Source organism: Nicotiana sylvestris, chromosome 10 (genome assembly GCF_000393655.2).
Source record: "Nicotiana sylvestris chromosome 10, ASM39365v2, whole genome shotgun sequence".
In the NCBI taxonomy this organism is placed as follows: Eukaryota; Viridiplantae; Streptophyta; class Magnoliopsida; order Solanales; family Solanaceae; genus Nicotiana; species Nicotiana sylvestris.
Window position 1 is genome coordinate 44,166,883 of NC_091066.1, and position 72,089 is coordinate 44,238,971.

Here is a 72,089-nt window from a genome sequence, read left to right on the forward strand (position 1 = left end):
AGACTTTCCAATGTAAAGGATGTAAACTTGGAAGATTAACCTTAAGCGACGTAGAAGAACATTTTAATAAATGCGAATTAAGAATAGATAATTGGGGACATAGAAAGGAAAATATTTCACAGAAAAAATCAGATAAATTTGATCAAATTTTTGAAGAAATAAAAGATAGTTATGAAGAAACAGAAACAGAATCTCTAATAAGTCTAAAAGAATTAATGGAATCAACTAGTTCTAGTCCCTGTCCATTTCAAAGAACAACTCATCAAAGTACAATAGATACTAGCACGGGTAATGTACCTAGAAGAAGAGTATTGTTACGACCCAAACCCGGACCCGGTCATGATGGCGCCCCTTGTGAAGACAAGGCCAGCCGATACTTCCCATTTTCCAATTTTATTAACAATTAAGCATTTAGAAACATTCAAAACATGATAAAATAATCCAAAGTAGCAGATAATATCATAAATACGCGGAAGAACAACACAACACAGCCCGAAACTGGGGTGTCACTAGTCATGAGCATCTACAAGTTCTAATACCAGTCCGAGAAGTCTATAAACTATTACAAACTGTCTGATATAGAGATAGAAATGACAAAGAGGGAGAAACACGGGACTGCGGACGTCAAACATCTACCTTGTGAACTCTGAATGTCCGTAGGGAGCTCTCAACTCGCACTGGCAGGATCAGCAACGCATGAATCTGCACACAGGGTGATGGGAGTAAAGTGAGTACTCCTACTCAGTGAGTAACAAATGTAAATAAATAATGAAAGCAAGAAATCACGTAAGGCACAAAACATTCTATAATGAAACAGTAAAACTAGTAAAACAGTGAAAGATAGGTAAAATTCTTTTTCTCAAATGTAGTTTCATGAAAAGCCTTTTCCAAATTATTAAGCAGGTAAATGACAGTCAATTATGAAAAGTAAACACATAAAGGCTCGCCCCTCGGGCACAATATCAAGAAATCCGCCCCTCAGGCAACATCTCAGAAAAGTACCAGCCCCTCGGGCTCAAATCTCAGATCACAATACTAGCCCCTCGGGCTCTATCGCACATCACAATGGGTACCCGTGCTCACTGGGGGTGTACAGACTCTTAGAGGGGCCCCTTACGACCCAAACACAATATCAAGCCACCTCGTGGCATCATCACTAGGCCCTCAGCCTCACATCAATCAAGCCACCTCATGGCATACATATCTCAGGCCCTCGGCCTCATAATCAGTATCAAATATTTCCTCATAACATAGGCCATCGGCCTTACTCTGTCAAAAATCCCCACAAGCCACTCGGGCAGTAGTAAAACGTGTTTCTCAGCCCAAAATATCATGTAAGTGTTAAAATGGAGTAAACATGGCTGAGTACGAAAATAGTGAAATATAACATGACTGCAACAACAACAACAACAACCTAGTATAATCCACTTAGTGGGGTCTGGGGAAGATAGTGTGTACGCAGACCTCACCCATACACTCGGGTAGAGAGTTTGTTTCCAAATAAACCCTCGGCATCCTTCCCTCCAAGAAATTCCCACCTTGCTCTTGGGAAAACTCGAACTCACAACCTCTTTGTTGGAAGTGGAGAAAATACTAGTAAAAATCCTCGAAGGGTTCAAATAGTTTGCACGAAGCCCAAATATGGCACTAGGCCCAAATAATGATGATAGCAAATAGATTTCAGTGAAATACATGGTAAAATCATCAATCGGGACGGAATAAGTCCCAATCCCCAATAGTGCACGACCCCATGCTCGTCATCAAGCATGTGTCTCACCTCAATATAGCATTACGATGTGTAATCCTGGGTTTCAAACCCTCAGAACATCATTTACAATCATTACTCACCTTGAACCAGTCAAATCTCTAGCTCGCGATGCCTTTGCCCCTCAAATCAGCCTCCACTCGCGTCGAATCTATCTAAAATCAGACCGAAGACATTAAAATAGGCTAAGGGAACGAAGCCCAAGAGAAAATAATCAAAATACTACACAAATCCCGAAATTACCAAAACCTGACCCTCGGTCCCATGTCTCGGAATTCGATAATTTTTACATCAATAGATTTCTTATCTCCCCACTAGTTCATACATATTAAAAGTTCTCAAATTCGACCCCAAATGGTCCTTCAAATCCTCAATTAAAGGTCTAAGTTTCCAAGTCCTAGTTCTTCAATTTTTGGCTTAATTTCCATGATTTTCTAGGTGGAATTCACTTAATAATCGAGTTTTTAGTCCAAGAATCTTACCTCCAAGTGATTCCCCTTGACCCTCTTCAATCTCCGTCAAAAAGCTCCAAAAACGACCAACTATGGAGGAAATAAACCCCACATTTGCGGACAAGACGACCTTTTAAACTTCTGCCCAGGCCTGAAAATCCTTCTTCGGGAACGCGGTCAAAGCCTCGCGTTCACGAAGAACAAAAATAACTTTGACCAAAATCCTCTTACGCGAACGTGACAAGACCCTCGCGAACGCGATGCTTTAGCCAGACGAACCTTCGCGAACGCATTCCATCCATCGCGAACGCAATGAGTTAATTCCACTGAAACTCAGCCTCTCAATTCCTTCTATGCGAACGCGACTACACGCCCGCAAATGCGATGCACAATCTCGTAACCCTTCGCGAATGTGTAACCTGCCTTCCGAACGCGAAGGCTAAATTTCCACCTCCCTCAGCTTACTCTTCGCGAACGCGAGGGTCCACTCGCGAACGCGAAGAGTAAATACCTGCAACTGCTGAACCTGCAATTTGTGGAATTTTCTTAACTTCAAAATAATCCGATTGACCACCCGAAACTCACCCGAGGCCCGCGGGACCTCAAAAAAGGCACAAAAATCATAATACCTTATTCAAACTTATTCCAATCATCAAAACACCTAAAATAATGTTAATCACCCAAAACACATCGGATTCAAGCCAAACTTTTCTAAAATCTTCCGAATTGTGCTTTTGATCAGAAACCCAACCTAACCACGTCCACATGACCTGAAATTCTGCACACACATCTCAAATGACACAACGGAACTGCTACAACTTTCGGAATTCCATTCCGACCCCTATATCAAAATCTCGCCTACCAAACGGAAATTGCCAAAATATCAGCTTCGCCAATTCAAGCCTAAATTTACTACGAACCTCCAAAATTAATTCCAATCACGCTCTTAAGCCATAAATCACCCCCCGAAGCTAACCAACCCATCGGAACTCACTTTCGAGCCCTTTAACACATAAGTCAACATCCGGTTGACTTTTCCAACTTAAGCTTCCTTAAAAAAAGACTAAATGTCTCAAACCTTACCAAAATTATTTCGGATTCTATCCGACCAACCCGATACCACAAAACACGGATAACAAAGCATAAAGAAGCAGAAATAGGGAAAACGGAGCGGTAACCCATGAGACAACTGGCCGGGCCGTCACATCCTCCCCAGCTTAAACAAATGTTCGTCCACGAACGAATCAAGAAATATACCTGAAGCCTCAAACAGGTGAGGATATGTGCTCTGCATCTCCCGCTTGGTCTCCCAGGTAACCTCCTCCACGGGCCGACCTCCCCACTGCACTTTCACTGAAGCTATATCCTTTGACAAAAAATTTCGAACCTGACGACCCAAAATAGCTACTGACTCCACATCATAAGGGAAATCACCATCCATCTGAATCGTGCTGAAATCCAAAACATGATACGGATCCCTAATATACTTTCGGAGCATAGAAACATGAAATACCGAATGCACACTCGATAAGCTGGGTGGCAAAGCAAGCTCATAAGCCACCTCCCCAGTCCTCCGAAGCACCTCAAAAGGCCCAATGAACCGAGGACTCAATTTCTCTTTCTTCCCAAATCTCATAACACCCTTTATGGGTGAAATTTTCAACAGAACCTTTTCACCAACCATGTAGGACACATCCCGAACCTTCCTGTCAGCATAACTTTTTTGCCTCGACTGCGCTGTATGAAGCCTCTCATTAATCACCTTCACCTTTTTTAAAGCATCCTGCACCAAGTCTGTCCCAAATAGCCTAGCCTCATAAGGCTCGAACCAACCAACTGGATATCTACACCGCCTCCCATACAAAGGCTCATATAGAGCCATCTGAATACTTGACTGGTAGCTGTTGTTATAAGCAAACTCTGCAAGCGGTAGAAACTGATCCCATGACCCTCCGAAATCAATGAAACAAGCACGCAACATGTCCTCCAATATCTGAATAGTGCGCTCGGACTGCCCGTCCATTTGAGGGTGAAAAGCTGTGCTCAACTCAACTTGAGTACCCAATTCTCGCCGCACAGACCTCCAAAACTGTGAAGTAAACTGAGTGCCCCTATCTGAAATGATGGAAACTAAGACACCATGCAAACGAACAATCTCCCGGATATAGATCTCTGCCAACCACTCTTAAGAATAGGTAGTACACACAGGAATGAAATGCACGGATTTGGTTAGCTGATCCATAATCACCCAAATAGCATTGAACTTTCTCAAAGTCCATGGAAGTCCAACAACAAAGTCCATAGTGATCCTCTCCCACTTCCACTCGGGAATATCCATCTGCTGAAGCAAGCCACCTGGTCTCTGATGCTCATATTTCACCTGATGACAATTGAGACACCGAGCTAAAAATCTCACAATGTCTTTCTTCATTCTTCTCCACCAATAATGTTGTCTCAGATACTGATAAATCTCCGCGACACCTAGATGAATGGAATACCATGAGCTATGGGCCTCCTCCAGAATCAACTCCTAAAGCCGTTCCACATTGGCACACAAATCCGGCCCTGCATCCTCAACACCCCATCACCACCAATGGGCACATCTCTACCATCATCATGTTGAACTCTGTCCTTAAGGACAAGCAAATGCGAATTATCATACTATCACTCTCTGATGCGATCATATAAGGAAGACCGAGAAACCACACAAGCTAATACTCGACTAGGCTCCGAAATATCTAATCTCACAAAATGATTGGCCAAAGCCTGAACATCGACTGCAAGAGGACTCTCCCTAACTAGAATATATGCCAAACTCCCCATACTCACTACCTTTAGGCTCAAAGCATCGGCCACCACATTGGCCTTTCCCGGATGGTACAATATAGTGATATCATAATCCTTAAGGAACTCCAACCACCTTCGCTGCCTCAAATTGAGATCCTTATTCTTGAACAAGTGCTGGAGGCTACGATGATCAGTAAACACCTCACAAGACACACCATACAAGTAATGCCTCCAAATTTTCAATGCGTGAACTATGGCTGTCAACTCTAAATCATGAACGGGGTAGTTCTTCTCATAGGGCTTCAACTGATGAGAAGCATAAACAATAACTCTACCCTCCTGCATCAATAACACAACCAATACCAACTCTCGAAGAATCACAATACACGGTATATGAACCTGAAGCTGATGGTAAAACTAACACTAGGGCTGTGGCCAAAGCTATCTTGAGCTTCTGAAAGCTCTCCTCACACTTGTCCGACCATACAAATGAAGCACCCTTCTGAGTAAACTTGGTCAAGGGAAATACGATAGATGAGAATCCCTGAACAAACCAACGATAATAGCCTACCAAGCCAATAAAGCTGTGAATCTCTATGGCTGAGGATAGTCTGGGCCAACTCTGAATCGCCCTCTATCTTCTTCGGATCAATCTGAATACCCTTGCTGGACACCACGTGCTCCAAGAAAGTTACTGAACTGAGCAAAAACTCACACTTGGAGAATTTTTCATAAAGCTTCTCCTCTCTCAATCTCCGCACAACTCTCAAATGCTCTGCGTGCTCTTCCTGACTAGGCGAATATACCAGAATATAATCAATGAAGACTATGACAAATGAGTCAAGATAAGGCCGGAACACATTGTTCATCAAATGCATGAACGTTGTTGGGGCATTGGTCAGCCCAAAAGACATCACCAAGAACTCATAATGACCATATCGGGTCCTGAAAGCTGTCTTAAGAATACCTGATTCCCTGATCTTCAACTAGTGATAACCTGAATAGAGATCAATCTTGGAGAACACTTTCGCTCCCTGAAGCTGGTCGAATAAATCATCAATGTGAGGCAAATGATACTTATTCTTAATTGTTACCTTGTTCAATTGCCTATAACCAATGAACATCCTCATAGTGTCATCCTTCTTCTTCCTGAAGTTGTTCTTTTAATTCCTTCAACTCCATTGGTGTCATACGATACAGTGGAATAGAAATGGGCTGAGTGACCGATACCAGGTCAATACCAAAATCAATATCCCTCTCCAGTGGCATGACCGGTAGGTCTACATGAAACACATCGGGAAAATCCCTCACAACTGGAACAGAATCAATATTGGGAGTCTCAGCACTGACATCCCTCACAAAGGCTAGATACGAAAGACAACCCTTCCCAAACATATGTTGGGCTTTCAAGAACGAGATCACGCTACTAGGAACATAATCGATCACCCATCGCCACTCGATCAGTGGAACACCCGGTATAGCCAATGTAATTGTGTTAGCATGAAAGTCCAGAATAGCACGACACGGAAATAGCCAATCCATGCCCAAAATGACATCAAAATCCACCATACACAATAATAAAAGATCCAAACGGGTCACCAGACCCCCAATAGTCACCACACATGACCGGTACACATGGTCTACAATAACAGTATCGCCCACCGGGGTAGATACATGAATAAGTGAAGCAAGAAACTCACGGGGTATACCTGGCAGACTAAAACAATACCTGTAGTGATAGCATATGAAGAAATAGCATCGGGTCTACCTGGAAGTGCATAAAAACGGGCTTGACCGCCCCCTTATCGACCTCCCCCTCTGGGACGGACTCTAGCTGACTGACCCCCGCCCCTAGCTGGCTGGGCAGGTGGTAGTGAAACAAATGGCACTGAAGCTGATGGCTGACCCCTCTGCTGAGATGAACTGGCAAGACGATGAGGACACTGCCTCCACATGTGACCCATATCACCATACTCATAACAACTCCCAGGTGCTGGAGAAGGGGACTGAAGGGAACCCCTTGCACAGGAGTGACTAGCAGATGCACTCGACATAGAGAGCCCTGAGCTGATGGAGCACGGGACGAACTCTGAGCTGGAAGGGCACTAAGTGATGACTGGCCCTGATAAGAACTATGAGAACCATGACCCGATGATGCCCCACGATAACCTGGGCGAGCTGGCAGAGCATGCCTGAATGGACAGCCTCTGCCGTGCTGAAACTGACCTCTCGAAGGAGTACCGCTATAACTACCAGATCCTCGAGGCCTCTTGGCCTCCCTCTCCTTGCGCTCTTGGCAATGAACAGATTCAATTTCATGGGAAATATCCACAACCTCCTCGAAGGTACACCAGTCACCCTCTCCTTGATCATGAGAATACGAAGCTGATAAGCGTGGCCATCAACAAACCTCCTAATCCTCTTTCTATCTGTCGGAACTAACCAGATGGCATGACGAGCTAACTCAGAGAACCTCAACTCATACTGCGACATGGTCATCTCTCCCTGACGTAACTACTCAAACTGCCTGCGTATCTCCTCTAAACGAAACTGCGGCACATACTTCTCCAGAAAGAGAACAGATAACAACTGCTAGGTAAGAGGTGCTGCACCAACAGGCCTACGCCTCTCAAAATCCTCCAAACAAGTAAAGGCAGCTCTAGAAAACTGATAGGTTGTGAAAGCAACCCCGCTGGTCTCCAGAATACCCGTTGTACGAAGCATAATCTGGCACTTATCTAAGAAACCCTAGGCATCCTCACCCTTTGCACCACTGAATGTCGGAGGTTGTAGTCTACCAAACCTCTCCAACCTACGTTGCTCATCCTCCGGCATAGCAAGAACTACATAGTCCTGAGCAGCTGTAACCGGTTGGGCTAGATGTGCCCCCGGTGTTTGAAGTACCTACACGACCTGCTCAGGTGTGCGAGCGGCGGGAGTCTGATTGCCTCCTCCATCGTAAGAAGTAAATGCAGCTGTAGTGGCTGAAACCACTTAACTCACACTGGCAGGATTAGCAACGCATGAATCTGAACACATGGTACAGGGAGTAAAGTGAGTACTCCAATCCAGTGAGTAATAAATGTAAACAAAGACTGAAAGCAAGAAATCACGTAAGGCACAAAGCATTCTATAATGAAGCAGTAAAACCAAGTAAAACTAGTAAATTAGTGAAAGATAGGTAAAATTCTTTTTCTCAAATGTAGTTTCATGAAAAACCTTTTTCCAAATGATTAAGCAGGTAAATGACAGTCAATTATTAAAAGTAAACACATAAAGGCTTGCCCCTCGGGCACAATATCAACAAATCCACCCCTCGGGCAACATCTCAGAACAGTATTAGCCCCTCGGGCTCAAATCTCAGATCACAATACCAGCCCCTCGAGCTCAATCTCACATCACAATGGGTACCCGCGCTCACCGGGGGTGTACAGACTCTGGAGGGGCCCCTTATGGCCCAAGCGCAATATCAAGCCACCTCGTGGCATCATAACTAGGCCCTCAGCATCACATCAATCAAGCCACCTCGTGGCATACATATCTCAGGCCCTCAGCCTCATAATGAGTATCAAATGTTTCCACACAACATAGACCCTTGGCCTTACTCAGTCAAAAATCCCCACAAGCCACTCGAGCTGTAGTAAAACATGTTTTTCCGCCCAAAATATCATTTAAAAGATCATGTAAGTGTTAAAATGGAGTAAACATGGCTGAGTACGAAAACAGTGAAATATAACATGACTGAGTTCAAGTATAAAGTAAAAATAGTGAGGAAATACCAGTACAAATCCTCGAAGGGTTCAAATAGTTGGCATAAAGCCCAAATATGGCATTCAACCCAAATAATGATGATAGCAAACATATTTCAGTCAAATACGCGATAAAATCATCAATCGGGATGGACTAAGTCCCAATCCCATATATTGCACGACCCCACAATCGACATCAAGCGTGTGTCTCACCTCAATATAGCATTATGATGTGCAATCTGGGGTTTCAAACCCTCAGAACATCATTTACAATCATTACTCACCTCGAACCGGTCAAATCTCTAGATCGCGACGCCTTTTCCCCTCGAATCGGCCTCCACTCGCGTTAAATCCATCCAAAATCAGAATGAGGATGTCAAAATAGGCTAAGGGAACGAAGTCCAAGCAAAAATAATCAAAATACTACACAAATCCCGTAATTACCAAAACCCGACCCCCGGGCCCACGTCTCGGAATTCGATAATTTTTACATCAATAGATTCCTTATCTCCCCACGAGTTTATACATATCAAAAGTTCTCAAATCCGACCCCGAATAGTCCTTAAAATCCTCAATTGAAGGTCTAAGTTTCCAAGCCATAGTTCTTTAATTTTTGGCTTAATTTCCATGATTTTCTGGGTGGAATTCACATAATAATCGAGTTTTAAGTCCAAGAATCTTTCCTCCAAGTGATTCCCATTGAATCCCTCTTCAATCTCCTTCAAAAAGCTCCAAAAATGACCAACTATGGAGGAAATAAACCCCACATTCGCGGACAAGACGACCTTTTAAACTTCTGCCCAGGCCTGAAAATCATTCTTCGGGAACGCGGTCAAAGCCTCGCGTTCGCGAACACAAAAATAACTTTGACCAAATTCCTCTTACGCGAACGCGACAAGACCCTCGCTTTTCTCTCAATCGCTCTTTGGTATTCGGAAGTGGAAAGCGAACTACTTGCTTTAGCCAGACGAACCTTCGCGAACGCATTCCATCCATCGAGAACGCAATGGGTTAATTCCACTGAAACTCAGCCTCTCAATTCCTTCTATGCGAACGCGACTACATGCCCGCGAACGTGATGCACAATCTCATAGCACTTCGTGAACGCGTAACCTGCCTCGTGAACACGAAGGATAAATTTCCACCTCCCTCAACTGATGCTTCACGAACGCGAGGGTCCACTCGCGAACGCGAAGAGTAAATACCTGCAACTGCTGAACCTGCAATTTCTACAACTTTCTTAACTTTAAAATGATCCAGTTGACCACCCGAAACTTACCCGAGGCCCCCGGGACCTCAACCAAAGGCACAAACACATCCTAATGCCTTATTCAAACTTATCCCAATCATCAAAACACCTCAAATAACATCAATCGCCCAAAACATATTAGATTTAAGCCAAACTTTTCTAAAATCTTCTGAATTCCGCTTTTGATCAAAAACCCAACCAAACCACGTCCGAATGACCTGAATTTTTTCACACACTTCCCAAATGACACAATGGAACTACTACAACTCTCGGAATTCCATTCCGACCCCTATATCGAAATCTCACCTACCAACAGGAAATTGCCAAAATATCAACTTCGCCAATTCAAGCCTAAATCTACTACGAACCTCCAAAATTCATTCTAATCACACTCCTAAGCCATAAATCACCTCTCGAAACTAACCAAACCCTCGGAACTCACTTTCGAGCCCTCTAACATAGAAGTCAACATCCGGTTGACTTTTCCAACTTAAGCTTCCTTAAAAGAGACTAAGTATCTCAAACCTTACCAAAATTATTCTGGATTCTATCCGACTAACCCGATACAACAAAATACAGATAACAAAGCATAAATAAGTAGAAATAGGGAAAACGGAGTGGTAACCCATGAGACGACTGGCCGGGTCGTCACAAGTATATAGAGTAGATCAAGAGACAGAAAAAGAAAATGTACAACCATCAGGAAAAAGGATGCCTATAAAAGAACCTATAAGGTTACAGGAAGGAGGAAGTAAGGGTAAAATACTAAATATAGCATCTCATGACCCACAAATGTGGAACTCGGTAATAGACCTATGGAAAGGAATAGTAGTGGCAGGCTTTATAAAAACTTATAATGACATAGATGCAGAAACAATGTATAAATATATGGAGACTTTCTTAGGAGAATCAACAAAGGGATTATGGGAAGCCAATAAGTCAGAGTTTCCACAAGATTTTCAAACCTTAATAGCAATGGGACCAAATGATTATAATTTCACAAATAAAATACATAGCTTAATGACATGCGAAGATCCAAATAGTGGATTAGTAGTATTACAGAAGAACGCTTTAATAAAATTAGAACAATTAAGTATAAGCAATTGGTTTCATATAAAAAAGTTTTTAAATGATTATTTTCATTATTGTACTATTAGTGGAAACGCTTTTGTTCAAGATCTAGGTAAAAAAATTATTTAATAAACTACCAGGAGTCTTAGGAAGAGAAATAGAAAAACGATGGTATAAAAGAGAGGGAGTAATACAAAATCCAAATGCAAAATGGTCTATAGGACACAAAGTATAACATATAATGGAAATATTACAAGAAAAATTTACCCATATTCAGATACAAAAACAGAATAATATGAGTTTTTGCAGATCAACTGTGTATACAACACAAAGTTATGACAAAACTGAATATAAAAAGAAAAATATAGGAAGTATAAACCTCAATACAATAAGGGATATAATAGAAAAATTAGTATCTTAGAAAATCATTAGCTAGAAAACCATACCTAGATAAAGATAGACATGTTAGAAAGTATAGAACAGATAGAAACTATAAAAATAAACTGGAATATTTTACTTATGGTAGTGTAGAACACTTAGCAAATACGTACCCAAAAAGAATTAATAATAAAACAAGAAATTCACAGTTAATAGAGGATTTTCAAGAAAATCTAATAAATGTAGACGAATATATGTCAGATAATAAAAGTATATACTCTATAGTAAGTGTAGATATAGAAGAAAAAACTCAAATAGATACCTCAGAATCAGAAGAAGAAGAAGAATTAATAAATGAGATAGGATTAGAAAAATTAGATTTAGAAGAAAATACTTTTGTAAACATATCATAGGAATGTACCCATAATTTTGAAAGAAATAAAGGATTAGATAGTAATCAATATTTTATATGCAAATGGTACCCTAGTAGAAATAAAATGGTTAAATGTAAACTATGTTATCTAGAGGGATGTATTTCATGTATAGAAAAAGATTTTGAAACAAAAATAAATAAGGAAGAAAAATACCAAGAGATAAATGATTCTACTATGAATTTGAGAATAATGACATTGGAAGCTAGAATAAATGAATTAGAAAAAAGAATACAAAAAATGGAAAAGGGAAAAGAGAAATTAGAAGACATTAGAGAAAACATAACAGAAGTAGAGGAAGAACTAATGAGTATAGAAAACTATGATGCGCTGATATGTATTGAAGATAAAAAATTAAGTACAATAAAATTTTCAGCAGAATTAAAATAGAAGATTAAGAAATAAAAACACTAGCTTTAGTAGATTCCGTATGCACAAGATGCATAATAAATAAAAAGATATTTCCCCCAAATTTAATCAAAACTTTGGATAAGCCAGTTGCAGCTATGCAGATGGATGGAACCCACAATATATACAAATATTGCGTAGATAAATCATAGATTAGCTTTATAAATACATGTTTAGATTTCTATAAACCTAGCTACAAGGTAGACAAAATATGGGTAAGAGATTTAAATATAAATGTAGATTTTGTATTAGGATTGAGTTTTATATTACATAATAATGGTAGTTGCCTACTCAGTAGAGATGGAGTAATATTCTTTAAAAATATTACACAGACATCAGTATAAACAATAGAAACTGCAACCAGGATAAGGACATGATTGAACGCAAACCAGAAAAACCTGCAAGAAAATCAGAAAGAATGTTGAAAGAATGTAAAGATAAAAATACATGATGTAAGATTAAAGAGGAATTTAAAACCTTAATACTAGAAGAAAATGAAGACAAAGATATATTAGAAAAAGACTATACTTTAATAGATATCGAAACAGAATTATACAATTTTAAAAAAGGAATGCAAAAAATAGGAATAATAAAAAACGAAAAGGATCTGGATAATATAATAAAAACATTAGATGAAATAGAAATAATAGGAGAAAAACCTTTAAAACATTGGGAAAATAATAAAGTTATGTGTAAATTAGATATAATTAATCCAGAATATATAATTAGAACAGCTTCAATAGAAGCTACAAATCAAGATTTAGAAGACTTCAAAATTCAAATTAAAGAGCTCTTGAATTTAGGTGTAATAAGGAGATCCATTTCTAAACATAGGTCAGCAGCCTTCATGGTTAGAAATCATAGTGAGATAGTAAGAGTAAAAGCAAGAATGGTAATAAACTATAAGATACTGTAACGACCCGACTGGTCCTTTTGAGCACTAGCGCGTCGTTCAGCAGTTTGAGGCCATGAACAGCTTCACTTTAGGTATTATGAATTGTATGCATCGTCGGAATTGAATTTCGGGAAGTTCGGAGTTGATTTGGAAAGAGAATTATTATTTCGGAAGCTTTAAGTTGGAAGAATTGACTAAGATTGAATTTCAGAGTAAACGACCTCAGAATCAGGATCTGAAGGTTCTAGTAGGTTCGTATGATGATTTCGGACTTAGGCGTATGCCCGGATCTGGTTTTGGATGACCCGACAACGTTTTGGCGCCTATTGTGGAAGTTAGCATTTTGGAAGAAATTTCATAAATTTGGGTTGAAGTGCATTTCGGTGTTATCGATATCCATTTGGAATTCCGAGTCTGGGAATAGCTCCATATGATGATCTTGGTATTGGGAGCGCGATCGGAAGTGAGTTCGGAGGTCCGTAGGTCATTTTTGAGTCATTTGGCTAAAGATAGAAATTTGAAGGTTTTTGGGAAAGTTTGATCGAGAGTTGACTTTTTGATATCGGGGTAGGATTTTGATTCTGGAATTTGGAGTAGGTCCGTAATATCGAATACGACTTGTGTGCAAAATTTGAGGTCAATCGGACGTGATTTGATAGGTTTCGTCATCGAATGTAGAAGTTTGAAATTCTAAAGTTCCTTAAGCTTGGATTGGGAATCGATTCATGATTTTAGCTTTGTTTGATATGATTTGAGGCTTTGAGAAAGTCCGTAATGTGTTTTGGTACTGGTTGGTATGATTGGTTGGAGTCCCGGGGGCCTCGGGTGGATTATGGGTGGTTAACGGATCAAAAATGGAATTTAGAGAAGGCTAAATTTGCTGGTTGCTGGTGTAAACGCTCCTGCAACACTAGGGCCGCAGATGCGGAGACACAGAAGCGGCCTTCGCGCCGCAGAAGCAAAAATGGACGGCTAGGCTGGGACCGCAGATGCGTTCATTTTGCCGCAGATACAGGACCGCACCTGCGGAAGGAGAAGCGCATATGCGGAAGTTGAAGGCTTGGGGGAAGACCGCAGAAGAGGTAATTGGTCTGCACATGCGGGACCACAGAAGCGATCAATGGACCGGAGATGCGAAAGGACTGGAGGCAGTGAGTGTTTTAAAAATTGGGATTTGGCCATTTTCTCTCATATTTCTCTTGGCTTGGGCGATTCTTGGAGGGTTTCAAGTGGGGTTTTTCATCATCAACAATAAGGTAAGATATCCCCACCTATCTTGAGTTAAATACATTGATTATGTATGGATTTGAGCATGAAATTTGTAGAAACTTGGGATTTGAGGGAAAACCTTGAAAATCGGTATTCTTGGAAATTGATCACGATTTTAGGTATGAAGTTGAGAGTAAATTATATATTTGAGTTCGTGAGGTTATGGGTAAAGTTTATCTTCGAAAAATTTAGGAATCCGGGCACATGGGCCAGAGGACAATTTTGTCAAGTTTTCGATCGGGGTTAGGAATTGTTGTAAATTGGATTGTAATGAGTAATTGACATATATTAATGGATTTGCATAAATATTGGCTAGTTTTGGAGCATTGTGCATCGATTCGAGTCTTCGGAAGGGCGTGGAAGGCCGGTTATGGATCTTCGGAGCGAGGTGAGTCTCCTTTCTAACTTTATAAGAGGGAATTGTCCCCATAGGTGAGTTAATTGGTTATGTGCTCCTATTTGTGGGGGCTACGTACACACGAGGTAACGAGGTCCATGCGTAGCTACTATTATGCTATTGTCCGGGTAGTCTATGACCCAAAAGCATGCTGTACTTGGAAATATTTATGATCCTATTGACAGTTTGAATTGTTTAAATTCTATCGAATTGGTAAATGAATTTCTAAAAGGATTGTACTTCATTTTTTTTCTTAAATCATTAAAAAAAGGAGGATTTGGATTTTTTTCCTGGATTGTTCTTTACTAATGAAGCCTTGATTAACTGTTTAAATATGTGATTCTATGTGTACCTGCATCGCATGTATGATTCACGGCAGGGTGTTTGCTTATTTTATGTTGACCGCGTCGCATGGATGATTCGCGAGCGGGGTAATTGATGCATCTATGGTTCGCGTTGTTCGACCCTCGGCAGTGCACATTTTACATTTTTGTTAGATCGGGCCGTACGACCTCGGTAGGGTTTGCGCATGCTGGTATTGGTTGCCTTGAAGTTTATTGATATTGATATTTGCCCTCCTAGCCTTGAGATAATTGAAAATTAATAGATTATGAATCCGGAAACTTTTAATATAAAAAGGAACTTTTACTTGTTCGGGACTTATTTGAATTTTCTGTCGTTCTTAATAAAGCCATGATTATTCGCATTAATAATATATTACCATTGGACCACTAGTAAATGTCAAACTCGACCTCTTTTCTCTACTTCTTCGAGATTAAACGGGATACTCATTGGGTACACGTTGTTTTTGTACTCATACTACACTTGCCATGCATTTTTGTTGCACAGGTTTATGTGCGGCTAGTGGCATAACGGCATGGTTGATATAGAGACTCAGGTGAGTTGCATTTATCGAGACGACCTTAGCAAGCAGAGTCTCCTTTGGAGTATTGTACTGTATTTTCATTTTTGTCAATTTGTATATCGGACAATTACTGTATTTTATTTCATTCCTAGTAAATGTTCTTGCATTTGTGATACCGGGTTCTGGGATGATTATGGGGTATCTTGTATTAACTTCTTAACATTTATATTTGATTTGAAACGATTATCTTTTACTGGTAAAAATTGAAGGAAAATCATAGCTTTCAAAATTATTAAAACGAGAATTTAATTAAGTATCTTGGTTGGCTTGCCTGACAGTGGTGTCCGGCGCCATCTCGACCCTTAGTGGATTTTGGGTAATGACAGAGACTGTGACGACCCGGCCTGTCGTCTCATGAGTGACCGCTCCATTTTCCCCATTTATGTTTCTTTATGCTTTGTTTATCCATGTTATGTGGTATCGGGTTGGTCGGATCAAACCCAGAATGATTTTGGTAAGGTTCGAGACACTTTGTCTCTTTTAAGAAAGCTTAAGTTGGAAAAGTCACCCGGATGTTGACTTACGTGTTAGAGGGCTCGGAAATGAGTTTCGAGGGTTCGGTTAGCTTCGGGAGGTAATTTGTGACTTTGGAGCGTGATCGGAATGAGATTTGGAGGTTCAGAGTAGATTTAGGCTTGAGTTGGAAAAGTTGGTATTTTGGCGATTTCCGGTTGTAGGAGAGATTTTGATATAGGAGTCGGAATGGAGTTCCGAGAGTTGCAGTGGTTCTCTTGTGTTAATTGGGATGTGTGTGCAAAATTTCAGGTCATTCGGACATGGTTTGGTTGGGTTTTTGATTAAAAGCGAAATTCGGAAGATTTTAGAAAGTTTGGATTGAATCCGAGGTGTTTTGGGTGATTTGATGTTGTCTGAGGTGTTTTGATGATTGGAACAAGTTTGAATAAAGTATTAGGATATGTTTGTGCTTTTGGTTGAGGTCCCCGGGGCCTCGGGGTGATTTCGGATGGTTGACGGAAAGGTTTGAGACTTGTGAAATTGCAGAATCTCAACTGCTTCTGGTATTTCCGCACCTGCAGATTGTGGACTGCAGGTGCGGTGCTGCATGTGCAGGAGATAGGCCGCAGAAATGAAAAAGGGGTAGAGGAGCAGGAATCGCAGAAGTGGCTAATGGGACTGCATCTGCGGCTTCGCAAATGCTGATAAGGGATCACAGAAGCGGGAATGGCTGGAAAGGCAGCAACCGCAGATGCGGTGGATGGACCGCACCTACAAAGGCATAGATGAGGAAGATTGCTCGCAGAAGCGGTTTGGTCCATTAAGTGATTTCCACAGAAGCGGAAGAAGAACCGCATATGTGGTACCGCAGAATCGGGTATTGTGCCGCAGATGCGAATATGACTGGGCAGAAGGTATAAATTGTAGCCTTCGCGAATTTTGAGCTATTTCACCATTTTTATCTCATCTTGGGAGCTTTTTGGGAGATTTGAAAGAGGAATTTCGAGGAAACTTCATTGAGGTAAGGGATTTGGACCTAAAACTCGTTCCTATGCTATTATTTCATGGATTAGAGCTAGAAATTATGGAAATTAAAGGTTAAAATTATGGAAAATAGGGCTTGGAAATTTAGGCCTTTAATTGTGGATTTGAAAGACCATTTGGGGTCGGATTTCTGAACTTTTGATATGTATGAACTCGTGGGGAGATAAGAAATCTATTGGTGTAAAAATTATCGAATTCCGAGACATGGGCCTGGGGGTCGGGTTTTGGTAATTTCGGGATTTGTGTCATATTTTGATTATTTTCACTTAGGCTTCGTTCCCTTAGCATATTTTGACGTCCTTGTTCTGATATTGGATAGATTCGACGCGAGTGGATGCCGATTCGAGGGGTGAAGGCGTTGTGGGCTAGAGATTTGACAAGTTCGAGGTGAGTAATGATTGTAAATGATGTTCTGAGGGTTTGAAACCCCAGATTGCACATCGTAGTGCTATATTGAGGTAAGGCACATACTGGATGACGATCGTGGGATTGTGCACTGTTGGGGATTGTGACTTAGTCCGTCCCGAATGACTATTTTACCGCGTATTTGACTGAAATCTATTTGTTATCATCATGATTTGGGCTTCGTGCCAACTATTTGAACCCTTCATGGATTATTATTGATATTTCCTCACTGTTTTGACTATATACTTGAACTCAGTCACGTTATTTTCCATTGTTTTCGTACTCAGCCATGTTTACTCAGTTTTAATACTTAAATGATATTTTTAAATGATTTTTTGGGCTGAGAAACACTGTTTTACTATAGCCCAAGTGGCTTGTGAGATTTTTGACTGAGTAAGGCTGAGCCTATGTTGTGAGGAAACATTTGATACTGATTATGAGGCAGAGGGCCTGAGATATGTATTCCAAGAGGTGGATTGATTGATATGAGGCCGAAGGCCTAGTAATGATGCCCACGAGGTGGCTTGATATTGCGCTTGGGTCGTAAGGGGCCCCTCCAGGAGTTTGTACACCCCCAGTGATCGCGGGTACGCATTGTGATGTGAGATTGAGCCCGAGGGGTTGGTACTATTCTGCGATGTTGCCCGAGGGGCGAGCCTTTATGTGTTTATTTTTCATATTTGACTGCCAATTATCTGCTTAATTATTGAAAAAGGTTTTTCATGAAACTACATTTGAGTTAAAAGATTTTACCTACTTTTCACCGATTTACTGATTTTAAATGGTTTTACTGCTTCATTATAGAATGTTTTGTGCCTTACGTGATTTCTTGCTTTCAGTCTTTATTTACATTTGTTACTCACTAAGTTGGAGTACTCACTTTACTCCATGCACCCCTGTGCGCAGATTTAGGCGTTGTTGATCCAGCCAGTGCGAGTTGAGAGCTCTCGGTGGACATTCGGAGTTCGTGCAGTAGCTGTTTGACGTCCGCAGACCCGTGTTTCTCCCTCTTTATCTTTTTTATCTCTTATCAGAAGTTTGTAATAGTTTGCGGATTTTTCAGACTTGTATTAGGTTTTATAGATGCTCATGACTAGTGACACCCCAGTATCAGGCTGTGTTGGTTTGTTTTTATGCATATTTTTGACATTATCTGCTACTTTGGATTATTTTATCATGTTTCGACTGTTTCTTAATGCTTAAATGTTAATAATTTAAAAAAAAAGGGAAATGTCGGCTGGCTTTGTTTTCACGAGAGGCGCCATCACGACCGGGTCCGGGTTTGGGTCATGATAGAGAGTTAATGATAACACTAGAATAGATGGATATAACTTACCTGATAAAACAGAACTGATAAATAGAATACAAGGAAAAAGAATATTCAGTAAGTTTGACTATAAATCAGGGTATTAGCAAGTAAAAATGCATGAAAAAAGCATTTAATGGACAACATTTACTTGTCCAGAAGGACATTTCGAATGGTTAGTATGTCGTTTGGGCTAAAAACAGCCCCACCAATTTTTCAATGAAAAATGGATAGTATATTGGAGAATATAAGATATTTGTTTTAGTATATGTAGATGATATATTAGTATTTAGTAAAGATATTAAAAAACACTTAGGACATCTACAGATAGTATTTAGGTTATTAGTAGACAATAGAATAATAATTAGTAAAAAGAAAATGCAACTATGTAAAAATTATATAAATTTTCTAGGAGTAATTTTAGGTGATGGAAAAATTCAATTACAACCCCATATAGCCAAAAAGGCTCTAGAAATGCCAGATAAATTGGACAATACTAAAGAGCTACAAAAGTTTTTAGGAATAGTAAATTATGAGAGAAATTTTATAAAAGACTTAGGAAAAATAACAGGACCATTATATACTAAGACAGGTTCCACAGGACAAAAACATTTCAACGTAGAAGACATTAAATTACTACAAAAAGTTAAAGAAAAAATAAAAAATATTCCTGATTTAAACATGCCACTAGTACAAAAAGCTCTCACTTACTTTTACCAAAAATAGTTGCAATGATTCTTTAAGTTGAAATAAAATCAGAAATGATCAGTAAAGCCAAAATAATCATACAACCCCAAAAAATACAGTCTATTATTGTGCGTGCCAAGACCTGGTGTCACAAGCTATGGGCAGCTAGTAGAATATACAAAAGAGTCACACTATCCTACTGTCCGAAATGGAATAGATAGCAAAAATACATAAGAGAGACTCCTTCAGGCTGCTGAACGACATGGGAAGGGAAGCAACTCATCGTAGAAGTCTCGAAATCCGCTCAGGGATGCGCACCAGACTGATAGCCAGATACACCTGCCTCGGATCCTATACAATTAAGTACAAAAGCGTAGTATGAGTACATAAATAATATGTACCCAATAACTATCCTGTCTAATCTCGAAGAAGTAGAGATGAGAGGTCGACTTGGTACTTACTAGGGTCAAATAATATGAGGAAGAATTTATAATAAGCATGGATAGCACAATTAATTAACATTGTATGGCAATGAATAACAGTTCTTTTCCAGATAATATCATGGGTATCCATTTACGTTTCAAGGCATACATGAAGTTCAGTCCATAGAGAAATGCCAAGTAAAGCATGCACATGTAACACCGAGGGACGTACGGCCCGATACAACATAAAAGTAAGTTGTGCACTGCCGAGGGTCGAACAGCTCGAACCATAGATGCATCTATTACCCCGCTCGTGAATCACATGTGCGACGCGGTCAAATATAAATAAACTCAATAACAAGCAGACAATAGTGTATATCTGAGAAGCAGTTATTCCAGAAATATTCCATTTCTATTTAAAACGGTCAGGGGAGATAAGGTTCCTCTTACTAGTCTCATCACCTTAATCAACATGATTTATACGAATCCGAATTAAATATCAAGTTACAAGAATATCACATAGAGCATGCTTTTGGGTCCTAGACTACCTGGACTTAACATAATAGTAGCTACGCACGGACTCTCGTCACCTAGTGCGTACGTAGCCCCCACATATAGTAGAAACTAATTCAATTATTACACCTATGGAGACAATTCCCTCTTACAAGGTTAGAAAGGAGACTTACCTCGCTCCAAGTATACTTCCAAATGCCAAGAACGAGCCCAAACTCTCAATTTGGAGCCGAACGACCCAAAACTAGTTAAATGAAGTAAGAACTAGTCAATACAAGCTCACAAGAGTGTATTCTAGCTATTTAAGAAATTTCCCAATCCTCAACACGAGTTTCCTAAAATCCGACACCGGGCCCACGTGCCCGGATTCCGAAATTTCTCGAAGGAAGTTGTTCTCTATAACCCAAGGATCAATAATATACAATTTCTAATTTATTTCATAACAAATTTCGTGGTTAAATCAAACTTTTATTAAAACCCTATGTTTTGCTCTAACCCCCTTGTTTTTACCTAAATTCTAGTGTTTAATCTACCTAATACATAAGAATTAAACTAAGAATTAGTGGGATAAACTTACCTCAAGATTCTAGGTGGAAGTCTTCTCTCAAAAACTCCCAAAATCTCCAATGGAGGAGTGAAAAGTGGTAAAAATAACTTAGAACCCATATTAAATGAAGCTCACTGCTTCAGCGATTTCCGCATCTACGGGGAAGAGACCGCATCTGCGAAAATGGCCCAAGCGGGCTGGGATCGCTTCTGCGGTCTTGATGCCACTTCTGCGGCTTGAGAGCCACTTCTGCGGTTCCTCGCCTGGCCTGCCCTGGGCCACATCTGCGATGGGAGGACCGCTTATGCGGTCTCGCACCTGCAGTCAACCAACCGCAGGTGCAGTTATGACAAAAGCAGATGCTTCAGCACTCCTCAAAATTTCCAACTTCACTCGAGCCTCGTCCAATTGACGCTCGGGGCTCCCGGGCCCCGCCCGAACATACCAACAAGTCTAAAATCATGAGATGGACCTACTTAAACCTTCGGAATGCCCGAAACAATGCTAAATATAAGAATCACCCCTTAAACCAATTGAATCAAACATTGAACTTCAAGTTCTTAAATTTCCTCTAATGAGCCCAAATACACTTAAACTACTCAGATTGACACTAAATTTTGCGGGCAAGTCTTAAATGTTATTTCAGACATAAACCGGGCTTCGGAACCAACATATGAGCCTGATACCCATGTGATCAATCCTTAATTAGTTTCTTTAAATCCTTAAAACTTCAGATTAACAATTTCTAATAAAAATTCATTACTCGGGCTAGGGGTCTCGGAATTCGATTTCGGGGATATGCCCAGGTCCTATATTTTCCTACAAACCCTCCGGGACCGTCAAATCACGAATCCGGACCCGTTTGCCCAAAATATTGACCAAAGTCAAACTTGGCCTTTTAAGAAAATCCTAAGGAATCCAATGAGTATATTTCAACCCAAACTCTTCCAAATCCCGAACCAACCGTCCCCGCAAGTTTTAAATTATCTAAAGCAAGCGCGAAAAGCTTTATTTAAGGTAACAGGGTTCTAAAAGGCAAAACGACCAGTCAGGTATTTACATACTTGATTATAGAAATAGACAGTAGTTTTGAAGGATGAGGAGCAGTTTTGAAAGCAAAACCAAATAAATACAGTGATAAAATACAGAAAAAATATGTGCCTACCAAAGTGGTAATATAGAGAAAATGAAAATAAAAGTAGTATAGATGCAGAAATATTAGTTGTAATTTACGGATTAAATAGCTTTAAATTATATATATTGAATAAACAAGAAGTGATAATTAGAACTGACTGCGAAGCTATAGTTAAGTTTCACCAAAAGATAAATGCAAAGAATAGTAGTAGAAGAAGATGGTTAAATTTTAATGATACTATATCAATAAATAATTTGGTTTTTGAACATATTAAAGGAAAAGATAATAATCTAGCAGATCAATTAAGTAGGCTTAAAATTACTGTCAATTAATAAAAAGTATTTTACATGTACAACATGAGACCAACAGTTCCCAAGACTGAAGACAAGGGGAAGGGCATTCAAGCCTCACCCTCAGACAAATACTTGCAGACAGTATTAGGTAATCTTCATTTTAAGCCTCAATCTTTTGCAGAACACACTAATATGGAAAGGATAAGTTTTGGAAAACATAATTTAATATTCTTTCCACCATCAAACATATTATTTAGAGTTTTACCAAAATGTGTCATAGATAGACCTTAAAGTTGTATAATTGATAACTTATGGATAGTATATAATAAAAAAGACACTAAGTATTTTATCGCGGCTCTTAATGCCTTAGGACAGTATTTTACAAACATAAACCAAGATAAAAGATTTAAATACTAAGTAGTTATACATGGTAAGACAAATGGTATTTTCCAGACATAGTTGGAAGTACTAGACTCTATTAATGATGTAGAAAAACCGCTTTTCAAAGGTTTCAATGATTTCACTGAAGCATTAGAATATGCAAGAGGAATACTAGGACCAAACTACTATATCTCCCCAGCACTCAGACAAAACCCAGAAAAGACCCCCCAATATAATATCCAAAAAGACAACGGCAAGATAATATTCTGTGATCATTGCTCATCAATGACAAAAGCCTTCAAACGAATAAACCAGAAGAATGAAATCCTGGCACAAGAAAAAATAAAACTTATGGAGCAAGTGAAGATACTAGAACAGAGAGTACATGCGTTAAGATTTGAATTGACACAATTCCAGCCTCAACTTATTTCTCAACAAGATACAGAGATGAGCAGTCCAAAAAAGAGTTCTCCATCTAAAGAAAAAATGGATGAGAAGGGTGTGCATTCCCCAATGAATGCAGCAAAATCTACTGTATCGGATAATGATACAACTAGTCCGGTTCAAATGGTGACCGATAAAGACACATCAAATCCGTTTATGGCTGTCACTTTGCCAAAAAGTGAAGATGAAGGTTCATTAAGACGAAGACTACCTAGAACATTAACACAAGGAGAAACATTAAAAAGGAAGGGTATAATTTCTAAAAAGAAAAAAAATGAAAAAACAGAAAACATAATTAAACAAACATTAGAAAATTTCTTTCAAGAAAAAGAAGAACAAGACAAACATATGGTTAAAAGTCCCAGTCCTAATGCAAGGCCAAGTCCTAATCCATGTCCAGAAAGGTCTTAAAGTTCAGGGGAAGATGATAATTACGAACACCACCTAAATTATCAAGATGCTTAAGATCCATACAAAGATGATTCATGAATGAGTTTTGATTCAATAGCTCTACATAATTTAGATACGTAAAAGGAAGTAAGGTCTTAGTCAAAAGAAACTAAGAATAGCAAAGACAAAGAAAGAGAAATAATGCTGGCGTGCCAATGCGAAAGACAATAAAGAAAAAAGAATGTGACATAAAGAAGAAAAGAAATGACATAAAGAAAAGAAGATGTGACAAAACGTAATGCTAGTGGTGCTACAAGAAAAGCTGAAGTTTTGAGTGGAAGAAAAAGTGGCAAGCACTAATGGAATCTCTGCTCAAGCCATGTGAAGATGGGGCCCAATGAAGTACCCTACAAGGCTAGACAAGAAAGATTTCTGAAATGTTTGAAGTCTATTTTTCAAATCCGTTTAAAAAACTTAGTTATAAAAGGGAGAAGATAGAAGAAGAGAAACAAGATACAAGTCGAAAAGAAACCACTCTAAAGAAAACCATCCTAACACCCTCCTCTATCACCAAATACTTTTGTAAAATATTTCCTTATGTATGCCTCAGTAGTTCCTCCTCTAAGCCTGTAAAAATAAATAAATCCTTAAGGCTTATGTGTGTTCGTTTTTAATTCTCAAGTTCAGTAGACTCTTTCGGGTTTTCCGAAAGGGAAATCTCTCTCCTGTAAACATGTAAGTTACTTATCTTTATCTAAATTATATTTCTAGATATTACCCCTGTTTTTCAGCTTTATATTATTTTGTACAGCTTTATACTTATTATTCCTCAATTATTAGTTTGATAATAATCAGACATCACTCTTAGTATATTGTTAGCTTTCAATTTCTTAACAACTTTGATGGATTAACCTTTAAATTTCTAGGAGAAACCGATTAAGTAAAACTCGAAAATAATCAAGAATGGGTATATGTGTTTAACCGTGGCCAGGGTAAGGTTAAAGAAAAAAGAGTTAAGAATAGATTTATTTCCTTAAAAGACCGGGAAGAAGAGATGAACAAAGTGAAGTAATTAAAAAAAGTATAAAAAGGGTAATTTTAGTTCATAATTTAGATAATACTGTAACAATACAAGTCTATAAAATAAGAGAGAGAGTACCGAGTAGGATTTTTACAACATAAAAATTTAATCACAAAAAATATTTCTATTGTTAATGTCTATTAATCTTAATAATTATACCCATTCAGAAAGCTTTGCTAGAAACCTTACCTCAAATTTAGAAAGTTTAAATTAGACGTAGAAACCAGATTTTATTCGATAATAGATTTAGCCGTACATTTTATATATATAAAACAACTGCATCTGCTACTGAAAATCATCTATTTCTTTATTTATCTTACTGATTTTGGGTTAATTAAATTTAATATTGCAACTTTATTTCCTATGGCTGATAATTGCTCTTCTCTGTAATGCCTATATAATTGAGAATTATTTGAAAAATATCCTGTATTATATAATATTCTCGGATTAAGTAACCTTAGTTGATTTTGTTGAAAAATTTGTTTGTCTTTGTCTATATCTATTATTTTGTTTAATTTCTGGTTTTCTTCTTGTCTTTTCCTAGTTAAAATTCTCGCTAATATATTATTACCTATTCTATTATCGGAAAAACTTATTCGTGATCTTTCTTCGTTCATTGTTCTTGACCCACCTGGAAAAAGGTCCATCTTTGTGGTTTTCTTAATCTAAGTTTGTCTTTTTGCGGTGATGGGGTTGGATATAAAATAAATTCTTTATATTATAAGATGGTAAGGTCTGTCTTTATTAAGATTATAATTTTCTTCTTAGGTAGTATGATCGATGATATGATAATATTAAAAGTAGCAAATGCAGTTGTTTTCTATATATATCTGAACAAATACTACTATTTTATTGTAGGTATATAAAATGTACGGCTAAATCTATTATCGAATAAAATCCAGTTTCTACGTCTAATTTAACCTCTTCTAAATTTGAGATAAGGCTTCTAGCAAGCTTTCTGGATGGGTATAATTATTACGATTAATAGACATTAACAATAGAAATATCTTTTGTGATTAAATTCATATGTCTGTCAGCATAACTCTTTTGTCTCGACTGTGCTGTACGAAGCCTCTCCTAAATCACCTTCACCTTTTCTAAAGCATCTTGCACCAAGTCTGTCCCCAGTAGCCTAGCCTCAGCGGGATCGAACCAACCAACTGGAGAACTACATCACCTCTCATACAAAGCCTCATATGGAGCCATCTGGATACTCAACTGGTAGTTGTTGTTATAAGCATACTCTGCAAGTGGTAGAAACTGATCCCATGACCCTTTGAAATCAATGACACAAGCACGCAACATGTCCTCCAATATCTGAATAGTGCGCTCAGACTGCCCGACCGTCTAAGGGTGAAAAGCTGTGCTCAACTCAACCTGAGTACCCAACTCTCACTGCACAGACCTCCAAAACTGTGATGAAAACTGAGTGCCCCTATTTGAGATGATGGAAACTGGGATACCATGCAAACGAACAATCTCCCAGATATAGATCTACGCCAACCACTCTAAAGAATAGGTAGTACACACAGGGATGAAGTGCGTGGACTTGGTGAGCCGATCCACAATCACCCAAATAGCATCGAACTTCCTCAAAGTCTGTGGAAGTCCAACTACAAAGTCCATAGTGATCCTCTCCCACTTCCACTCGGGAATATCCATTTGTTGTATCAAGCCACCCGGTCTCTGATGCTCATATTTCACCTGCTGACAATTGAGACACTAAGCTACAAATCCCACAATGTTTTTCTTCATTCCTCTCCACCAATGGTGCTGCCTCAAATATTGATACATCTTCGCAGCACCCGGATGAATGGAATAGCGCGAGCTATGGGCCTCCTCTAGAATCAACTCCCGAAGCCCATCCACATTGGGCATACAAATCTGGCCCTGCATCCTCAATACCCCATCATCATCAATGGTCACATCTCTGGCATCATCATGCTAAACTCTGTCCTTAAGGACAAGTAAATGTGGATCATCATACTGGCGCTCTCTGATATGATCATATAAGGAAGACTGAGAAACCACACAAGCCAATACCCGACTAGGCTTCGAAATATCCAACCTCACGAACCGATTGGCCAAGGCCTGAACATCAACTACAAGAGGTCTCTCCCCAATTATAATATATGCCAAACTCCCCATACTCCCCGCCTTTCGACTCAAAGCATCGGCCACCACATTGGCCTTTCCCGGATGGTACAATATAGTGATATCATAATCCTTAAGAAACTCCAACCATCTCCGCTGCCTCAAATTGAGACCCTTCTGTTTGAACAAGTGCTGGAGGCTACGATGATTAGTAAACACCTCACAAGACACACCATACAAGTAATGCCTCCAAATTTTCAACACGTGAACTATGGCAGCCAACTTCAAATCATGAACGGGGTAGTTCTTCTCATGGGGCTTCAAATGACGAGAAGCATAAGCAATAACTCTACCCTCCTGCATCAATACATAACCAATACCAACTCTTGAAGCATCACAATACATGGTATATGAACCTGAAGCTGATGGCAAAACTAACACTGGAGCTATGGTCAAAGATGCCTTGAGCTTCTGAAAGCTCTCCTCACACTCGTCCGACCATACAAATGAATCACCCTTTTGAGTCAACTTGGTCAAGGGCGATGCGATAGATGAGAATCCCTAAACAAACCGGTGATAATAACCCACCAAACCAAGAAAACTGCGAATCTCTGTGGCTGAGGACGGTCTAGGCCAACTCTGTACAGCCTCTATCTTCTTCGGATCAACTTGAATACCCTCGCTGGACACCACGTGCCCCAAGAAAGCCACTGAACTAAGCCAAAACTCACACTTGGAGAATTTTGCATAAAACTTCTTCTCTCTCAATTTCTGCAACAAAACTCTCAATGCTCCGCATGCTCCTCCTAACTACGTGAATATAGCAGAATGTCATCAATGAAAACTATGACAAACGAGTCAAGATAAGGACGGAACACCACTTTTCATCAAATGTATGAACGCTACTGGGGCATTAGTCAGCCCAAAACACATCACCAAGAACTCATAATGACCATATCTGGTCCTGAAAGTTGTCTAGAGAATATCTGAGCCCCTGATCTTCAACTGGTGATAACCTGAACAGAGATCAATCTTGGAGAACACTCTTGCTCCCTCAAGCTGGTGGAATAAATCATCAATACGAGGCAAATGGTACTTGTTATTAATTGTTACTTTGTTCAATTGCCTATTATCAATGCACATTCTCTTAGTGCCATCCTTCTTTTTCACAAATAGAACCGGTGCACCCCAAGGTGACACACTAGGCCGAATGAACCATTTATCAAGGAGTTCCTGAAGCTGTTCTTTTAATTCCTTCAACTCCGATAGTGCCATATGCTACGGTGGAATAGAAATGGGTTGAGTGCCCGGTACCAGGTCAATACCAAAATTAATATCCTTGTCCGGTGGCATGCCCGACAGGTCTGCAAAAAACACATCGGGAAAATCCCTCACAACTGGAACAGAATCAATACTGGGAGTCTCAGCACCGACATCCCTTACAAAGGCTAGGTACGAGAGACAACCCTTCCCAACCATACGTTGGGCTTTCAAGAATGAGATCACTCTACTAGGAACATAATCAGTCATACCTCGCCACTCAATCTGTGGCACACCTGGTATAGCCAACGTGACTGTCTTAGCATGACAGTCCAGAATAGAACGATAAGGAGATAGCCAACCCATGCCCAAAATGACATCAAAATCCACCATACGCAATAATAAAAGATCCACACGGGTCTCCAGACCCCAAATAATCACCACACACAACCAGTACACACGGTCTACAATAACAGTATCACCCACTAGGGTAGATACATGAACAGGTGAAGCAAGAAACGCATGGGGCGTACCTAAATAACGAGCAAAGTATGATGACACATAAGAAAAGGTGGAACCAGGATCAAATAATACAGAGGCATCTCTGTGGCAGACTGAGACAATACCTGTGATAACAACATCTGAAGCAATAGCATCGGGTCTGCCTGGAAGTGCATAGAAACGGGCCTGACCGCCACCTGATCGACCTCCCCCAATGGGGTGACCTCTAGCTGGCTGGGCGAGTGGTGATGAAGTAACTGGCGCTGAAGCCGATGACTGACCCCTCTGCTGAGATGAGCTCGCAAGACGATGAGGGCACTGCCTCCACATATGACCCATCTCACCACACTCATAACAACTCCTAGGTGCTTAAGAAGGGGACTGGAGGTCACCCCTCGCACTGGAGTGACTAGTAGATGGACTCGGTATAGAAGAGCAATGTACTGATAGAGCACGAGATGAACTCTGAGTTGGAAGGGCACTAAGTGATGACTGGCCTTGATGAGAACTATAAGAACCATGACCCGATGATGGCCCATGATAACCTGGGCGAGCTGGCTGAGCATGCTTGAATGGACGGCCTCTGCCGTGCTGAAACTGACCTCTCAAGGAGTACCACTGTAACTAGTAGATCCTCGAGTACTCTTGGCCTCCCTCTCATCGTGCTCCTAGCGACGAACAAACTTAATCTCCCGAGCAATGTCTACAACCTCCTCAAAGGTAGCACCAATCGCCCTCTCCCTGGTCATGAGAATACGAACCTGATAAGTGAGGCCATCAACAAACCTCTTAATCCTCTCCCTATTGGTCGGAACCATCCAAATAGCATGACGAGCTAACTCATAGAATGTCATCTCGTACTGCATCACAGTCATCTCTCCCTGACGCAAGCACTCAAACTCCCTACGCATCTCCTCTCCGCGGGACTGTGGCACATACTTCTCCAAAAAGAGAATGGAGAACTGCTGATAGGTAAGGGGTGTTACACCAATAGGCCTATGCATTTCAAAAGCCTCCCACCAAGTGAAGGCACCTCCCGAAAACTGATAAGTAGTAAAAACGACCCCGTTGATCTTCAGAATACCCGTTGTACGAAAAATCCTCTAACACTTATCTAAGAAACCCTGGGCATTCTCGCCCTCTGCACCACTAAAGTTCGGAGGCTGTAGTCTACCAAACCTCTCCAACCTACGTTGCTCATCCTCCGACATAGCAGGAACTACATAGTCCTGAGCAGATGCAACCGGCTGGGCTGGATGTGCCCCCGGCGTCTGAAGTCCTTGCACGACCTGCTCAGGTGTGCAAGCGGCGGGAGTCTAATTTCCTCCCTCAGCATGAGAAGTAGTTGCGGCTGTAGTGGCTAAAATCGCCTGAGCTAGGCCAGTGCAAACTGATAAGATCTGAGCCAAGGCCTCCCGAAGACCCGAAATCACAATGGGCCCAGCTGGTGCCTGAGTTGGTGCTGCTGGAGTGTCCATAACTAGGACCTAATCCTAAACTGGGGCAGCTGGTGGATCTGTGTCGCGCCCCCTTTTTCTCGCGAAATCGGGTTTAGGACATTTGGGAGGACAACTCGTTCCCCTTCGGGAATTGGGTTTGAATTGGAGAGTCGCCACCTAATGATTAAAGTGCATTAGGACACTAAAAAGGGTTTGTTTTGAGTAACCAGAGATTGGGTAAGGGCTTGAAATTATCCCAAAGGAAAGGTATTAGGCACCCCTCAGGATTCACTAGTGTGGTTCCCGTCCTAACAATTATTGTGACTTTAAGCGCAAACAACACATAGGCATATAAAACTTCAAGTAATAGGGAGTTTTCACATAATGGTTACATATAAACAAAGTTGGGAAGAATTAAAAGAAGGCTAAGAGAAACAGGAAAACTATTGGCTTCAGAAACAAAGAGGTAAACTGATTACAGAAAGGTCGCCAGTTTTAACAGAATAAAACAAGTTCTACGATTGATAACGCATTACTACTGACAAATTAAACTTAAAATGAGTGAAGCGATTCAGATTTTGATTAGAACCCCTATAGGCATGCTTTCTAAGTGTTTGTTAACTTAAAACACTATTACAGAGAAGTGCAGAAACATGTTGTCTAGGTGTTGTATTTTATTACTAACGTGATATCTACTTACACTGATTATTAAGGCCTATAATTATGTTTTCCTAATGAGAGAGGAGTATGCAAGAATAAGAAAGGTCCTATAGGCATATTATCTACATGTATGTGCATCCTATAGCCATGGTATCTATGCAGAAATTCTTATAGACATGTTATCTAAAGATGAGAATGCAGAAGTTCGCATAGTCCCGGTGTCTATATGCGAATGTAAAATTCTATAGGCATGATTTCTATATGTGAGTGCATAGATTCAGAAAGAAACTCTTATAGGCAAGATGACTACATGATATGAAGAAATTCATAAGTAAACTGTAGACAGGATGTAAATGCAAAAATTAATAAACCTATAGGCAGAATAGCTATGTGAATGTAGAAATTAGTAAACCTATAGGCAGGATATCTATGTGAATGTAGAAAATAGTAAATTTATAGGCAAGTTATCTACCTTTTGCATACATTTATTCCCTCCCCTTTTCACTAGCCATCCCCAATACTTTATTACAAGTTATTACAGCCCCAAATGAATAAGAAAAGCAAAATTACATTAGCAATTAAAGTACAACCAAGGGGAGCCTAATTTAGACTCCATGTCTGAAGTATGAGATGAACCAACTTCAAGAGATCATGAACCAAAGCCTTTCTCTCATTTGGATGTGTCAGAGTTCCCTAAGAGCCTCATAGGGGCTCCGGGCAGTACTCACACCCAAATGTGTAACCAAATTAGGATATAGTGCAGTGTGGAAGGGCCAGCCCTCAAGTGTACAAGTTCAGAGGGAACTCAAGGTCCCAAGGCAAGGATCACAAGAGGGGGGGCAGAACTTAGAAGCTAAGAAAGAGTACGAGTGCAGGAGTGAAATTCTTGAAAAAAAAGGAAATGGAAGAGGGGAATAACGTGAAATCAGTGCCTAGAGGGGTATATGGGATTAGGGAATTTGCAAGAACACAAGAAAAGTAGACTGATGGGCATACTCAACAATAGGATATGCTGGCACACCCTCCAGTCTGTTAGAGGTTAGGACCTCACGGATTCAGAACTTAGGTCATGGGAAACAACTCATGTTGACATGCCCTAAGTCACCACTTACAAACACATAGGGGTAATGGGGTAGGGAGAAAAGATTCACCGTAGAAACAGGCAGTTAGAACATAGGCATGTTAAGTTAAATATTGAGCTCTACATAAGCAGTAAAGTAACCATGGATATAAAAACTTTAAGTAAACACATTGGGGATGATGAAACTAAAATTAGGACATCTCAGAGAAAACAAACAAAGAGAAAGCAGTAGTCTTGTAAAGCCAAAGTGTAAATGAGCAATAAGAATGCTATGAGTTTAGAAGAGAATTGTGAAATCTGAAGTGTAAAAGTATTGAATTGAAGGTGTCCCAAAGTGCAGAAGGGTCGTGCCCTTTTATAGTGCAGAAAGCAACTAGAAATAGGTAAGAAAATAGTTTGGAAATCAATAACACAAGGTCTCCTTTTAATTAAAGGATTCTGATTTCAAACGGGCAAAATAATTACGGAAAGGGGTCAATCAAAATTTTTCCAGAGCAGTACAAGAGGGGTAAATACATAGAGGTTTATTTAAGGACAAATTCTTGATAGTACATGGTTTGTGCAAATAAGGAAAAGAAATCAGTTAAGAGCTAGTAAATCAGAAATTGAGGATTTCATACGAATGAACCAGGTCAGAAAGATGGGAAGGATTTCGACTTAAGGAAGATCAGTAACAATCAATTAAACTTATTAAGAGGAATTCAGAATAAATCACAAGTTGGAAAACCAGTTTGAAGAAATATTCCTCATATGTAAAAGCACACAGACACGTTAAACATGAAGAAATTTGTCATGCTATTCAATAGAAGAGTCTAGTGTAAGAGAATCAGAATTGTGTGCAATCAAAAGAAGTTCACACTTAGTTCATAGACACAAAAATAAGTTTGAAAGAGTCAAGGGTCCTCAAACCGAACCCTAGTTTGATAATATGACCAAACTCAGAGGAAACCCCCAAATTCTAGGGTTTCCGACTCGAGTCGAATACAGAGATGAGGAGGCAACAAGCTGAGAGATTTCTTTTCAGAATCTCATGAGAAGACAAGCAAATACAAATAACATTCAAAGCAGACAGAGTGTAGGAGCATAATGAGAGAATAGTCACGACAGTAAAAGAAACGTGTTTAAGAAAACCTTTTAGAAGGGACTTAAATAGGGTTCAGTAGAAGAAAAAGCAATACACTTAGGAACACAATAGGAGATATAGCATAAGAAAGTACTTTTCAGAAGGAACTTAGCCAATGTTCAGAAGAGAAAAAAGATGGTATAACACTTAAGAAACCTGTAGAAGAAACATGTTTAAAGAGGTCTTTTAGAAGAACTTAGACAAAGTTCAGTAGAAGGAAAACAAAACTTAAGATCTCAGTAGGAAATACATACAGTAGAAGAACACAAAAAATACCGGAAAAGCATAGCAAAAGATCTTATAGGAAAGTACAACAAGATAAACATAATAGAAAAACAAAGCATAGTAGAAAAACAAAGCACAGAAGAACATATATAGCATAAGAAAGCAGTAGAAGCACATGCGTGACAAATATACACAAAGAAAGGAAAAGAAGAGTCAGAGAAACATTTGAAGCTTTTTCAGAAACCCTAAATCGGAAAGAAGTAATTTTTGAAAGAAAAATTGAGGAAAACGTTTAAAAACTCAAGTAGAGCATATATATATAATAGATCTAAGAAAAAATCAGATAAGACCTCGAAGGTTTAATGTTTCAGAAGAACCCTAGAATGAGAAAGGCTTTGAAAAGATCTCTGATCTGAGTCGGAGAAGCCAGAAACAAGCTCATAAGACCAAGATACACCGGAGTAAAGCCGGAGATGGCCGTAGAACCTTTAATCGGTGGAGATATGGATGAAAACCTTCGAGGTCAGACCTCTAATCTTCATGGACCAAGTGTATAAGAGCCAAGGGAGCAGAGTATAAGGTTTCCATGGCCTGAGAAGCCATGGATTCCGGTGGGTTTTGAGGTGAGGATGATGAGAGGCTGCTAGGGTTAGGGGAAGGTTCGAGAGAATTTTAGAGATGATAGGATTCAGATGCGGTGGTTGGTGAGAAATGGGATAAGGTTGGGGGTGTTTAGGAATTTAAAAAGGAAAGGGGAAATTCTGGTCGTTGATCAAAATGATCAACGGCCTGGATCAAAAGGGGAAACCGGGCGGGTTGGATAAGCGGGTTAGGGGTAGGTTATTTTAGGAATTGGGATAGCCCGTTTGAATTTGAAATTGGGGTTAATTGGGGCTGATTTTAGGCTAAAATTGAAATAAAATAGGGCTAGTGTTTAAATAGTCATTTTCTCCCTTTTATTTTATAAAAAATAGTAAAATGATTTCTAAAAACAAATTGAAAGTACTAAATTAATTAATAATGTATAAATATTAAATTAAAAATACTAGAATCAATTTTGTAATTATAAATATAATTAAATCTTAAGATAGGCTAAAATTGCAATTATATGCAATTTAGCTTTAAAAATACTAAATAAATTTGTAAAAATGCGTAAAAATTACCTTAGCTATGTTTTGGTATAAATATGAGAATAAAATAAATTATTCACCAAAATAATGATTTTGGAAATAATTATTAATTTTTGTACTGCTAAAATACGGTAATAAATTGATTTAAAAATCTTTTAAAATTAGGAAAAATACTAAAACATTTGGATATACCTATGTATGAATACATAGGATATTTTGAAAGTATTTTGCATATATAAATATACAGGGAAAAATTGGGTATCAGCAGCTGCCCCTCTTTACCCGGGAAGGATCAAAGAGTTGTCGGGTAAAGATATGATGGCCAATTTGACCGAACAAAATGGTTTGAACAATATGATTGTGCTTTGGTTCCTGAGTTGCCTACATATCCCTTGTCTTATAGAAATCAGGCCATATGTAGTTCAGGATCCGTCGGCGGAATATGCTGATTGAGATTTTTTCAAAAATAGGTCGAGGCGGATGGTCAAAGTCTACTAGGCTGCGAGAACGGGAACGGGATCGCTCATGCTGAGTCGGTCGTTGCTAGTCAGTTTACCTGCAAATAAGCAATACAAGTGTATATTGTGCGTAAATTTAAACATGATGCAAGTCCCTATTGGACCATGAATGTTGTCTTTGGAGGTTAGGATGACGTCCTTAGACCAGGATGTCCTGGGCCATGAAGCTTATAATAAAGGATTCACGGGCCATGAAATGATGCTCCCAGGCTGTGAGGATGATGCCTCGGAACCATGATACCTTTGAATAATGATATGCAAAAGATTAAAAGGGATCCTTGGGCCATGACATGGTGTTATCGGGCTATGCAAATGGTGCCTCAAAACAATGATGCCCTCGGATAATTTGGCGATCTTTCAGCCCATGAGATGCAGTAGGGTGGCAATCTTTCAGCCAATGAAATGCAATAAGTGGCGATCATTCAGCCAATGAAATGCAATGAATGGCTATCTTTTAGCCGATGCAAGATAAAGTGGCGATCTTTCAGCCGATACAAGGTGTAAATGAAGTGGCGATCTTTCAGCCGAGGCAAGGTGTAAACAAAGTGGCGATATTTTTCATCCATGCAGGTGTAGATGGAGATAGAGCTTAGTCTCGGAAGGCAGAATAACAGCCTTCTGCAATGCAGATTGAGATCGAGCTTAGTCCCGGAAGGTATAATACTAGCCTTATACAATGCAAGAAATGCAAATGGAGACAGTACTTAGTCTCAGAAGGCAGAATGGTAACCTCATGCAATGCAAAGAATGCAAATGGAGGTAGAGCTTAACCTCGGAAGGCAGAATGGTAGCCTTATGCAATGCAAAGAATGCAAATGGAGGTAGAGCTTAACCTCGGAACGCAGAATGGTAGCCTTATGCAATGTAGATGGAGGTAAAGCTTAACCTCGAAAGGCTGAATGGTTGCCTTATCCAATGCAGAGAATGCAGATAGAGGTAGAGCTTAACCTCAGAAGGCAGAATGGTAGCCTTATGCAGGAAGTAAAAATGGCAAATGGCAATAGAATTTACTTAGCTGATAGCGGATTGCGGTATCATGATTGCTGGGGATATTGTGCCTGCTGGGGACACTATTGTGCGGATAGCAGTTGTGAATTCCTGATCAATATGAGTGTATAGTATATTTGATGATTTTCCAACTCAGGTGCCTGCATCCAAAGAAAATCATGAGTTTTGGTAAAGGGGAAAGTTTAGTTAGTATCCCCGCTGACTTTGCTTGACCTGCTCAGCTTTTATCTGGTGATACTGCCTATATTATTGGGGTAGCGTTGCTAAACATAACGATTTCAGAAATACACATGCATGATTTTAGAAAAAATATAAATGCATAAATAAGGATAATTTCTTATAGATGAACCAACGACATGCAACGTGGTCCAAGACATTGCATCCTTTCTTGTTATGGAATTTTGATGGTCCTCCTCAAAATTCTGCCCCAGTTTACTGGGTTACTACTTCTGACAGCTGCCCGCGGCGAATGGCTAAAATCACTTCGGAATTTTGAGGGTCCTCCTCAAAATTCTGCCCCAATTTCCAATAGCGGGGGGAAATAAAATTTTTATTGAATTGTGACCGAATCCACAGGGATGCCTATGTATCCCCTCTTAAACGGGAATCAGGTCATGCGTAGTTAAAATTACATCATATAAGGAAAGCATAAAGATTACACATAGTATTGCTTGACTGCGTCTGAATTGATCGGCTTTGGCCAAACTTCTCCGTCCATTTTTAGTATGAGGGCTTCTCCCGTCAGAACCTGGTGAACCATGTACGGAACCTGCCAATTGGGAGAGAACTTCCCTTTGGCTTTATCTTGATGTGGAAAGATTTTCTTTAACACCAGCTGCACCGGTGTGAACTATCTGGGCTTGACTCTTTTGTTAAATGCTCTGGACATCCTATTCTGATAAAGTTCACCATGGCAAACTGCACTCATTCTTTTTCCATCTATAAGAGCTAGCTGCTCGTAACGATTTTTCACCCATTCTGCATCGTCTAGCTTTGCTTCCTATATGATTCTTAATGAGGGAATTTCCACCTTGGCGGGAATGACTGCCTCTATACCGTAGACCAGCATATAGGGGGTTGCTCCTATCGATGTGCGGACTGTGGTGCGGTATCCCAATAAAGCAAATGAGATCTTCTTGTGCCACTGCTTTTGCTTCTCTATCATTTTCCTTAGTATCTTCTTGATATTCTTATTGGCAGCCTCTACGGCTCCGTTCATCTGAGGTCTATAAGCTGTAGAATTCTTGTGTTTGATCTTGAAGGTTTCACACATGGATTTCATCAAATCACTGTTGAAGTTGGAGCCATTATCAGTAATGTTTGACTCTGGAATTCCGAACCGACAAACGATACGGTCGCGAACGAAGTCTGCTATGACTTTCTTAGTCACTGCCTTGTATGATGATGCTTCAACCCATTTGGTAAAATAATCAATTGCCACTAGGATGAACCTGTGCCCATTTGATGCGGCAGGTTCGATTGGTCCGATAACATCCATTCCCCAAACGGTGAACGGCCATGGTGATCTTGTTGCATTAAGCTCTTTTGGAGGCACCTTTATCATATATGCATGTATCTGACAGCGGCGGCACTTTCGGACATACTGGATGCAGTCTGTTTCCATAGTCATCCAAAAATAACAGCTCGGAGTATCTTCTTGGCTAAGACAAAACCATTCATATGTGGCCCGTAGGTCCCAGCATGGATTTCTTCTAGTAATTTAGATGCTTCCTTTGCATCAACACACCTTAGTAATCCCAAATCAGGAGTCCTCCTGTATAGGATTCCTTCGCTGTGGAAGAAATTGTTGGATAATCTTCTAAGTGTATGCTTTTGAATAGGGTTTGCAAACTCTAAGTATTCTCCTTTCGCCAAATATTCCTTGACGTTATGAAACCAAGGTTTTCCATCCAATTCTTCCTCGACGTGAGCATAGTAAGCTGGCTGATCGTAGATCTTTACTTGAATTGGGTCAATGAAATTCTTATCTGGATGTTGTATCATGGATGATAGGGTAGCCAATGCATCGGCAAAACTCATTTTGGATTCTGGGAACATGCTGGAACTTTGTCTTTGTGAACCTCTTTCTCAACTCCTGTACATGATGCATATAAGGGAGTATCTTGGAGTTCTTGGTTGCCTATTCTTCTCGGACCTGATGTATAAGTAAGTTTGAATCCTCGATCACTAGCAACTCTTGGATGGTCATGTTAATGGCCATCTTGAGTCCCAAGATGCAGGCCTCGTACTCAACCATGTTGTTGGTGCAAGGGAATCTGAGTTTGGCAGACACCGGATAATGTTGACCGGTTTCTGACACTAGGACTGCTCCTATGCAAACTCATTTGAAATTTGCTGCTCCATTGAAAAACATTCTCCAACCGTCATAGGATTCTTCAATGTATTCTCCTATGAATGATATCTCTTTATTAGGAAAATACGTCTTTAAGGATTCATATTCTCCGGCCACGGGATTCTCGGCAAGATGATCTGCAAAGCCTATCCCTTGATCGCTTTCTGAGTCACGTAGACAATGTCAAAATTCACTCAACAGGATTTGCCACTTGGCTAGCTTGCCAGTGGGCAAGGGATTCTGAAAGATATACTTCAACGGATCCATCCTTGATATGAGATACGTAGTATAGGCACAGAAATAGTGCCTTAACTTCTGAGCTACCCAAGTTAGAGCACAACAGGTTCATTCTAGCAGAAAATATTGGGCCTTTTATGGGGTGAACTTCTTGCTAAGATAGTAGATGGCCTTCTCCTTCCTCCTCGTTTCATCATGTTGCCCTAGAACAAAACCTAACGCTCTATCTAGCACTGCAAGATAGAGTAATAAGGGTCTACCTGGCTCAGGCGGGACCAAAACTGGCGGTGTGGACAGGTACTCCTTGATTCTGTCGAAGTCCCTCTGGCAGTCAATAGTCTATTTGGTAGCGGCGTCCTTCTTCAACATCTAAAAGATTGGCTCACAGATGATAGTAGATTGAGCTATGAACCGGCTGATGTAGTTGAGTCTCCCCAAGAAGCTCATTACGTCCTTTTTGTTCTTTGGCGGTGGCAGTTCTTGAATAGCTTTGACCTTTGATGGAACCAGTTCTATCCCTCGGTGACTCACAATGAACCCAAGTAGTTTTCCGACAGGAACCCCAAATGCACATTTTGCGGGATTCAATTTTAGGTTGTACCTTCTCAGTCTGTTGAAGAACTTCCTCAAGTCTTCCATATGATTAGTGGCTTTCTTGGACTTTATGATGACATCACCTCAATCTCGTTGTGTATCATATCATGGAAAATAGTAGTCATGGACCTCATGTAGGTGGCCCCTGCATTCTTTAACCCGAATGAAATCATCTTGTAATAGTACATTCCCCACGGCGTAATGAAAGCCATTTTCTTAGCGTCTTCTTCATCCATCCAGATCTGATGATACCCAGCAAAGCAATCCACAAATGACTGCAACTCGTGCTTGCTGCAATTGTCAATCAAGATGTGTATGTTTGGCAAGGGAAAGTCATCTTTTGGACTGGCCCGGTTGAGATCCCGGTAGTCGACACAGACTCTGACCTTCCTTTCCTTCTTCGAACTGGCACGATGTTGGCTAACCATGTCGGATATTCTACTACCGTGAGAACCTTAGCTTTGACTTGCTTAGTGACTTCTTCCTTGATTTTCAAACTTATGTCAGGCTTGAACTTTCTGAAATTCTACTTTACCGGTGGACATGTCGGATCGGTTGGCAGTTTGTGAGCCACAATAGATGTACTCAGACCGGTCATGTCATCGTACGACCAAGCGAACATGTCTTCGTATTACCTTAGGAATTCTGTGTATTCCTTCTTTTCTAATGGAGACAAGTGGACACTGATTCTCGTTTCTTCGATGTTCTCTGCATCTCCCAGGTTAACAACCTCGGTCTTATCCAGGTTGGACTTAAGTTTGTTCTCAAACTTTTCAACCTCTTTAACAATCTCTTCTGGTATGTCGTCTCATTGCATGTCACAGTCGTTGGTTCATCAAGATAAGTAATAGTAATGTTGCATGAGTAAAGTAATGAGAGAAAAAAATAATAAGAGTAAGATTTATAGGGAAAATTGAAATGTTTTGCTAAATTCCATAACTGTTTTGAATATTGAAGATCTTATTGCGAAAATTCAACAATGCAAAAGGAAAATCAAATAGCAAAAAAATGAAAGATAGTGCATGATGCTTTGTTCAGCCTTGCTACCGCGAGGCTTTCTGAGCTCTGGTGGTTCTGATGGTCCAATTGTTAAGGCATGCTCCTTGGCTTACGGCTTGTATAGAAGGTCCTTCCTCCTTGAAAATGATACAACAATACATTTCATCGTCTTCCAAGAATAAATTCCTAATTTCTGCCAGTGCTTTCTCTTCTTTTGACCCATATATAACATCGACTGACTTGAAAGTCTGTTTCAAATATGGTATTGGCTGCTCCAGCGGGTAGTAAGGGCCACACCATGGTGGCGACCAGTTGTTGAACTCTTCCCAAGTGTACTTGTATCCCAGACTGAAAGTGGTGCCATGCTTCTTCAATTTGATAGGTTTGACAATTCCTTGGAGGTTCTTGCCAAGTCCCTTGCTAGGTTCATATTCGCTCCAGTTCAATATGCTTTCAATTTGTTGTCCTACCATTTGTCCTTATCAACGGCATTGACTCGCTCGATGTGGCGATAGGTCTCTTCACCTATCTCTATTCTACGTCCGATCGCTGGGATGGTTTGGCGACTGTATATGGGATTGCTATCGTCGCCGTGAATGATCACCTCTTGATGATTCCACTAAAATTTCTCTGCCTGATGTAGGGTCGATGCTACAGCCCCAGGAACATGAATCCAAGGCCGTACGAAAAGTAAGTTGTAAGATGTCGGCACGTCTATTACTTGAAATTCGACATCAAACCAAGTAGGCCACATCTTAAACACAAGCTAATTTCCCTAATAGTGGACCTTTGGGAACCGTCGAAAGCTTTGACATTAATGGCCCTGTCTCTAATCTTATGCATCCCCTTTCCCAATGTCCTGAGCATCACCAATGGACAAATGTTGAGGTTGGACCCACCGTCAATTAGGATTCTAGTGATGAAATAATCCTTGCATTGCACAGTGATGTGCAGCGCCTTGTTGTGACTCAACCCATCTGGTGGCAACTCATCTTTATGAAAAGTGATCTTGTGACTCTCCAATACCTGCCCTACCATGTTTGCCATTTCTCCTCCAGTGATGTTGCTCGGTATATATGCCTCACTCAGCACATTCAACAATGCGTTCCTATGTACATTGGAGCTTTGCAGCAAAGCTAGGATAGTGGTTTGTGTTGGTGTTTTGTTCAACTGATTGATGACTGAGTACTCCTTCTCCAGAGATCATCGGGCCCAGCTTCAGTGATGGTTGGCCGTCCAGAGGCCTGCTTGCTCGATTCAACCAAATGTTTTGGGGTGTATACTCTGCCGGTTCTTGTCATACCATATGCCACGACTGCTTCTCCGGATTTGGCTTTCCCTTTCCTCTTTGCCTCGGCTGTGTAGTCCCAAGGTATAACATTTGTATGGAATGGCGTTATAGCTGAGATTGCTACTGGAATGGGCACCTTTACTCCGAACGGAGCTTGTATTTTGGAAGGCAAGACCGCAACTTCAAATGGTTCAGGTACATTTGTTGGGGACCAAAACTCGACCTCGACTGGTGATGGCGTCTTGCAGAGGATGGTGTTTCAAACTCAAGTGGATGGACATGTTCACCTCAGCATCCCCAGAAAGCTAAATCTGGACTACAATCGGATTAAGGGTCACTATTGGTTTCTTTGGATTGTCGCCTTCTATGATCAAGCCTATTGACCCCTTGGGGTCCCAGTCATCCTCTATTTCAATCATGTGAATGCCTCCACATGTGTGGTCTGGTAGATGGTTATTGCTAACATTTGGAATGGGCTCCTTTGCCACAATAATCTTGTTATCAATTAGTGCTTGGATTTTATCTTTTAGAAAGCGGCATTCGTCAATGGTATGCCCTTTCATGCAGGAATGGTATGCACATGATTTATTAGGATTGACTCATTGGGAATGGTTTTCAGGAGTTATAATGGGGATAGGGGCGACATAACCAGCAGCTTTGAGCCTTTTGTATGGTTGGTCAATTGGTTCGGTAATGGCGGTATATTATTTGGGAGGTCTGCGATCGAAATTTGGTCGGGGTCTAGGATTGGCGAGTGGGAGGTGATTGATAGTGAGAGGGTTGAGTATTGTAGGCTTGGTAGACATGTGCGGGTCTGATATGTGGGAGGTGGAGGTGATCGGTAAGTAGGTGGTGGAGTTTGGTAAGAGGGCGAGGGTGTTTGGTAATTTGGGGTAGGTTGATGTGGGAGTGGAGGCATCGGGTAGGTTTGGTATTTGATAGGGGACTTGGTTCTCAGTGCAACCATCACGGCGCTCACATCCCTTTTCTTGGTCATGCCACCAGACTGTAGAGCCTTGTTGGTAGCATGCAAAGCTTCAAAGTTTGTGACCATACCACTTTTGATGCCTTCCTTGATCCTCTCACCTAGCTTGATGATGTCGGAAAATTTCTAGCTTTCAATCATCATCAACCTTTCATAGTACTGTGGGTCTTGAGCTCGAACGAAAAACCTGTTCATTTGTTCTTCTTCTCGAGCCAGTATTACCTTAGGTTCTTTTTCAATCCATGGGTTTCTTTTTTAGGTTCTGGATGTAGAACACATCTGGCGCATTTTCTGTGTTGAACCTAAACCTGTCCATGAAATCGGACACCATGCTTACCCAGTTCGACCACTTCTTCGTATCTTGGCTAATGTACCAAGACAGAGCATCTCCCTTCAGACTCTTCATGAAGAGTTTCATGCGGATCCTTCCTGTGACGACCCAACCCGTCGTCTCATGAGTTACCGCTCCATTTCCCCCATTTCAGCTTCTTTACACTTCGTTATCCGTGTTTTATGGGATCGAGATGATTAGTTCGAGTTCGGAGAGGATTTGGTAAGAAATGAGACACTTAGTCTCTTTTAAGAAGACTTAAGTTGGAAAAGTCAACCGGATGTTGACTTATGTGTTAGAGGGTTCGGATGTGAGTTCCGATGGTTCGGTTAGCTTGGGGAGGTAATTTGTGACTTAGGAGAGTGATCAGAAGTGGTTTTGGAGGTACGGTGTAGAATTAGGCTTGAATTGGCAAAGTTAGTATTTTGGCGAATTCCGGTTGATAGGTGAGATTTTGATCCGAGGGTCGGAATGGAATTCTGAGAGTTTTTGTAGCTTCTTTATGTCATTTTGGACTTGTCTGCAAAATGTGAGGTCATTCGGACATGGTTTGGTTGGGTTTTTGATCAAAAATGGAATTTGGAAGTTCTTGAGATTCATAGGCTTGAATTTGATGTGATTTGATGATTTTGGTGTTAGTCGTGGTGTTTTGATGATTGGAACGAGGTTGAATAATGTTTAGGATGCGTTGGTGCTTTTGGTTGAGGTCCCAGGGGTCTCGGTTGTGTTTCGGGTGAGTTTTGAGTGAGTACGGACACCCCGGAACTTAGAAAATGGAAGGAGCAGCAGTTTTGGCGCAGACCGCGCTCCTTTTCGCACTGGGCGCGCTGGCCTAGTGCTGGCCGCGTCAAAGTGGCCGCGACCGCGGTCGTGAAGACTGCAGGTTGCTAGTCCTACTTCGGAAGCTTATATCTTTTGATCCACAAGGAAGTTTGAGGTGATTCAAAAACGAAAGTTGTAGCCCTTCGTGTCTAGTTTTGAGAAAGGTAACGATATCACTATTTGGACATCTGTAGCGAAAGTTATGGCCAAATTACTAAAGCCTGTCCCTGCAAAGCAAGACCTGCGCGGCCGCGGTCGTTTTTGCGCGGACCCTGCTGGCTTTGCGCGGACCGTGGTCATTTTTTTGTGGTCAGTGGTGTCAGAATCCGAGGGGTACTCTATAAATACGAGGTTTTGGGTTTTATTTGATATTTTGACCTAGAGAGCTCGGATTTTGGCGATTTTTCGAAGGTTTTTCAAGAAATTGGTCGGGATAAGTGATTCTAACTCAGATTTGGTTAGAGTACATGAATCTATCACTGAATTCATCATTTAATTCGTGATTTGAGTTGGAATTTGGGAAGAAAATTGTGGAACCTTTAAAAATGTAAAATGATAATTTGAAGGACCAAATGGTATCGGAATTGGATAATTTTGGTATGGTTAGACTCGTGAGGGTATGAGGATTCTGAAAATGTAATTTTTACTTGATTCCGAGACGTGGGCCCGGGGCTCGAGATTTGCTAATTTCGAGATTTTTGATATTTTTCGAATGTTTTTGCTTGGGCTTTGTTCCCTTATCATATTGTGACGTATTCGTTTTGATTTTGGATAGATTCGACGTGCGTGTTGGCCAATTCAAGAGGCAAATGCATCGTGAGCTAGAGAATTAGCCAGTTCAAGGTGAGTAACGGTTGTAAATGATGTCCTGAGGATTTGAAACCCCGGATTGCACATCGTAGTGCTATATTGAGGCAAGATACGCGCTAGATGATGAGCGTGGGGTCTTTCACTACTGGGGATTGTGACTTGGTCCATCCCGATTGATGATTTTACTGAATATTTGACTGAAATTCATTTGTTATCATCATGATTTGGGTTGATTGCCATATTTAGGCTTCGTGCCAACTATTTGAACCCTTCGAGGATTTTTATCACTGTTTCCTTACTGCTTGACTTATTATTTGAACTCAGTCCTGTTGATATCTACTGTTTACAAACTCAGCCACTTTTACTCAGATTTGAAACTTAAATGATATTTCTACATCATGTTTTGGGCTGAGAACTACTGTTTTACTAATGCCCGAGGGGCTTGTAATGATTTTTGGACTGAGTGAGACCGAGGGCCATATGTGAGGATACGCTGAGTGATATGAGGCCGAGGGCCTGAGATACTTTATATGCCACGAGGTGGCTTGAGTGATGTGAGGATATGCTGAGTGATGATGCCACGAGGTGGCTTGATATAGTGCTTGGGCCGTAAGGGGCCCCTTCGGAGTTTGCACACCCACAGTGAGCATGGGTACCCATGTGATTTGAAACAGTGGTAACAATGACACTATATGATGCAATTTGGTCAGGTAACAATGGTTGACCATTATGCTGAGTGATTGATACTATGCCCGAGGGGCTAATATGAGTGATTGTGAGGTTACAGTGGTAACAATGAGACTGTATGATGCAATTTGGTCAGGTAACAATGACTGACTAGGAATAACACCGTGCGGTCAGGTAACAATGGCTGACCAAGAACTAATTTGTGCCTGAGGGGCTGGTACTATTCTATATGATTGCCCGAGGGGCGAGGTTTATGTGTTCATTTTGCATACTTACTTGTCTTTTACTTGTTTAACTGTGGTATTTGTGCCCGAGAGGCGGATTTCTGTGCATAGCGACACCAATTGTTTTGAAATTATTTTCACAACTATTGAAAAGATCATTTTCAAAAGAGGTTTAGAACCGAGCCAAGGTATTTTCTAAAGAATTCACAGTTTCACTAATTTTTCTCAAGGAGTTTTACATTGCTTCTATATAGCATGTTGGTTGCTTTACGTGATTTCATGCTACTTAGTTATTATTTACTTTTATTACTCACTGAGTTGGAGTACTCACTTTACTCCCTGCACCTCGTGTGCAGTTGCAGGTATTTATTCACCCGGTAGCGGATATTGGCTGTGTAGAGGCAGAGTTGTAGAGGTTTAGCGAGGTGACTACCAGCGTTCGCAGCACCATTGTCTTTCTATGTTATTCATTACTCTTGTTTAGTGTATTTCTAGACTGTAAAGTGGAAATTTCATTCTCATAGATGCTCGTGACTTGTGACACCCCGGTTTGGGCTGTGTCGGGATGGTTCCTACTGTTATTATCGTTAAATTTCGCAATTTATGAGCATTATATTATATGTTATTACTGTTTATGATGATTAACTGTTTAAAAGAGGTGTTCCATTTTGGTATGGCTGGCCTTGTCTTCACGAGAGGCGCCATCACGACCGGGTTCTAGGATCGGGTCGTGACAAGTTGGTATTAGAGCCTAGATTACTTAGGTCTCACGAGTCATGAGCAGGTTTAGTAGAGTCCCATGGATCGGTACGGAGACGTCTATATTTATCCTTGAGAGGCTGCAGAACCTTTAGGAAATAGCTTCACATTCTTGAACTTTTATCATGCGTCCTTAAGTCAGCTTGAAAAGTAACTCTTGAAATTCCTTCCACGTGTTCGTACGCGCGCATGAGCGCTCAGTATCAGATGTGCCTTGATGGCTTGTGATCCCCCGTGAGGGGCGAGATGCAATCTTTGTGAGTTTATGTTGGGCCAGTCTGGAGGACTTGAGGCTGGATATTTGCCTATGGCTTGAGCACCAAGGTGCTGATTGTGTGAGCAAGTGTTTTGAACTTATATGTTCAGTATTGTCCCTAATAGTGGGAATGACGGCTGGATAGCTACGTGATGAATATGCTAATTCTGCCTGATGTTTCTATATGACCTGGAAGTGTTGAGAAAGATTTGCTGGATGATAGATGGACTACTAACTGTATGATTTCCATTGTGAGTGGAAGTGTAGTTCCGAGATTATAGGCGTGTGAATAATCCTTTCAATACTCATAGTTGAGAGTGAAGTAAATTTCATGTCGCGGTATGAGTACAGACTCAAGAAGGTCAAGTGACTACGTAATGCTTATGTCGATGGAATGTGTGCAGAAATGTTGTATTGAGGCGAAGCAGGTGGGTTATCTCCTGCGTAGTGTTCTGAAGTGGCGTGATCCTCATGTGTGTGTCAGAAGATCTCATGTGTAATTGAAGAATACGTACTGAATTTGGAATTTCGGGTCGCTTAAGAGAGTGGGTTTAACTGTTGCGAGAATGAATGCGAGAGTTGCAGAAGGTTTACATTACTAGACAATATGAGTTTCTCAAACTTATAAATGATTCGAGTTTAATCTCACTATGGTATTGTGGCATCAATAGAGTAAAAGTGTTATGAGTATTGTGTGTTCTGATCTATGGCTTCGAGCCAAGTTGGGGAGCTTGCTATTGGTTAACTGATTGTACGGTGGTGTTGCATTGTTGGTTCCGATTTGAGGCATGTTGGCGAATTAGTTCTGATTATGGAATTGAGCCAAGGATGGCCCGAGTGAAGGAAAATTTTAATAAAGGTTATATGGTGCTTCGTAGATGTGTGAAAATAATAAGATATCTTGAGCTGTTGTTGGTAAAGAATGCCTAGCGTATAGAGAAGGAAGATGCTTGTTTGTATTGGGATAAGGTCGTATCCTGCGGTGTTAGAGTGCTAATGAGGCACAGGTGGTTTTGTTGGTTGAGCGGGCTAAATGCAAGCTGAATAGAGTGAATGGCTCTCGAAAGTGGTTCTAATGTGTTCGAGATTCTACATGTAATAATGGGGTATCTTAAAGTAGCATATGAGATTAGGAACTGAGTCTCCATTGGAAGAGGTGAAGACTTGTGGTATTTTTATGTTAATTATGGGATTCTATATATTAGTATCTGGAAAGTAAAAGTAACGGATTTAGATTCACAGGAAGTTCTTCGGAGTGGAGTATGTTGGAATGTGGTGTATCTGGAAATAATTGAGAGAGGATTCAGTGGCTTATGAGTCTTAGACAATGTGGTTTTGCGTGTGGGTCTCGTGCAGTGAGCCTGGGTTGAGGAACTGTGGTGCTATAACAAGGAAAATATCAAGTTGAATATGAATTAGAAGGAAATTTAGATAGATGGAGTAGCTTGATAGTAGACCGGATCGGCATGGTAAGGATATGATTAATTCTTTGTATGTGTTCGAGGTAATGAGTTCGTACAAGTATTTGGCAGCAATGCTCTTGGGATTTGTTGTCTTGCTTAGCTTGGTCGAGTTAGAAGGATTCCGTCCTGGCAGTTTAATTTATGCAAACGGAATTGAAAGAGTACTTGTTGATTTCTACCGTGGTTGAAGAGGTACATTTTCTACGAATATGAGAGACATGGGATGTGTAATGATTTTTCTTCTAGATGGGATTAATGGAAGTTCTTGACTGGTGGAGTGCATAGATGTCTGTGGCCCGGAAGGGAGGTAAGGTTTTCATGTATCCTCGGATGGTATGTTATATGTGGTATGTTGTGGAGGACCGAGGCTTGCGTGTATTAGGTTACAGTTCAGTTCAGAAAGGAAGCTCATAAAATGCTTAGGCAGTGGGTAGCCTCAGATAATCAAGGAAAATTGTACTGCTATTTGAAAGGGATTTGACGAGAGTATATGTTTCAGAAAAAGGCAATGTGATCAAATGGATGGCACTTCGGTGGTATTGCGGCACTTTCTTGTTAGATCGACTGGTGATATTCGCGTTGGCTTGGTGACACAAGGAAATTTTAGAGTATCTATCATGGAATTGTTGGGTATTAAGGTATGGTTTGCTTTCGGACGGCAAAATTGGGATCAGGTGCGATGATTCGTGTGCTATATGGTGCTGGAGACTGAGAGTTCTCATGTACAGGCTATGTCGTGGTTGTGGACTGTATGTATTCGGCACCGTGGAGCGGCAATCGAGATTTAGAGGCTCGGGTGGATCTTTATTTGCTAGTATGTTAGATTTTGGATGTGATGTTGAAATTCAGACTGGTTGTCTGAGTATTAGGTGATTCTGAACTATTGCGCTATGGGCTATGCCGGAAATGCCATGGGTTGAGTGGCGAGGTGCATTGGATTATGTTCTAGCAGAGTGGCTTATATTTTAAAGACCCGGCGGGTGACGGGGAAGGATTGTTTTTCTTAATTGGGCCTTCGCGATGATTGTTATTGCAGAGGTTTTTACCATTGGTTCCGTACCGGTGTTAAGGGACTTTTCGGATGCATTTCTTGTGGCTGGGCATGTCGCCAGGCAAGGATGTGGATTTCAATATTTATTTGATGTCAGGCACTATATCGTACGGCTCTGGCATGATTTGTAGTAGTGGAAGCAGAAGCTTTAGGCTTTCTTGGTAATGAGTTCGTTGGTAGGCCAATCTAGATACGCGTTTAGCATGAGTTAGCTTAGTTGGCCCCGAATTGTATTGTTGAGGGATAGGTTGATTCGATCGTTATTGAGCTTGTTAGTGATATGAGGAGAGCTATGGGTTGCTTTTCGGTGTAGTGAGACGTTATGATTTGTTGGTTATGGGCACATGTAGTGCGGTTCTACTGGGGAATTCATAGTGAAATTCGAGCGAGAAGAGTAATTGGGTGTTGTGCGGTAGATGGAGGATTGGTTATGACCTATCGGGTTGCGTGGCGTATGTTATTTGTTTCACCATGGGTATAATGAATTGCTTTGGTCCCAGACATCAAATTGTGCATGGCTGTCGGTTTTGAGCATAGTGACATGAGTGGGTTTCATGTGTAACAGTGTTTGGATAGGATCGTGCATTGTGGCGAGGCCACGTAGAGATATGACTGTTCGGGGTAGATTCAGGTGTTCTATTTCTATGATGTGAGACGGGGTCTCAGCCTTGTGTTGTGACGATACAGATGATCTTGAAGTACAACTCTTTTGTTTGAGTCATTTTTCATGATTTGATTATGTTCAGACCGTTTCTTAATGGTGTGCGTATTATGCAAGTTGTGGCTTAGGCTCGTATTGATGTGTCATGTCACCTGGATGGTGTGTTTGGTCAGGAGGGATCGTTGGGATCATCAATGAATACAAACAGACTCGAATTCAGCATGTTTAAGGGGTTAATATCGAGGTTCGGTTCAAATTTGCTATGGTAACTACCAAAGGGGAAGTGACCTCATGAATGGTTAACCTGAGAAACGGTTTCGGTTTATTGCGTGTTTCGGTATCGTTAGCAGTATATGAAAGTGTTGGAATGAGATTTCAATCGATAAGAGCTTCTCTATCGGTATTTAGGTGTTGTGTGCAGCTACTGCGGATAGGGGTTATGGTTGCGAGCATTAGAGCTAGGTGGTTTATCATGTAATGGAACCGAGGTTGCAGGTATGGGTTATTACAGCTGGTTCGGTCTTATTCTGAGTATAGATGTGAGGTTCTGATCGTGTGTATGGCTTCAGAAGGTGCAATGTAGTTCTATGGTTTACGGACTAGATGGATTGTGAAATTTCAGCTATGTGTTGTTATCGGACCTATGAGAGATAGGGTGACGTGGGATCACCCCGGGTATATGCTTGGTAAGGTTATCCAACTATTGGTTGGCTTCGAGGACAAACTCTGGGTACGCTCGAGGACGAGCGTTTGTTTAAGTTGTGGAAGATGTGACGACCTGACCCGTCGTCTCATGAGTTACCGTTCCATTTCCCCCATTTCAGCTTCTTTACTCTTCGTTATCCGTGTTTTATGGGATCGAGATGATTAGTTCGAGTTCGGAGAGGATTTGGTAAGGAATGAGACACTTAGTCTCTTTTAAGAAGGCTTAAGTTGGAAAAGTCAACTGGATATTGACTTATGTGTTAGAGGGTTCGGATGTGAGTTCTGATGGTTCGGTTAGCTTCGGGAGGTGATTTGTGACTTAGGAGAGTGATCGGAAGTGGTTTTGGAGGTACGGTGTAGAATTAGGCTTGAATTGGCGAAGTTAGTATTTTGGCGAATTCCGGTTGATAGGTGAGATTTTGATCTGAGGGTCGGAATGGAATTCCGAGAGTTTTTGTAGCTTTGTTATGTCATTTTGGACTTGTCTGCAAAATGTGAGGTCACTCGGACGTGGTTTGGTTGGGTTTTTGATCAAAAATGGAATTTGGAAGTTCTTGAGATTCATAGGCTTGAATTCGATGTGATTTGATGATTTTGGGGTTAGTCGAGGTGTTTTGATGATTGGTACGTGGTTGAATAATGTTTAGGATGCGTTGGTGCTTTTGGTTGAGGTCCCGGGGGCCTCGGGTATGTTTCGGGTGAGTTTTGAGCGAGTACGGACACCCCGGAACTTAGAAAAATGGAGGGAGCAGCAGTTTTGGCGCGGACCGCGCTCCTTTTCGCGCTGGGCGCGCTGGCCTAGTGCTGGCCACGTCAAAGTGGTCGCGGCCGCGGTCGTGAAGACTGCAGGTTGCTGGTCCTACTTCTAAAGCTTATATCTTTTGATCTACAAGGAATTGTGAGGTGATACAAAAACAAAAGTTGTAGCCCTTCGTGTCTAGTTTCCAAAGAGGTAACGATATCACTATTTGGACATCTGTAGCGAAAGTTATGGCCAAATTACTAAAGCCTGTCCCTGCAAAGCAAGACCTGCGTGGCCGTAATCGTTTTTGCACGGACCCCGCTGGCTTTGCGCGGACCGCGGTCATTTTTGTGTGGTCAGTGGTGTCGGAATCCGAGGGATACTCTATAAATACGAGGTTTTGGGTTTTATTTGACATTTTGACCTAGAGAGCTCGGATTTTGGCGATTTTTCGAAGGTTTTTCAAGAAATTGGTCGGGATAAGTGATTCTAACTCAGATTTGGTTAGAGTACATGAATCTATCACTGAATTCATCATTTAATTCGTGATTTGAGTTGGAATTTGGGAAGAAAATTGTGGAACCCTTAAAAAATGTAAAATGATAATTTGAAGGACCAAATGGTATCGGAATTGGATAATTTTGGTATGGTTAGACTCGTGAGGGTATGAGGATTCTGAAAATGTAAATTTTACCCGATTCTGAGACGTGGGCCCGGGGTTCAGGTTTTTCTAATTTCGAGATTTTTGATATTTTTCGAATGTTTTCGCTTGGGCTTTGGTCCCTTAAAATATTGTGACGTATTCGTTCTGATTTTGGATAGACTCGAGCGCGTTGAGGCCAATTCAAGAGGCAAAGGCATCGTGAGCTAAAGAATTAGCCAGTTCGAGGTAAGTAATGGTTGTAAATGATGTTCTGAGGGTTTGAAACCCCGGATTGCACATCGTAGTGCTATATTGAGGCAAGATACGCGTTGGATGATGAGCGTGGGTTTTTTCACTACTGGGGATTGTGACTTGGTCCATCCCGATTGATTATTTTACTGAATATTTGACTGAAATTCATTTGTTATCATCATGATTTGGCTGATTGCCATATTTGGGCTTCGTGCCAACTATTTGAACCCTTCAGGGATTTTTATCACTGTTTCCTTACTACCTGACTTATTATTTGAACTCAGTCCTGTTGATATCTACAGTTTTACAAACTCAGCCACTTTTACTCAGATTTGAAACTTAAATGATATTTCTACATCATGTTTTGGGCTGAGAACTACTGTTTTACTAATGCCCGAGGGGCTTGTAATGATTTTTGGACTGAGTGAGGCCGAGGGCCATATGTGAGGATATGCTGAGTGATATGAGGCCGAGGGCCTGAGATACTTTATATGACACGAGGTGTCTTGAGTGATGTGAGGATATACTGAATGATGATGCCACGAGGTGGCTTAATATAGCGCTTGGGCTATAAGGGGCCCCTCCAGAGTCTGCACACCCACAGTGAGAGCGGGTACCCATGTGATTTGAAACAGTGGTAACAATGACACTGTATGATGCAATTTGGTTAGGTAACAATGGCTGACCATTATGCTGAGTTATTGATACTATACCCGAGGGGCTAATATGAGTGATTGTGAGGTTATAGTGGTAACAATGACACTGTATGATACAATTTGGTCAGGTAACAATGACTGACCAGGAATAACACCGTGCGGTCAGGTAACAATGGCTGACCAGGAACTAATTTGTGCCCGAGGGGCTGGTACTATTCTATATGATTGCCCGAGGGGCGAGGTTTATGTGTTCATTTTGCATACTTACTTGTCTTTTACTTGTTTAACTGTGGTATTTGTTCCCGGGGGGGCAGATTTCTGTGCATAGCGGCACCAATTGTTTTGAAATTATTTCACAACTGTTGAAAAAATCATTTTCAAAAGAGGTTTAGAACCGAGCCAAGGTATTTTCTAAAGAATTCACAGTTTCACTGATTTTTCTCAAGGAGTTTTACACTGCTTCTACATAGCATGTTGGTTGCTTTACGTGATTTCATGCTACTCAGTTATTATTTACTTTTATGACTCACTGAGTTGGAGTACTCACTTTACTCTCTGCACCTCGCGTGCAGTTGTAGGTATTTTTTCACCCGGTAGCGGGTATTGGCTGTGTGGAGGAAGAGTTGTAGAGGTTTAGCGAGGTGACTGCCAGCGTTCGCAGCACCACTGTCTTTCTATGTTATTTATTACTCTTGTTCAGTGTATTTCTAGACTGTAAAGTGGAAATTTCATTCTCATAGATGCTCGTGACTTGTAACACCCCGGTTTGGGCTGTGTCGGGATGGTTCCTGCTGTTATTATCGTTAAATTTCGCTATTTATGAGCATTATATTATATGTTATTACTGTTTATTATGATTAACTGTTTAAAAGAGGTGTTCCATTTTGGTCTGGCTGGCCTTATCTTCACGAGAGGCGCCATCACGACCGGGTTCAGGGATCGGGTCGTGACACTTTTATCCTTTCCTATTCCGACCAGCTTGTCGCAGTATGTTCTCAAATGAACCCTCGGATATCCTGTACCATCAAACATCTCGAACTTCGGAGGTTTGTACCCCTCGAGTAGTTCAACATCGGGATGAGCAGTGGAGTATTGTTGGAAGTATGACAGGTGTTGTAGTGGTGGTGAGGAGCAGGATGGTTTTGTAGTTTTGGGATGTTTTGTGGAGGTGTAGGGTTTTGAGTGTTAGGAAAATTGACATCTGGGGTGGTGATGGAAAATGATAGGCTCGCCAAGATCCGGACTTGATCAAGTTCTTCTTGGAATTTCAGCAGCTTTTGTTTAAACTGGGATGCACTTTCCTTAGAAACCAGAGTACCATGAGTGACCTCTACCCGTTCAGTTGGGTTTTCCTTTCTGGTGTTGTTCAAATCTTCCATCTTTCCTTTGTTCTTGTTTTTGACGGGTCTAGGAGGAGGAGTGGGTGGAGGGCCCTTGGATCTTGTGGAATACGATGATGATGCCAGAGTGCACAAACTAACCTTGGGGAGGGGAAAAAATAAAACATAAAAACAAAAGGTAACAAGTCAGTGAGGACTATGAAAGAAACGTTGCGATATTTAAACACGTAGTGCAAGAATGTAAGTCGTGTCCTAATTTGGGAGCCTTATTGTGCCCGAGGTAGGCCTAGCGACAAGTTTATTTGGAGAACTTATAATTCTAAATGCCTTATTTTATTGAAAAAAATAAGACGAATCCCAAAATGACACTAAATAACAGAAGATAAAAATGTCACTAATGGATATTAACCTTATTACATTCATAAGCGAAAAGGTAAATTCCTATCTATTTGGTCCTAGTAGGACCTTCCCCAGACTCGGCATCTTTGGCTCCATCGAACAACTTCACCAGCTCGCGAAGTCCCAGCAACAGGTAGGCTCTGGCTTAGTGTCCACCTTCGTTTCCCTCAGCATTTTGGCAGTCCTCAATTGTGACGACCCGACCCGTCGTCTCATGAGTTACTATCTCGTTCGTCCCATTTTCTACTTCTTCATGCTTCATTATCGGTATTGGGTGCATTAGAATTTATTTGGAGCGATTTTGATAAGAAATGAGACATTTAGTCTCTTTTAAGAAGGTTTAAGTTGGAAAAGTCAACCGGATATTGACTTATGAGTTAGAGGGATCGGATGTGAATTTTGAAGGTTCGGTTAGTTCCCCGAGGTGATTTGTGACTTAAGAGCAGGACCGGAAGTAATTTTGGAGGTCCGGTGTTGAATTAGGCTTGAAATGGCGAAGTTAGTATTTTGGCGAATTCTGGTTGATAGGTGAGATTTTGATCCGGGTGTTGGAATGAAATTCCAATAGTTGTTGTAGCTTCATTGTGTCATTTGGCATATGTGTGCAAAATTTCAGATCATTCGGACATCGTTTGTTCGGGTTTTTGATCGAATGTGTGTTTTAGAAGTTTTAAAAGAACTTAGGCTTGAATTCGATATAATTTGATGATTTTGGCGTTAGTTGAGGTGTTTTGACGATTGGAGCAAGTTTGGATAATGTTTTAAGACATGTTGGTGCTTTTAGTTGAGGTCTCGAGGGCCTCGGGTGTATTTCGGAAGGTTAACAGATCGATTTAGGCACAAAAAAATAAAGTTGTTGCATTTTTTTACAGCACTATGAAAAGTAGTTATGAACAGCGCCCATGAACAGTACTCCGTAACAGTATCCGTGAAGAGTGCCGTGAACAGTACCCCATAACAGTATCCGTGAACAGTACCATAACAGTATCCGTGAACAACATCCCGTGAACAGTAACACGGGTGAACAATAACATGGGGTGAACAGTAATTCCGAAAAATTCTGGGCAGAATGTTTACATTTCATTCGCGAAAAATACCCCATTCCTCCACCATTTTTAGTCATTTTGAGAGCTTTTGGACGGGGATTGAAGGGAGTTTCAACAAAGATCAATTGGAGGTAAGTTTTATGAGTTAAATACATGATTTTATTGAAGAATCATCCTAGAAATCTATGAAAACATAGCCAAATTATAAGAAATTAGGGCTTGAGATTGAAATTCTAAATTTGGGATTTGAGGGGACAAATGGACTCTGATTCTTGTGAATTTGGTATGTATAGACTCGTGGCGAGATAAGGAACATTTTAATGTAAAAATTTCTGGATTTCAAGACGTGGGCCCGGGGCTCGGGTTTTTCAAATTTCGTGATTTTTGATATTTTTCGAGTCTTTTCGATTGGGTTATATTCCCTTAGCCTATTGTGATGTATTCGTTGTTGTTTTGGACAGATTCGACGCGCGAGGAGGTCGATACAAAAGGAAAGGGCATCGCGGAGTAGTATTTGGTTGGCTAGAGGTGAGTAATAGATGTAAATGATGTCCTGAGGGTTTGAAACCCCGGAATTTCACATCGTAACGCTATATTGAGGTGACTTGCACGCCGGATAACGGGCGTGGGGTAGAGCACCATTGGGGATTGTGACTTGGTCCGTCCCGAGAGATATTTTACTACATTTTTGGTTGAGACGTATACTTTATTATTGTGAATTGGGCTTGTTGCCATGCTTGGGGCCTTGTGCCGACCTGTAGAACCCTTAGGGGATTTTTGACTGGTTTTCCTCACTTATTTTGTTAAAGAATTTATATCCTCAGTCATGTTTCCAATTGTAGGCTTCTTGCCAATTATTTGAATCCTTCAGGGATTGATATCACTGCTTTCGCATATTTTGCATATCATTTGACCTCAGTCCAAGGTTTTAAATACTGTTTTGCAAACTCAGCCATCTTTCTAAGATTTGAAAACTTAAATGATATTTCTAAATGATATTTCAGGCTAAGAACTACTGTTTTACAAATGCCCAAGGGGCTTATGATGATTTCTGGACTTAGCATGGATCGGGCTGCGCGCCACAACAGTGTTATTTTGATATTGATGCCGAGAGCCTGGTTGATTACATTGATATTGAGGCCGAGAGCCTGGTTGATTACATTGATATTGAGGCTGAGAGCCTAGGTGATTATACTGAGATTGATATGAGGCCGAGGGCCTAGATTTGATGCCACGAGATGGCTTGATATTGCGCTTGGGCTGTAGGAGCCCCTCCGGAGTCTGTACACACCCCCAGTGAGCGCCGTCGACGATAAATAAATATGGATGGCTCGGGCTGCACGCCGCAGTGGGTACCAGAAGGTACCGTCATATGCATTGCATTGCACTCATGCATTTATTCTTTATCTGTATTATCTGCCATAATAATTATGTGCTCTTATTTCATTGACTGGTTGCTTTATACTGTTCTGAGCCTAAGGGGCTGATACTGTTCTGAGATACTGAGCCCGAGGGGCAGATTTCTACTTATTATTTTGATACTGAGTCCGAGGGGCAGATTTCTAATTATTATTTTGATATTGAGCCCGAGGGGCAGATTTATACTTATTATTTTGATAGTTCGAGGGGCAGATTTCTAGTTATTATTTTGATACTGAGCCCGAGGGGCAGATTTCTACTTGTTGTTTTGATATTGAGCCCGAGGGCAGATTTCTACTCGTCATTTTACTGCCAAATTACCTGTTTTACTGGTTTAATAGAAATTTCACATGATGTTTCACTGAATTGTTATTTTAAATGATTTCACTGCTTCTGTATAGAATGTTGTGTGCCTTAACGTGTTTTATTACCTTTAGTCATTATTTATATTTATTACTCACTGGGTCGGAGTACTCACATTACTCCCTTCACCATGTGTGCAGGTACAGGTATTCCTGAGGCATAGAGCGAGTTTTCTGCTATTCAGTTTTCATCGGAGTTATCGAGGTAGGTGCATGGCATTCGCAGACCCGTTTTCTCCCTTATCTTCTGTTATTTATGATATCTTCAGACTTTGTTCCTAATTCCATACTTTGTAGAATTTTAGTAAACTCTGTAGTAGCTCATGACTTGTGACACCCCGGTTAGGGCTGAGTTGGGTTGGATTTCCGTATTTTATCTATACTTTCCGCTATTGGATATTATTAAACCATGTTTATACTATAATTGTGTTAACTAATTGTCTTAAAAGGATGAATTGGGTTGAATGGCTGGCCTTGTCTTCATGAGAGGCGCCATCACGACCAGATTCGGGAATTGGATCGTGACAAGTTGGTATCAGAGCCTAGGTTAATTGGTCTCGCGAGTCATGAGCCAGTTTAGTAGAGTCTCGCGGATCGGTACGGAGACGTCTGTATTTATCCTCGAGAGGCTGCAGAACCTTTAGGAAAACTTCACATTCTTGAATTCTTATCGTGCGTCCTTGATTCAGCTTGAAAAGTAACTCTTACGATTCCTTCCACATGTTCGTATGCGTGAACGAGCACTCATTATTCGATTTACCTTGATGGCTTTTAATTCCCCTATAGAAGGGCGAGACGTGATCTTGATGAGTTTGATGTTAGGCCAGTCTGGAGGACTTGAGGTCGAATCTTGCCTATGGCTTGAGCACTGAGGTGCTGATTGTGCGAGCAAGTGTTTTGAACCTTTATGTTCGGTATTGTCCCTATTAGTGGGAATCATGGCTGGATAGCTACGTGAGGAGTATGATAGTACTGCGAGATGTATCTATATGACTTGGAAGTGACGAGGAAGGTCTACTGGATGATAGATGAACTATTGAGTGTATGATTTCCATTGTGATAGGATGTGTAGTCCCAAGTTATGGGTGCGTGAAGAATCTTTTTATGTCTCCTATTTGGAGTGAAGTAAATTTCATGTTACAGTATGAGTTTAGACTCAGGAAGATTAAGTGATTGTGTAATGTGTATGGCAGTGGAAGGTATACAAAAAATATTAACTAAAGGTAAAGCTAGTGGGTAATTGGCTTATGAGGGGAATCTATTTGTCATACTAGTTAGATAAGTCTGGGAGCTGAGATCGCTTCTGTAAATGTATTATGACGAAATCGTTGAGTCAAGGAGACCACCTTGAGGGTCGAAAACATTAAAGAAAGAATATGTTCTTACTCGGTTGAATAGCCCAATAATGGAGGATTGAAAGGTATTTTCTATGTGTTATGATTCAAATAGGTGCAACGCATGTCCATGTATCAATTTTGATAATATAATACATGTAATATTGAGATTAATGTTGTTGATATACATTGTGATGCTTTGTCAAGTTGTGGACGTGTTGTTAGGATGGTTTTGGTGATTCTCTGGCAGGTGGATAGGCCCAATTACAAAGGAAACTCTGCCGAAATTTTTGAAAAATTTGGGACTTAGTAAAAAAATTTGTCGCCTAAAGAGTAGGCTTAACTATTGTGTGAGTGAATGCAAAAATTGCAGAAGAGTTAAAATTTCCGATGATTCGTGTTTTCACAAGCTTATGAAGGAGTGAGTTTAATCTCACCATGGTATTATGACATCAATAGAGTATATGTGTTGTGATCTATGGCTTCGAGCCAAGTTGGGGAGCTTGCTATTGGTTAGCGGATTGTACGGTTATGTACTATGTTAGTTCCAATTTGATGCATGTTGGTGAATCAGTTCTAGTTGTGGAAATTAGGCCGAGAATGGCACGAGTGAAGGAAATTTTTTGACAAGATGTCATGAGCTCGGATGATCAGGAGATAAGTTTCGATGTTTGCGGTAAGTTGGAATTGTCTTCAGCGTCACCTAAGATCGGTGTTTTGTAAAAAGGGTTTTACGTCCTAGTTAATGACTCTTGATCGCTCTTCAGCGTTAGGGCGATCGATGGTTTGGAGGTACGCTCCAGATATTGTTGTGGTAGGTTGTGGGAGTGTGTCCCACGGGAAGATTATATAAGTGTGACATGTGATCACTTGATTGATTAAAGATGTAAACCAAGTATGAAGTTTGTGATGGTGTCGTTAAATTAAAGATTCATGCCTGGAGGGCACTTGGCATATTGGGTTGTGAACTGGGGAGGATTACCCCGATTGTGATGGTTGTTCTTGTGTGTTATGAGAAAAATGGGAGTTATTATGGACCTTTGAAAGGTTATCAGACTAGTCCAGTGTGATCAGAATCGTCTTTAAGTCGATGGATAGATTTAATATGAATAATGGCTCTATATCAGGCCAGATGTGTGCATTTTAGTAACGCGGTCCTCATGGAGGAGTAGTTAGGTTGATGTTTCATTGTCAGATATTTCGCGTAGTGATACATTGCGCCGTGTGAGTTGTGAGACGACTTGAGAAATTGCTATGTGTTGAGAATCTGTGTAGGAATGACGTTATATGAGCATGTTGGCTCTTGAAATTCAGATTGTACATCGCACCTCAGTTGTTCTTGAGTTTTGTAGCTTATAACGCTATATGTCCCTCGGAGATATTATTATGCACTTAGCATGCTTACGACCGATACTCGGTATTTTGTTGTAATGAGCAAATTTGGCTCGATGTGCATCTCCTTATGTGAGATCTATGTGTGGATTGGGTGGCACGCCGCCATGGGTATGTTATCTAGATCGGGTTGTATGCCGCAACAGTGTGATATTGAGTATAGTTTTCTATATGCTATTTTGTATGCCTTACTTCCTTTTTTCTAAGGAAAGTCTGCATTAGTGTGTTAGATTGGTAATTCCTTCCAGAGTTTGTTTTCCTTTTGTACTGCATTCGAATTGGTAGCTTATTGGCATATTGAGGCATCATATGCGACTTTTGATTATGTCTGGGGTGGCTTATTGCCTGAGCAGTTCGTACTGGGTGAGATGAGATCATTGAATTTGAGATTAGTGCAATCTGAGTATATGAAGTAAATTAAGGAGCTAAGACCATGATTTTGCTCAAAATGAGGTTATAGTTCTTGCCAGGAGTATAGAACCAACGAATCGTTGTCTCGACAGTGGTCATGAATTTATGCATACCTCATCCGTCATGTCAATATTGTAAGAGTTAGAACAATACCTATGTACATCATGCAGAACATGAGATGTGTAGCGATTTTCTTCTAGGTGATTAGAAAAAAAAAGCTTCAGATGATTAGGGCGAATGATCTTCGGATGATTGGGGAAATAGTATTGCTAATTGAAAGTGACTTGACGAGAGTATATGTCTCATAAAAAGGTAATGTTATTAAACTAATTATATTTCGGTAGTGTTGCGGCATGTTCTTGTTGGGTCCGCTGATGGTACTGATGAGCTTGAGGTACGACTCTTTCGTTTGAGTCATTTTTCATGACTTGAGTATGTTCAGGCTGTTTCTTATTGGTGCCCGTATTATGAAAGTTGTGGCTTAGTCCTGTATTGAGGTGTCATATCACCAGAGTGGTGTGTTGGATTCGAGGTGATCATTGGGGTCATTGATGAATACAAACGGATTTGATTTCAGCATGTTTGATGGGTAATATCGAGGTTCGGTTTTAAAAAAAATTGTTACTATAATTGCTAGAGGAGAAATGGCCTCATGAATGGTTGATCTTAGCAATGGTTATGATTTATTGCGTGTTTCAATTATCATTCGCAGTATATGAGAGTGTTGGAATGAGACATTGGCTAATAAGATATTTCTATCGGTATTTGGTTGTTGTGGGCATCTGCTATGAATGGAAGTTATTGCTGCATTTGTTTAAGTTATTGGTATATCATACAATTGCACCTAAGGTTGCAGGCATGGTCTATTACAGCTGGTTCAAACTTATTCTGAATGTAGGTGTGAGGTTCTGATCTTGTGTATGATTCCAAAAAGGTAAAATGTGGCTCTATGATTTATGGGCTGGACTAGATTGTGTGATCTTAGTTACAATGCGTTATCGGACCCATGTGAGATAGGGTGACGTGGGATCATCCCCGGGTTTATGCTTGATAAGGTCATTCAGCTTTTGGTTGGCTTCTAGGACAACTCTGGGTACGCTCGAGGATGAGCGTTTGTTTAAGTTGGGGAGAATGTGATGACCCGACCCGTCGTCTCATGAGTTACTGTCTTGCTCGTCCCATTTTCTGCTTCCTCATGTTTCATTATCGGTATTGGGTGCATTAGAATTTATTTGGAGCGATTTTGATAAGAAATGAGACATTTAGTCTCTTTTAAGAAGGTTTAAGTTGGAAAAGTCAACCGGACGTTGACTTATGAGTTAGAGGGCTCGAATGTGAATTTCTACGGTTCGGTTAGTTCCGAGAGGTGATTTGTGACTTAGGAGCAGGATCGGAAGTAATTTTGGAGGTCCGGTGTTGAAGTAGGCTTGAATTGGTGAAGTTAGTATTTTGGCGAATTCCGGTTGATAGGTGAGATTTTGATCCAGGTGTCGAAATGAAATTCCGAGAGTTGTTGTAGCTTCATTGTGTCATTTGGGATATGTGTGAAAAATTTCAGGTCATTCGGACATCATTTTGTCGGGTTTTTGATCGAATGTGTGTTTTAGAAGTTTTAAAAGAACTTAGGCTTGAATTCGATATAATTTGATGATTTTTGGCGTTAGTTGAGGTGTTTTGACGACTGGAGCAAGTTTGGATAATGTTTTAAGACATGCTGGTGCTTTCAGTTGAGGTCTCGGGGGCCTCAGGTGTATTTCGGAAGGTTAACAGATCGATTTAGGCACAAAAAAATAAAGTTGTTGCATTTTTTTACAGCACTATGAAAAGTAGTTATGAACAGCGCCCATGAACAGTACCCCGTAACAGTATCTCTGAATAGTGCCGTGAACAGTACCCCGTAACAATATCCATGAATAGTGCCGTGAACAGTACTCCGTAACAGTTTCCGTGAACAGTACCGTAACAGTATCCGTGAACAATAACACGGGTGAACAGTAACACGAGGTGAAAAGTAATTCCGAAAAATTCTGGGCAGAATGTTTACATTTCATTCGCGAAAAATACCCCATTTCTCCACCATTTTTAGTCATTTTGAGAGCTTTTAGATGGGGATTGAAGGGAGTTTCAACTAAGATCGATTGGAGGTAAGTTTTATGAGTTAAATACATGATTTTATTGAAGAATCATCCTAGAAATCCATGAAAACATAACCAAATTATAAGAAATTAGGGCTTGAGATTGAAATTCTAAATTTGAGATTTGAGGGGTCAAATGGACTCCGATTCTTGTGAATTTGGTATGTATAGACTCGTGGCGAGATAAGGAACATTTTGATGTAAAAATTTCAAGATGTGGGCCCGGGGCTCACGTTTTGCAAATTTCGTGATTTTTGATATTTTTTTGAGTCTTTTCGATTGGGTTATATTCCCTTAGCCTATTGTGATGTATTCGTTGTGGTTTTGGCCAGATTCGATGCGCAAGGAGGTCGATACGAAAGGAAAGGGCATCGCGAAGTAGTATTTGGCCGGCTAGAGGTGAGTAATAGATGTAAATGATGTCCTGAGGGTTTGAAACCCCGGAATTTCACATCGTAACGCTATATTGAGGTGACTTGCATGCCGGATAACGGGCGTGGGGTAGAGCACCGTTGGGGATTGTGACTTGGTCCGTCCCGAGAGATATTTTACTACATTTTTGGTTGAGACGTATACTTTATTATTGTGAATTGGGCTTGTTGCCATGCTTGGGGCCTTGTGCCGACCTGTAGAACCCTTAGGGGATTTTTGACTGGTTTTCCTCACTTATTTTGTTAAAGAATTTATATCCTCAGTCATGTTTCCAATTGTAGGCTTCTTGCCAATTATTTGAATCCTTCAGGGATTGATATCACTGCTTTCGCATATTTTGCATATCATTTGACCTCAGTCCAAGGTTTTAAATACTGTTTTGCAAACTCAGCCATCTTTCTAATATTTGAAAACTTAAATGATATTTCTAAATGATATTTCGGGCTGAGAACTACTGTTTTACAAATGCCCAAGGGGCTTATGATGATTTCTGGACTGAGCATGGATCGGGTTGCGCGCCGCAGCACTGTTATATTAATATTGAGGCCGAGAGCCTGGTTGATTACATTGATATTAAGGCCGAGAGCCTGGTTGATTACATTGATATTGAGGATGAGAGCCTGGGTGATTATACTGAGATTGATTTGAGGCCGAGGGCCTAGATTTGATGCCACGAGATGGCTTGATATTGTGCTTGGGCTGTAGGGGCCCCTCCGGAGTCTGTACACACCCTTAGTGAGCGCCGTTGACGATAAATAAATATGGATGGCTCGGGTTGCATGCCGCAGTGGGTACCAGAGGGTAGCGTCATATGCATTGCATTGCACTCATGCATTTATTCTTTATCTGCATTATCTGCCATAATAAATATGTGCTCTTGTTTCATTGACTGGTTGCTTTATACTGTTCTGAGCCTGAGGGGCTGATACTGTTCTGAGATACTGAGCCCGAGGGGCAGATTTCTACTTATTATTTTGATACTGAGCCCGAGAGGAAGATTTCTAATTATTATTTTGATACTGAGCCCGAGGGGCAGATTTCTACTTATTATTTTGATATTGAGCTCGAGGGGCAGATTTCTAGTTGTTATTTTGATACTGAGTCCGAGGGGCAGATTTCTACTTGTTGTTTTGATATTGAGCCCGAGGGGAAGATTTCTACTCGTCATTTTACTGCCAAATTACCTGTTTTACTGGTTTAAAAGAAATTTCACATGATGTTTCACTGAATTGTTATTTTAAATGATTTCATTGCTTTTGTATAGAATGTTGTGTGCCTTAACGTGTTTTCTTACCTTCAGTCATTATTTATATTTATTACTCACTGGGTCGGAGTACTCACATTACTCCCTGCACCATGTGTGCAGGTACAGGTATTCCTGAGGCATAGAGCGAGTTTTCTGCTATTCAGTTTTCATCGGAGTTATCGAGGTAGCTGCATGGCGTTCGCAGACCCGTTTTCTCCCTTATCTTCTGTTATTTATGATATCTTCAGACTTTGTTCCTAATTCCATACTTTGTAGAATTTTAGTAAACTCTATAGTAGCTCATGACTTGTGACACCCCGGTTACGGCTGAGTTGGGTTGGATTTCCGTATTTTATCTATAGTTTCCACTATTCGATATTATTAAACCATGATTATACTATAATTGTATTAATTAAGTGTCTTAAAATGATGAATTGGGTTGAATGGCTGGCCTTGTCTTCATGAGAGGCGCCATCACTACCAGGTTTGGGAATTGGGTCGTGACATCAATCCTCTTAATAAACTTCCTTTCCAGCTCCACTAAACCTCGTTCCAGGTATCCTAATCGCTTCTTGGCACTGACAGCCATGTCTTTCTATTCTTCAATCAGTTTTTGGTGGGCTTCTTGAATCTTAAGGTGCTCGCTTTCACATTCCCGAATCCTTTTGCGTAGTTGGTTGTATTTGACATGTCCTTCAGCCCTTTTATCGATTATTTTGTGACCTCGAACAAACCAGGTTAGCCCAAATCATTGTGACTGTCCTCTAGCCATCCTGAATAGTATGGGGTGCAGCCAGCATGATATTTGTCTGGCTTGATAGTATCTCTCCCCATGATGATCTTGCAATGCCACATATGCTGAGCTTGGCACTTATAAGGACTGTCATCAGCTTGGAAGTCGGCCCGGAAAAGACTCATCTTGTCGACCCTTGGTATAACCTGTTTCCTACCAGCGTGTCTCATAACCCAGAGAGGGACATAAGGGTAGGTTCCTCTCGAACCGATCAGTATCAGAAATGGTAAGTCCCTGGATCGGGCGATGAACTCTTCAATAGGGAACCACTCAAACATCCATTATATTTTGATCCTCAGTCAGATTTTCAAATAGCTCCACCCATCCTTTGGCATCTTATAGCTGGGCAAACATGTTGGGCATATAGTTCATTCGCCTTGGTTGATGGAAGGCTATATGATTGTCCCAGTCTCTACGCTGAATCTCTTGTCGATATTCACCCCTTTGGAGATGCTCCATGAGTCAGAGTTGGAGTAGCAAGTTGCAGCCCTCGAAGTGTGGGGCTCCTTGTTGACACTTTTCCAAGGCTCAGTATATCTCTGCGATGATCATGGGCACTATGCTAAATGGTTGCCTACCAATTCCCTCCATCAAAGTTTTGGTGACTATGGCTAGCCTGGTGTGGATCCTTGCTTTCTTGATTGGAAACACTATCATTCCTAAGAAGCAGAACATGAAGACAAAGACCATTCGGTGAATATGTCCCAACGATGTAAGGGCGAACTCATCCGGATATGTACGACATGATTTGTTGTGACCGTACCTCTCATACAAATAATGAGAGGGAATGTAGGACTCCTTCAAACATGTCTTGTCTAGATTCTTCTTTAGGCCCATCATTTTGAGAAAACCTCTACCCTTGCGATTTTCCGGCATTAACAAACCCGGTGTCTCCCATGGTATACCATCCAATCCTCCTATTTCCTCTAGCAGGGGTGTCATCTCAATCTCTCCGAAGTGAAACATAGACCTATCACAATCCCAGAATAGAGTAGAAGCTTCTATGATTTTGTTGTTGGGTTGGACCTCCAAGAGGGAAGGTATATTTCCTAGGTATTTCTGGACAAAAGTCTGATTACTGGAATGAAGATCCTCCTACCAACTTAGCAGCCTTGGGTAGATGTTTGTGACTATGCTGAATCTGGGGACTTCGATTCTCATGTTTCTGCAAGAGAAAAGGGTTAGGTCCTTAACTCCACCAGATTCGACTATTAAATACCAATAATTGGCATAAAAGCATTTAGTTCTCCAAATAAATGCACAAAACGTGATAGTGTCGTTTCGCTTTTTGGGAAACCTAGTGGACTTTGGATAAGGCTATAATAAAGAGTCATTATGCGGATAACATAACTGACTCGGCTAGGTTTTAGACCGGTACCCTTGAGCGGACAACTCAAGAGGGAAAGGCACGGAACATTCGACTACACCGTTGATCGACTGGTTTTACCGCAAATACGCCTTTGCCGAATTTAAAGGGTGATAATATCGGAAGAGCGCAACCACTCATTATAAGCGTTTTTATGGTATTTGTTTGGCACGAGTGGAATATGATGTTGAAAGCATGCTAATGCAATAATTAAAACAAGTTGTCACTTATTTTCACGTTCATAAAGTGATAATTACAATAATTTAAAACAGCAATAAAGGAGTGCAGTAAAGGAAAGCAGTGAAGAAACAAACAAAGGAAAGAAACAAGAGGCAAGTCAGTTTTTGTAGTAGAAGGGAGAATTAAATGCTTAAAGATATCAAACAAATAAGGCACATAAGAAATGTAAAGTCACAATATTAGCTTGAAATGGTGAAAGCCTAACAGTATATCCCCAGCGGAGTCGCCATGCTGTTGTGCACCTTTTTCTCGCGAAATCGGGTTTAGGACATTTAGGAGGACAACTCGTTCCCCTTCGGGAATTGGGTTTGAATTGGAGAGTCATCACCTAATGATTAAAGTGAATTAGGACACTAAAGGGTTTGTTTTGAGTAACCAGAGATTGGGTAAGGGCTTGAGATTATCACAAGGGAAAGGTGTTAGGCACCCTTCATGATCCACTAGTGTAGTTCCCGGCCTAACAATTATTGTGACTTTAAGCGCAAACAACACGTAGGCAAATAAAACTTCAAGTAATAGGGAGTTTTCACATAATGGTTACATATAAACAAAGTTGGGAAGAATTAAAAGAAGGCTGAGAGAAACAGGAAACCTATTGGTTTCAGAAACAAAGAGGTAAAGTGATTACAGAAAGGTCGCCAGTTTTAACAGAATAAAACAAGTTCTACGATTGATAACGCATTATTACTGTCAGATTAAACTTAAAACGAGTGAGGCGATTCAGATTTTGATTAGAACCCTTATAAGCATGCTTTCTAAGTGTTTGTTAACTTAAAACACTATTACATAGAAGTGCAAAAACATGTTGTCTAGGTGTTGTATTTTATTACGAACGTGATATCTACTTACACTGATTATTAAGGCCTATAATTATGTTTGCTTAATGAGAGAGGAGTATGCAAGAATTAGAAAGGTCCTATAGACATATTATCTACATGCATGTGCATGCTATAGCCATGGTATCTATGTAGAAATTCTTATAGACATGTTATCTAAAGATGAGAATGCAGAAGTTCTTATAGTCCCGGTGTCTATATGCGAATGTAGAATTCTATAGGCATGATATCTATATGTGAGTGCATAGATTCAGAAAGAAACTCTTATAGGCAAGATGTCTACATGATATGAAGAAATTCATAAGTAAACTGTAGACAAGATGTAAATGCAAAAATTAATAAACCTATAGGCAGAATATCTATGTGAATGCAGAAATTAGTAAACCTATAGGCAGGATATCTATGTGAATGCAGAAATTAGTAAATTTATAGGCTAGTTATCTACCTTTTGCATACATTTATTCCCTCCCCTTTTTAGTAGCCATCCCCAATAGTTTATTACAAGTTATTACAGCCCCGAATGAATAAGAAAAGCAAAATTACATCAGCAATTAAAGTACAACCAAGGGGAGCCTAATTCAGACTCCATGTTTGAAGTATGAGATGAACCAACTTCAAGAAATCATGAACCAAAGCCTTTCTCTCATTTGAATATGTCAGAGTTCCCTAAGAGCCTCATAGGGACTTCGGGCAGTGCTCACACCCAAATGTGTAACCAAATTAGGATATAGTGCAGTGTGGACGGCCCAACCCTCAAGTGTCGAAGTTCAGAGGAAACTCAAGGTCCCAAGGCAAGGATCACAAGAGGGGGGCAGAACTTAGAAGCTAAGAAAGAGTACGAGTGTAGGAGTGAAATTCTAGAAAAAAAGGAAAGAGAAGAGGGGAATAACTTGAAATCAGTGCCTAGAGGGGTATAGGGGAGTAGGGAATTTGCAAGAACACAAGAAAAGTAGACTGATGGGCATACTTAGCAATGGGATATGCTGGCACACCCTCCAGCCTGTTAGAGGTTAGGACCTCACGGATTCAGAACTTAGGTCATGGGCACCAACTCATGTTGACATGCTCTAAGTCACCACTTACAAACACATAGGGGTAATGGGGTAGGGAGCAAAGATTCACAGTAGAAACAGGTAGTTAAAACATAGGCATGTTAAGTTAAATATTGAACTCTACATAAGCAGTAAAGTAACCATGGATATAAAAACTTTAAGTAAACACATTGGGGATGCTGAACCTAAAATTAGGACATACCAGTTTCAGAGAAAACAAACAAAGAGAAAGCAGTAGTCTTGTAAAGCCAAAGTGTAAACGAGCAATCAGAATGCTATGAGTTTAGAAGAGCATTGTGAAGTCTGAAGTGTAAAAAGTATTGAATTGAAGGTGTACCAAAGTGCAGAAGGGTCGTGCCCTTTTATACTGCAGAAAGCAACTAGAAATAGGTAAGAAAATAGTTTGGAAATCAATAACACAAGGTCTCCCTTTAATTAAGGGATTTTGATTTCAAACGGGCAAAACAATTAAGGAAAAGGGTAAATCAAAATTTTTCCAGAGCAGTACAAGAGGGGTAAATAGATAGAGGTTTATTTAAGGACAAAGTCTTGATAGTACATGGTTTGTGCAAATAAGGAAAAGAAATCAGTTAAGAGCTAGTAAATCAGAAATTGAGGATTTCATATGAATGAACCAGGTTAGAAAGATGGGAAAGATTTCGACTTAAGGAAAATCAGTACCAATCAATTAAACTTATTAAAAGGAATTCTGAATAAATCACAAGTTGGAAAACCATTTTGAAGAAATATTCCTCATATATAAAAGCACACAGACACCTTAAACATGAAGAAATTTGTCATGCTATTCAATAGAAGAGTCTAGTGTAGGAGAATCAGAATTGTGTGCAAACAAAAGAAGTTCACACTTAGTTCATAGACCCAGAAATAAGTCTGAAAGAGTCAAGGGTCCTCAAACTGAACCCTAGTTTGATCATATGACCAAACTCGGAGGAAACCCCCAAATTCTAGGGTTTCCGACTCGAGTCGAATACAGAGATGAGGTGGCAACAAGCTGAGAGATTTCTTTTCAGAATCTCATGAGAAGACAAGCAAATAAAATAACATTCAAAGTAGACAGAGTGTAGGAGCATAATGAGAGAATAGTTACGACAGTAAAAGAAACGTGTTTAAGAAAACCTTTTAGAAAGGACTTAAATAGGGTTCAGTAGAAGAAAAAGCAATAACACTTAGGAACACAATAGGAGATATAGCAGAAGAAAGTACTTTTCAGAAAAAACTTAGCCAAGGTTCAGAAGAGAAAAGAGATGGTATAACACTTAAGAAAACCGTAGAAGAAACATGTTTAAAGAGGTCTTTTAGAAGAACTCAGACAAAGTTCAGTAGAAGAAAAACAAAACTTAAGAACTCAGTAGGAAATACATATAGTAGAAGAACACAAAAAATACCGAAAAAGCATAGCAAAAGATCTTATAGGAAAATACAGCAAGATAAACATGCGAGCATGGTACAAAACATAGTAGAAAAACAAAGCACAGAAGAACATGTATAGCATAAGAAAGCAGTAGAAGCACATGCGTGACAAATATACACAAAGAAAGGAAAAGAAGAGTCGGAGAAACATTTTAAGCTTTTTCAGAAACCCTAAATCGGAAAGAAGTAATTTTTGAAAGAAAAATTGAGGAAAACATTTAAAAACTCAAGTAGAGCATATATATATATAATAAATCTAAGAAAAAATCAGAGAAGACCTCGAAGGGTTAGGGTTTCAGAAGAACCCTAGAATGAGAAAGGCTTTGAAAAGATCTCCGATCTGAGTCGGAGAAGTCAGAAACAAGCTCATAAGACCAGGATACACCGGAGTAAAGCCGGAAATGGCCGTAGAACCTTGAATTGATGGAGATCTGGACGAAAATCTTCAAGGTCAGACCACGAATCTTCAAGGACCAAGTGTATAAGAGCCAAGGGAGCTAAGTATAAGTCTTCCATGGCCTGAGAAGCCATGGATTCCGGTGGGTTTTGAGGTGTGGATGATGAGAGGCTGCTAGATTTAGGGGAAGGTTCGAGAGAGTTTGAGAGATGACAAGATTCAGATGCAGCGATTGGTGAGAAATGGGATAGGGTTGGGGGGTGTTTGGGAATTAAAAAAGGAAAGGGGAAATTCTGGTCGTTGATCAAAATGATCAACGGCCTGGATCAAAAGGGGAAACCGGGCGGGTTGGATAAGCGGGTTAGGGGCGGGTTATTTTAGGAATTGGGCTAGCCCGTTTGAATTTGAAATTGGGGTTAATTGGGGTTGATTTTAGGCTAAAATTGAAATAAAATAGGGCTAGTGTTTAAATAGCCATTTTCTCCCTTTTATTTTATAAAAAATAGTAAAATGATTTCTGAAAACAAATTAAAAGTGCTAAATTAATTAATAATGTATAAATATTAACTTAAAAATACTAGAACCAATTTTGTAATTATAAACGTAATTAAATCTTAAGATAGACTAAAATTGCAATTATATGCAATTTAGCTTTAAAAATACTAAATAAATTTGTAAAAATGCGTAAAAATTACCTTATCTATGTTTTGGTATAAATATTAGAATAAAATAAATTATTCACCAAAATGTCGATTTTGGAAATAATTATTAATTTTTGTACTGCTAAAATAGGGCAATAAATTGATTTAAAATTCTTTTAAAATTAGGAAAAATACTAAAACATTTGGATATGCCTATGTATGAATACATAGGATATTTTGAAAGTATTTTGCATATATAAAATATACAGGGAAAAATTGGGTATCAACAGCTGCCCCTCTTTACCCGGGAAGGATGAAAGAGTTGTCGGATAAAGATATGATGGCCAATTTGACCGAAAAAAATGGTTTGAAGAATCTGACTATGCTTTGGTTCCTGCGCTGCCTACATATCCCTTGTCTTATAGAAATCAGGCCATATGTAGTTCAGGATCCGTCGGCGGAATATGCCGATTGAGATTTTTTTCAAAAAACGTACGAGATATTTAGGTCGAGGCGGATGGTCAAAGTCTACTAGGCTGCGGGAACGGGAACGGGAACGGGATCGCTCCTGCTAAGACGGTCATTGCTAGCCGGTTTACCTGCAAATAAGCAATACAAGTGTATATTGTGCGTAAATTTAAACATGATGCAAATCCCCATTGGACCATGAATGTTGTCTTTGGAGGTTAGGATGACGTCCTTGGACCATGATGTCCTGGGACATGAAGCATATAATAAAGGATTCACGGGCCATGAAATGATGCTCCCGGGCTGTGAGGATGATGCCTTCGAACCATGATGCCTTTGAATAATGATATGCAAAAGATTAAAAGGGATCCTCGGGCCATGGCATGGTGTTATCGTGCTATGCAAATGGTGCCTCAAAACAATGATGCCCTCGGATAATTTGGCGATCTTTCAGCCCATGAGATGCAGTAGGGTGGCAATCTTTCAGCCAATGAAATGCAATAAGTGGCGATCTTTCAGCCAATGAAATGCAATGAGTGCCTATCCTTTAGCCTATGCAAGATAAAATGGCGATCTTTCAACCGATGCAAGGTGTAAATGAAGTGGCGATCTTTCAGCCGATGCAAGGTGTAAATAAAGTGGCGATATTTTAGCCATGCAAGTGTAGATGGAGATAGAGCTTAGTCTCGGAAGGTAGAATAGTAGCCTTATGCAATGTAGATTGAGACAGTGCTTAGTCCCGGAAGGCAGAATACTAGCCTTATGCAATGCAAGAAATGCAAATGGAGACAATGCTTAGTCTCAGAAGGTAGAATGATAGCCTTATGCAATGCAAAGAATGCAGATGGAGGTAGAGCTTAACCTCAGAAGGCATAATGGTAGCCTTATGCAATGCAAAGAATGCAAATG

The 72,089-nt window shown here is 40.4% G+C and overlaps 2 protein-coding genes across 2 annotated transcripts; both read right to left on the bottom strand.

The window, feature by feature from the left end:
- Nucleotides 1-6,138: 6,138 nt before the first annotated feature.
- LOC138879261 (uncharacterized) lies at nucleotides 6,139-6,573 on the bottom strand. The gene has a single exon (XM_070158865.1). It carries the CDS (start codon nucleotides 6,571-6,573, stop codon nucleotides 6,139-6,141), a length of 435 nt encoding a protein of 144 aa, XP_070014966.1.
- Nucleotides 6,574-36,824: 30,251 nt separating this feature from the next.
- Nucleotides 36,825-37,959, bottom strand: LOC138879262 (uncharacterized). Its single transcript, XM_070158866.1, has 2 exons — nucleotides 37,667-37,959; nucleotides 36,825-36,969 (listed from the first exon to the last, which is right to left on the bottom strand). The coding sequence occupies exons 1-2, from the start codon at nucleotides 37,957-37,959 to the stop codon at nucleotides 36,825-36,827; spliced, it is 438 nt and encodes a 145-aa protein (XP_070014967.1).
- Between the last annotated feature and the right edge of the window lie 34,130 nt (nucleotides 37,960-72,089).

What these genes read in the sequence shown, in the direction of transcription:
- LOC138879261 (XM_070158865.1), bottom strand. Translation starts at nt 6,573, where the DNA reads ATGGTGGATTTTGATGTCATTTTGGGCATGGATTGGCTATTTCCGTGT.
- LOC138879262 (XM_070158866.1), bottom strand. Translation starts at nt 37,959, where the DNA reads ATGAGTTTTGCCGATGCATTGGCTACCCTATCATCCATGATACAACAT. An exon ending in CCTGATTTGGGATTACTAAG is followed by an intron (nt 36,970 to 37,666) that starts GTGTGTTGATGC and finishes TCTACGGTATAG; the next exon opens with AGGCAGTCATTCCCGCCAAG.